The 72089-nt window shown below is 42.7% G+C and overlaps 1 long non-coding RNA gene across 2 annotated transcripts; it reads right to left on the bottom strand.

Moving 5' to 3' along the window:
• Positions 1 to 15244: 15244 nt before the first annotated feature.
• LOC134342359 (uncharacterized) lies at positions 15245 to 66592 on the bottom strand. 2 transcript variants are annotated; one of them, XR_010017008.1, is made up of 4 exons: positions 66473 to 66592; positions 59725 to 59773; positions 52433 to 52458; positions 15245 to 15732 (listed from the first exon to the last, which is right to left on the bottom strand). It is a non-coding gene; the product is annotated as an uncharacterized LOC134342359 (long non-coding RNA). The 2 variants fall into 2 exon arrangements; XR_010017006.1 differs by lacking the exon at positions 52433 to 52458.
• Between the last annotated feature and the right edge of the window lie 5497 nt (positions 66593 to 72089).

Raw genomic sequence — 72089 nt, 5'->3', positions numbered from 1 at the left:
GAAAATGTTTGTTGTGGCTCTCTTGGTAGCACTTTTGCCCAAGTCTGAAATTAGGGAGTAGGTCATATTTCAGTATCTTAAGCAAAAGAGTGTATGTTGAACTTTAAGTACAATAATGAAAGAGAGGTGGATGTCATCTTTTGTTAACACTCAGTCCTACCTTTCCCTTCAGGTAGGTATAAAAGATCAACAAACAATCTGCTGGAGAAACTGAGCTGGTCTAGCAGCATCAGTGGGAGGAAAGGAAATGTCAACATTTTGGGTGGATTGCACTGCTGCTGCTGCTGGCAACATTTCTGGGGTGGACCAAAGTTCCTTGTTCCGTGCTGTACAACTCTGTGAGTCTGTGGGTGCTCATGAGTGGTATCTGCTAACCCTTGTCTCGTTAAACAAATTCAGCACAGCAGTGGGGATGACTGATGAGCTGTTCACTAATAAGGACAACTTAAAGGCTCTCCAATGATGTAGACAAATAAAGAAACATTGCAATTGCCACAGATCATAAACTATACTTAAAAACCAGGGGTGAAGTGGGTTGATGGCAATAAGATCAGTTCAACTGATCCTGAACATGTTGCAAGAATCTAGGCTTTATAAATTTCTCTATGCAACTTCCACAAATAGGCATTGCACAGTTGAAAATAGTATTAGGATGAGTTAGTAAGTGTTAATATGATTCTCCTGAGATGTTCTCCACCTATCTGAAGTAAAATTTCTATTTTAAGTACTGTTCATGTTTGAGGCAGATATCATGTGGGGGTCCTTGAGCTAGTCAGCTCATTCTCACCACACGCAGGCCCAATAGATCCTTACTCTAGGCATTAACAGAATGCCATTTCATTGTTTACATCCTTGCTTATTTTAGCTCTAACTTCTGTTTTTCATCTGCTTTTTCCTACTCATTTGTTTATGTGCCAAATGATCCACGGAGAATGAGAAAGACAAACAGAAACATTCAACATCTACAAATTGTATCAATAGACAGAACATCCCAATTTCATATATTCAGCACCCAGTTTACTCTAGGAGTTAGAGAACTACAAATGGCCTCAGTGCCCTGGGATAAGGTAGACAATGAGAACAGATCAGTCTCTAACTAGTTGATGCTCTGTTGCACTACAACCCACACTGGAAAGCACCTGTGCATGGATGTTGTGAGAGAACAAGAATAGACAAGTGCCAAATTAGCACCTTTTAAAAGAGCTGAATGGTTGTAACATGGGCTTGAGGATTAGGCTTTCTTTTTTATAGTTTATTTTATTAAGGGGAGGCTGGGAAAAGAAAATCTTTGTTCAATAAAGTAACTCAATACAAAGAAATTATTAGAAAGAATTTAAATTGGTTAATACTTCATCGTTATGTGCTCATCATTCCCTCCTACAATTTAAAGTGATTCATAGGGTTTATATGACCAAGGATAAGTTATCTCGTTTTTATATGGATGTATCTCCCTACTGTGATAGGTGTAACAATGGAGAAGCTTCATTTATTCATATGTTTTGGATGTGTCCAAGTTTTTGAAAATATTGGAAGGAAGTATTCCAAATTTTTTCTGTACTCTTTAAAGTAAATTTTAAGCCTAATCCTTTGACTGCTCTATTTGGTATTGTTGGAAGCAAAGATATCATTTTGAAGACATCTGATTTGCACATTCTGGCTTTTATTTCTCTTATGGCTAGGAGGGCACCTTTGTTTAAATGGAAGGATGCTTTTCCATCTAATCATGCTCAGTGGTTACAGGATGTTATGGCATGCCTGAATTTAGAAAAAGATTCGTTGTTCAATTTCCGAATCTAACCAAGGTTTTCAAAATTTGTGTGGGCTGTTTTTAAATTATTTTCATAATCTTTGACTTCTTGTTAAAGTACAGAAGTTGGTTAATAGCATATTTTATCATCTGATGTTTTTTTTTCTTTTTTTTCCCAAACACCTTCGACTTTGGTAGTGCGTGTAGATCTTTTTTTTAAATAAAGTTTTTTATATCTAATATACGAATTAATCTAATTTATACGAATATAGAGTAAGAAGTTCATAAATGTGATTCAATATACTGTATCTGGTATTATTATTTTTTTCCTTTGTATTATAATATGTATTCTCTTGGACTCTGTATTCTTCTATATAGAAATCAATTAAAAAATTGGAAAAGAAAAGAAAGAAAGGATTCAATGCAGGTAGAGCCATGGATTGTCACATAAACTAAAAAGACTTTAAAATGACTTCTCCTTGCCCTTGATTTTTTTTAATAAGGGTTGCCTTCTGAAGTCAACTAGTCTGCCAGTATTTCAACTGACATTCATGTGTGAGTAATGTTCATTTGTAGCTAGCCATAAGATGACAGCATGAGTCCAGGGTGAGAGACCCCAGTCAGAGTTACATCCATGAGAGGATATGTTGTTAGAAACTGGTGATCTGTACTCCAGGATAGTTTCAGGAATTCTTCTGGGCAATGTCTGACACTCAAGTGCTGTCAACTGCATCACCATTGGCTTTATTTCCATCACAATATCTGAAATTGAATATTCAATAATGATTGCAGGTTCCATTTGCAACTCCTTAGAAGATGAACCAGTTTTTGGCAGCATGCATCAAGACCTGGACAATATGCAGGCATGAGCTAACAAGCGACAAGTAAAATTTACCCAAACACGTACCATCTCCATAAAGAGAATTGAGCCATAACCTCTTAGTATTCAAAGTCATTGCAATAACCAGATTCCCCTAGTATCAACACACTGGGTTTCCCCATAGCTCAGAGAAATAATGGAATCCGTCATATAAATTTTGCTATTAAGTGACCAGATCATAGTGTGGCTGTTCTAAAGTGAGTGGCTCTCCTTTCAATTAGCCAAAGCTTTCAACATCTATAAATTCAAATCACATATGTGATGAGACACCTACTGATCCCTGGAGCAATAGAGCTCTAACATAAAGTAAGCCCTTGACAGGAACCCCATCCACCATTCATTCCTTCCATCATCAGTATTCCAGACTGCATATACCACCTGCAATTCAATGTACTTTTTTTCCTTCACATTTATTAGGTTGTTAAAGACCAGTCTGGATCAGATATGAATTCAAACAAGAACCAGTCTTCAGCTCTTAATGTAAATTGTAAATTGCAGGCAGTAAATTGAAGTTAAAATCACACCTTTTCAAAATGATGACCATGATACATTTGTGTATACATCAGCCAAACATTAAAACAATGGTATTGTGTTAATTGGTCTGTATCAATCCAGCCAGCAATGATTTTCATTTGTATTTCTCCCAACAAAGGTGTTTGAACCTGCAGAGGTGTCTTATCAATGACAATGTGCTTCCACTGTAAATATGTACCTCAAATGAACCAAATGTCTATCCAAAGTAATGAAGTAAACAATGTCTTTGTAATTATTGAACTTGTATTGAATCACCTACTGTTGTTGTTGATCTTAAGGGTATAAAAATGTGATGTACTTTTGAGTTTGTGGGACTCTACCAAGAATGTCTCAAAGAGAATGTCTGTTTGTCATGCAAAATAAAGACTTTCATATCCAAAACTTCTCCAATTTCTCCTCAGATTTAGTCACAGTCACAACATTTGGGGGCTTGTCTGGGATATGTTTGTCACCCAATTACATGGTTAGCAACCTCAGCAGTCTAAATGGGGTGAGTAATTCTGATTGTAACACCTCTTGCTTAGATCTGCTTGGGCCAATGACCATTGGGTTGCAAAGTATCAAAGAACATGGCAAAGAGCTGAAGAGGTAGATGTGTGAGTGAACTGTTGTACGTGTTTGTATGTGTCTTTGTGTGTGTTTTGTAAGGGATGAGCTACCAGGCAATTCTGGATATTTTGCTGAGACAGGGCCACCAGCTGCAAAAGGTGACCATTGACTGTTTAGGATCCTAGGGGGATGCGCGTACACTCATTTGATGGGCAATGACATAGGTGAAGCATGACCACTGTTAACACTTGGACAATGTGGAAAGTCTAAAACAGTTGACAGTGCAGAAATATTTAACTTTCTACATAAAAGGGATGCAGCAATATCATATGGGCTGAATTTTGAAGAGGGGAGAACTCACAAAGTATATCTTCCATAAATTTGAGAACGTTGAACAGGGAATGGACCACAGTGAATTTTTTCTACCCACATTGATTACTAACCAGATTATAGAACTGGTAAAGATAGCTTCCAGTCATTCAAACAGCTATTGCAGTCCAATTGTCAGTACTGGCCACTCACAGATGTACACAAGAACTTTAATAGAAGACCAGCAATGCAATATGTTCGTGGACACAGCAGCTTCAATATCTATAACTGACCTACCCTTGCCATTACTGGGCAGACTATTTATCTTACAGGTGTAGACGGGGAAACAATGAGGACAGAGAAAAGTGAGCCTCAGGTACTTGAGACAGAGGGGGTGTGCTTCCCAGTGGATTTCTGGGTATGCCCAAACAATGAAGGTACTGTCCTGGGGATAGATATACTTAGTAAGACAGGTGTTGTCATAGATTCAAGGAAAGGACGGATTACATGGGCAAGTCAGGATCAGCAAACACATAAGATTCACAAAGTGGACAACATAGCCACAACAGCATTGATGAGCAGGTCCTGGAGCCAGGATAATGTATATAGATTATGTCAATAGAATCCAGGGATATGGCTGAACAGAGAAAAGATTGTGAACTACTCAGAATAGACCCTATTAGAATAGAAGAAAAAATATAAACTCATGAACACCTATCATTGCCATAGGTGGTAGCAAACGTCGGACTAAAGGATAGCCCTAGAAAGATGAGTTGTCTTAAAGTAGAACATATGCCCAAGATTGTAAGACAAATAGATCATGTAATCAGAATTCTATAGATCAGAGATCTGAATTTGAGAAAGCTCAGAGATTTTGGAATTTTGATTGATGTGGTGTTGGTTGAATATTTGCATGTCTGTGATCAATAAATTTTTCAGCATTCTTTGTTTTAAAGCTTTAAGGTCTAGGATTCTGGAAGGTGGTTGTGAATGCGTGTTATAAGATGTTTTGCTGAATGTTTAACCTTTGAGAGAAAGTAGCTGAAGCATGAATGGTTTGAGTTCAAAACCTGTTGTGTGAAGTGTGGACACATATGAGTTCATTTGAGAGAGAATGAGAGAGAGAATGCGTGAATGGGTGTGAAGTCTGTCATGTGTTTGTTTAAATCTGTATTGGAAGAGCTTTTGGATTAATCCAGAGGAAGATTGTTTTGCTTGATGTGAAATGATTTTGCAGTATGTATTATTTTAAGAGGTGATCTCTTTAGGAAGTTTGTGTGGAGATTGGGTGGGGGGCTCCCACCTATCCATTGTTTCTTTTCTTTTTTTCTTTGGAATATCTGTTTATTGTGTATTAAATGTCTGTTCCAAGGAATTTTTTTTCAGTTTATTGGTGAAACTTCAGAATGAAAGTGTAAGCATGGGTTTTTATTTTGTCTTATCTGTGTTTTAAGTTTATCCCTATTTATGTCTTTGCTTTGAAATTGGTATTGAATGGAGAAAGACCTGATATCCCTCTGGCCATGTGGAATCCAAGTTAAGGTGATAGATGTGTGAGTGTCTCTATGTTGGATATGTGATTCCCACATTCTGGAAAGAAATTGGCACTATGGGAAAATGGTGATTTTTGTATTCTCAAATTGAGAATTAGAAATTTATGTTTTTTGGGGGACATCAGAAAACTAGGGAATTGAACTAAAACATTGCTTTTTATAACAAGAATGTTCCATAAGGTTCTATATATAAAGGGTATTGTCAGCATACTGAGTTATAGTTCTTTTGGAAAGAACTTTTAAAAATGTTGACCATGAGACATTTCTATATGCATCAGCCAAATGTTAAGACAATGGGATTGTGTTAATTGGCTTGCATTAATTCAAGCAGCTATGGGTTTGGTCTGACTCTCTGTCCTCAGAAGTTTTTTAATATCTCTCAAAAAAGGTGTTTGAACCATATAAGGTGTGTCTGATCAATGACAATATGCTTCCTCTGTAAATAGGTACCTCAAAGATACCGTTTGTCAACCCAAAGAATTGAAGTAAACAATGTCATTGAAAACTATTGAAATTGTATTGAATCACCTACTGTTGATCTTAAGGGTATAAAAATGTGATGTACTTTTGAGTTTGTGGGACTCTGACAAGAGTGCTTCCAAAAAGATGAATAAAGACTCTCATATCCACAGCTTCTCCAATTTTTCCACTGAGTTAGTCAAAGGTCAAGATATTGAAAGTCCTTACCTAATAGTTCTGTGAGTGAACCTTCAGCACAAGTACAGATCACTGCATTCACAATGGCCATAGGGTTGACTCTGATGGCACAAAGCTACTGTGCCACGTCAATAGCTTTTGGTAAAGTAAGCCATTAAAATAAAACTAAAGGAAAAGAATTTTAACAAAGATGAAGGTCTTGCTCTATAAGAACTGGAAATCGATTGTCAACAAGGAGGGAGAGCAGAAACGTGATTGGATAAAGACTAACCAATCAGGAGGGATAGTTCATGGGGGTATAAATACCACCGAACTAGATATGCCCAAGCATCATCCCTGAAGAAGATGGCAGAGTTTGTCATCGAGACATCGGTTATAATCAATGTCTATATTCAGCTGGAAGCCGGAGAAGAGTTTATTAATCATATTCACTTGGAAAAGTATTCAATCCATTTTCACAAGTACATTTGTTCAAGGACACAAAACTATAAGCATCTTAAAGGCAGCTGGAGAAGTGAAACAAATGCCTTGTCAGAAATGTGTATTTCCCACAAAAGAATTCGAAATAAGTATATTGGAGACCTAAATTTTCAGACTTACAGACTTTGGCTGATAATTTGCAATTACTTCCCAGTTAAATAGTCAAGTTCTACATGTGGGTCTTTCACAGGGGTGCCACAGGGTAACGCAACCAGAATCTGTTTGGTAGAGAGCAATGTGTTTACTTTGCAACTCCTGCTGGCAGCATGTCTGTAAATCAAACAGAATTGTGCATATTTATGTTAAGCAATCATGAGCCATGAATCACTTTGGAGAGTGTTAGTTGTGTATACAGTCAACTAGAGTCTATTTTTTTTTCAGATAGATTCCAGGAAAAGTCAAAGTCAACACCGAAAAGTTACTGTCAGAACATTCCACAATATGGTTAGAAAATTATTATTTTTTATTGACATACAGCATGGGGTATACCCTTCCGGCCCTTCAAACCCAGCTGTCACCGAATTTAATCCTGGACTAATCACGGGACAATTTACAATGACAAATTAACCTACCAACTGGTACGTCTTTGGAATGGGGTGGGAAAGAACCAGAGCATCTGGAAGAAGCCCACACAGTGACAGGGAGAACTCCTCATAGGCAGTGGCAGGAAATGAATCCGGGTCCCTGGTTTAGTAAAGTGTTGTGCTAACCGCTATTCTACAATGCTGGCGCACTGTACCAACTCACCTGAAGCTTAAGTTTTGGTAAGTGATATAAAGATGTCATACACATTGGAAAAATTATGGCAAAGCTAATGGTTGAAAACTTTTTGAGTGTTTCATGCTATGCTTCAATTAGCTTTCGATGAGAACATTGTATGTCTGAGAAAGAAAAATGGGCTCAATCTTTGTTCATTCCACTCCTGAGGTAGATTTTCAGTTAAGTAATGACCATCTAATATCTCACCAGAGGGAAAAGGACACTAGATCACAGAGCATCAAACATAGAATGGCACACTAAATGCTGGTGGAATGCAGCACCAGTTGCTTGAATTCCAGCATCTGCAGATTTCCTCGTGTTTGCATAGAATGGTACAGGACTTTTGGCCCACTATGTTGTACCAACCTTTTAACCTACTCCAGGATCAATTTAACCCTTCCTTCCCACATCACCCTCTATTTTTCTTTCATCCATGTGCCTATCTAAGAGTCTCCTAAATGTCCCCTATGTATCAACCTCTACCACCACCTCTGGTAGCACATTGCACATACAGTACATACCACTTTGTGCAAAAAAACTGCCTTTGACAACCCCCCCCCCCACCTCTATAATTTCCTCCAAGCACCATAAAGTAATGCACCCTTATATTAGTTATAATCACCCAGGAAGAAGTCTCTGGCTATCTACATGATCTATGTCTCTTATCATCTTGTACACCTCTACCAAATCACTTCTTACTCTCCTTTGCTCCAAAGGGAAAAGCCCTAGCTCATTCAACCTTTCCTCACAAGAAATGTTATCTAATCCAGGCAATATCCTGGTAAATCTCTAAAGCTTCCACATCCTTCCTATAATGAGGTGACTAGAAATAAACACAATACTCTAAGTGTCATCCAACCAGGGTTGTATAGGCAACATTACATCACAGCTCTTGAACTCAATCCCCTAACTAATGAAGGCCAACACCCCACACGCCTTCTTAACCAGCCTCCTCAACTTGCACTGGAACGTTGAAGATAAAGGGAAGTACATTATTCAAAAGGGAAGAAACTGCAGAACTGTGACATGCAGAGGGATCGGAGTGTCCTCGAGCATAAGTCATAAAAGGCTCGTAGCTGTAACAGAAAGTAATTAGGAAAGGTAATAATTTTGGAATTACAGAGTTATACAGCAAGGTTCAAATGGCTCAATTTAATATCAGAGAATGTAGACAATATACAACCTGAAATTCTTACTCTTTGCAGACATCCACAAAAGCTATAGAATAAGCCATTTTGTGGATGAACTGGAAGAAGTTGTCTCGGTCCTAGCTCCTCCATCAGCCCAGTTTTCCCATACTGACTGAGAAACTTACCTGAGCTATTCCCATTTGCCTGCCTTTGGCCCATATCCTTCGAAACCTTTCTTATCCATGAGCCTGTCTAAATGCCTTTTAAAGGCGGCAATTGTACCTGCCTCTACCACTTCATTTAGCACGTTTTCCAGATACCCACCACTCTCTGTGTGAAAGCTTTGCCCAATAGGTCCACTCTAAAGTTTTCCCATCTCATCTTAAGCCTATGTCTTTAGTTGTCAAATCCCCGACCCAGGGAAAAGACTGTTACCATCCTCCCTGTAAGAGTGAACAACAAAGGTAGCACTATTTGTTTATTTTCAAGTCAAGTCAAGTCACTTTTTATTGTCATTTTGACCATAACTACTGGTACAGTATACAGTGAAAATGAGACAACGTTTTTCAGGACCATGGTGCTACATGAAACAATACAGAAACTACACTGAACTACATAAAAACTACACTAGACTACAGACCTATCCAGGACTGCATAAAGTGTACAAAACAGTGCAGGCATTACAACAAATAATAAACAAGACAATAGGCACAGTAGAGGGCTGCAGGTTGGTGTCAGTCCAGGCTCTGGGTATTGAGGAGTCTGATGGCTTGGGGGAAGAAACCGTTACATAGTCTGGTTTTGAGAGCCCGAATGCTTCAGTGCCTGTTGCCAGATGGCAGGAGGGAGAAGAGTTTGTATGGGGGATGCGTGGGGTCCTTCATAATGCTGTTTGCTTTACCGATGCAGCATGTGGTGTAAATGTCTGTAATGGCGGGAAGAGAGACCCCGATCTTCTCAGCTGACCTCACTATCCGCTGCAGGGTCTTGCGATCCGAGATGGTGCAATTTCCGAACCAGGCAGTGATGTAGCTGCTCAGGATGCTGTCAATATAACCTCTGTGGAATGTGGTGAGGATGGGGGGTGGGAGATGGACTTTTCTCAGCCTTCGCCGAAGTAGAGACGCTGCTGGGCTTTCTTTGCTATGGAGCTGGTGTTGAGAGACCAGGTGAGATTCTCCGCCAGGTGAACACTAAAAAATCTGGTGCTCTTAACGATCTCTATGGAGGAGTCGTCGATGTTCAATGGAGAGTGGTCGCTCTGTGTCCTCCTGAAGTCAACAACCACCTCTTTTGTTTTGTTCACATTCAGAGACAGGTTGTTGGCTCTGCACCAGTCCGTTAGCTGCTGCACCTCCTCTCTGTATGCTGACTTATCGTTCTTGCTGATGAGACCCACCACGGTCATGTCATCGGCGAACTTGATGATGTGGTTCGAGCTGTGTGTTGCAGCACAATCATGGGTCAGCAGAGTGAACAGCAGTGGACTGAGCACACAGCTCTGAGGGGCCCCCGTGCTCAGTGTGATGGTGTTGGAGATGCTGCTTCCAATCCAGACAGACTGAGGTCTCCCAGTCAGGAAGTCTAGGATCCAGTTGCAGAGGGAGGTGTTCAGGTCCAGTAGGCTCAGCTTTCCAGTCAGTTTCTGAGGAATGATTGTGTTGAATGCTGAACTGAAGTCTATGAACAGCATTCGAACGTATGTGTCTTTTTTGTCCAGGTGGGTGAGGGCCAGGTGGAGGGTGATGGCAATGGCATCGTCTGTTGAACAGTTGGGACGGTATGCAAACTGCAGGGGGTCCAGTGAGGAGGGCAGTAGGGTCTTGATGTGCCCAGTGACGAGCCTTTCGAAACACTTTATGATGATGGATGTGAGTGCAATGGGACGGTAGTCGTTGAGGCAGGACACTGAAGACTTCTTCAGCATGGGGACAATGGTGACAGCCTTGAAGCACATAGGAACAATGGCACTGCTCAGGGAGATGTTGAAGATGTCAGTGAGAATCTCTGCTAGCTGGTCTGCACATCCTCTAAGCACTCTGCCAGGAATATTGTCTGGTCCAGTAGCCTTCCGTGGGTTGACCCTGCACAGGGTTCTCCTCACATCAGCCACAGTAAGACGCAGCACCTGTTCAACGCATCTGGGAGGGAGGCATCACCAGCACAGGCAGGTGGTGTTGTCTTGTAGTTGGTGATGTCCTGAATGCCCTTCCACATGCGCTGCATGTCGCCGCTGTCCTGGAAGTGGCTGTGGATTCCCTGGGCGTGTGCACGCTTTGCCTCTCTGATGGCCCGGTGACAATTTGGCCCTCGCTGTTGTTAGGCTGCCTTGTCGCCTGTTCTGAAGGTGGAGTCACAGGTCCTTTGCACTAGTTATTTATTTTTAAACTTGTAGGAAATTTTGTCTTGCTTCTGCAAAAATTAAAGATTTCCCGACAGTGCCAATAAACTTGTTTCTGATTCTAAGTTTCTCAATTCAAAAGCAGTTAAAGCTGGACAATGAGTACTGTCCCGCTCCTGAGAATGGAAAACCAATAATAAGAAAGGGTATCTTCTCTGTTAATCATTAATTACTACAGTTTTCCTACAGCCGGGAGCACGGGTCGCCTTGTGGTGCAACACTCAGTGCTATGGCCGCACAGCTCTGGGGACCTGGGTTGAATTCTGACTTTGGCCACCGTCTGTGCAGTTTACACACTCGCTCTACAACCGTACCGCTTTCCTTCAGGTGCTCTGGTCCACATCCCTCAGCCACACTGGTCAGTTAATTCAATGTTGTCAGTTACCCCTGAGTGTGGATTCATGGCAAAAAGGTGATTTAAAGAACATGTGTGAAAAAGAGTAAGTTTCAGAGCTCTAGGAAAATAAGGAAGTGCGAATGTGAACTGGTAATAACCTCCTTCTGGGTCGCTTACAGTCGTTAAGAAACCTATCCAATATTCCTTGGTTGTAGATTTCTCTGGCTAGTGTTCACTCATGGACATCACTGAAAAGACTGGAAATCTGGTTGAGGGAGTGTAGCATATGTTCACGAGGTTAATTCCTGAGATGGCGGGACTGTCATATGTTGAAAGATAGGAGCAACTGGGGTTGTATACACTAGAATTTAGAAGGATGAGAGGGGATCTGATTGAAACATATAAGATTATTAAGGGATTGGACACGCTAGAGGCAGGAAACATGTTCCCGATGTTGGGGGAGTCCAGAACCAGAGGCCACAGTTTAAGAATAAGGGGTAGACAATTTAGAACGGAGTTGAGGAAAAACTTTTTCACACAGAGGCTTGTGGTTCTGTGGAATGCTCTGCCTCAGAAGGCAGTGGAGGCCAGTTCTCTGGATTCTTTCAAGAAAGAGTTAGATAGAGCTCTTAAAGATAGCAGAGTGAAGGGATATGGGGAGAAGGCAGGAAACGGGTACTGATTGTGGATGATCAGCCATGATCACAGTGAATGGTGGTGCTGTCTCGAAGGGCTGAATGGCCTACTCCTGCACCTATTGTCTATTGTCTGGTAAAGTGGTCAATCTAATGACCAGGCTGCCTGGAAAAATGATGGACGTTAGTTGAGTATTAGTCAGGACACCTGGGGATTGAGTCTTGAACTATCAACTTTGAATGAGATTTAATTACGGCTTATATCATTTATAAAGAAATCTCATAGGCCTGGCCTATCAGAGCCTATCTGTTGTTTTGTTTTGATGTCTGTCATCTGTTCCCAATCAGAATTCCCTTGTGATGATGTCTAGGACAAGGCGCTTCCTTTCCACTTAACTTAACTACACAAATATTTGGGAGTGTCTTTGTTTTTCTTGTTAATGCCTTTGATGGGGTTCTGGTAGTTGTTATAAGTTATGCATGTTTGTCATGTCCATGAGGTGGCTGAAAGAGTCTTACCCACAGGACATGTTCACAGGGAAAGGTTCATACGACGGAACAACATTAGGTTCAGCAAAGTTCATTGATGTCAGCCCTGCCATCACAGGAGTGGTACAATACTCAGCCCTTCCAGGCAGTCAGCTGATTCTTCCAGGTAGAAAGTAAACACGTGAATACAAATAGGTTTCCATAGTTTTCCTTGGGAAAAGCATTTCTGCTTGGGATAATATGAAAGGAATATCTACTCTCATTTGATTGTGAAGAAATAGAAAAGTGAAATATTTGTTAACTGGTGAGAGACATAAAGACCTTAATGTCCTTGTACAAAAGTTGCTGAAGGTTAATGTGTAGGTGCTGCAAGCTATTGTGAACACAAACCAAGACACTCATCTTTATTGCAAGAGCTTTTGAGTACAAGAGGAGAAACAGAGTCATAGAGATGGGAACAGGCCCGAGGTTCCACTGTTTCCATATTGACCATCAAGCACCCTTCTACACTAACAGCAGGGTCTCGGCCTGAAACGTCGACTGCACCTCTTCCTACAGATGCTGCTTGGCCTGCTGCGTTCACCAGCAACTTTGATGTATGACCCTTCTACACTAATCCCATTTTTGCATCCCTATTGATTCTCGCCTGCCCCTAATTCTTTTCAATTCCAAGGATCGATCGCGGAAGAAAAAGATGAAGAAATGGTGCACTGGAGTGAAGATGCACTCAAAACTTTCTGATCCAGAGACGAGAGGGCATGATGAAATTACCAGCACACATTAGAACCGTGGAGTTATTTCTTTATAAACAGAAACAACAAATCCCAGAGATACTCAGCAGTTCACGCATCATTCAGTAGAGTCAGTTACATTAGAACCAATATTTCAGGACAACAAGCCTTGATCAGACCTGGACAGGCGAGAAATGAGTATATTTTAATTTACAGAGTCATAAACAGTGTAGAAACTGGTCCTTTGGACCAGCCCATCCATGCCGACCGTGGTATCTTCCTGACTTGGTCCCATTTGTCTACATTTGGCCAAGATCCCTATAAACCAATAGAGAGTAAGGGATGATGAGAAAACCGGCATTGCTGTCCAGGTGATACAACGTGTTTGGAGTCCTCTAGTTAAAAGCGGAATGAGGCAATTAGAGAAAAAAAGATGAAACACGGAGGTATGCAGCAGAAATGTAAGAGTCAGAACACAGTGATTGCTGGAAATCTGAGACAAAAGAGAATGCTGCAAATACCCAACAGATCCAAGAGTACATTATAAAGAGAAAAACTAAGATTTTTTTATAGGAGGGTGACCTTACTTCAGAAATAGTCAGTCCTGACACAACAAGGAATTGGTTTTCTGGAATAGTTGAACACAGAATTGATTTCCAAGGACCACACTATACCTATACTGAACATGAGGTCTTGTTCCTTCAGCTTTTATTTTGCCTTTTAGGAACATAGCAGAATTCGTCAGACAGGTCAGAGTGGGAATGAGAAGGAAACTTAAATTGGCAGGTAACTGAAACCTCAAACTCACCATTGCAAATTGAACAGAGGTGTTCAGAGGTTGGCCAGGGTTTTTTTTATAGCTTGGGGTCTTCAAAGTGGAGGCAGTTGCATTGTGAGCAGCAGATTGTTATGCTTTGTAACTTCAAAATATTAAACTAATTCAAAAAAAGACATGGGAGTCTAAAAATGCAGGTCTAACTTTACTTTAAGCGAGGCATGCACGTGTCACGTGGTAGCATGATGACGTATGTAATTAATGTATTTTACATATAACCTGTAATTAATTTTTTAAATCAACAAGAATGCTTAAACAACCAACATATATACAGGATTACTCAAATATTATTGAAATATTAAATACACAACACAGGACTGGGAGAAATGTAAGTGAAGGATTGTTGGGTACATGGCTGATAAAAAGGGACAAGGTAAAAGGCAGGTTTTGCATATCCAATGGTGATGTGTCATGTGAAGGGAAGTGATGAGATTGAAGATGTAGGAACAAATCAAGATACCACCAATTGAACAGGCTCTTTAGAATGTTGAGTGGAGAGAGGAAGCTATATCCTGTGTTGGAATCTCATTGCAGATGGTGCAAATCTTGGATGATAATCTATTGAATGTGAAGACTGGTGGGGTGAAAGAGGATAGCAAGGAGAGGGTGTATCTATAATATATCCTCCAGGATTAAGCTACTACTTCGATCTGCACAAGAAAGAGTGGATTCTGGGGCTAAGATTTTTGAAAGCAGTAATAGTAAAAATCTTCTATACTGTGCAATGATCATACATTTAATTACTCTGAGTGCAGGAGATATCATAATTGAAAATGCTACAGCGAGGCTCTCAATTGCTTGCTTACTCTGTTGCCCATCATCTATAAGACAGTTTTGTAAGGGATGTTCTGTCCAACATAAGACAAATAAGAATATTCTCTGCTCAACTTTAAAATTGCAGCTGCAAAGACACTGAAGAACCTTTACTTCATACAGTTTACTGCATTTTTATCACTGAATGACATTGAATTCAATAGGTTTCAATAGGTGCATTTAATGTCAGAGAAATGTATACAGTATACATCCTCAAATTCTTCTTCTTCGCAAACATCCACGAAAACAGAGGAGTACCCCAAAGGAAAAATGACAGTTAAATGATAGAACCCTAAAGCCCCCCCAGCTCCACCCTCCCACGCATAAGCAGCAGCAAAGCAACGAACACCCCCCTCCCTCACCAGCAAAAAAGTATCAGCAACCACCCCCCCCCGAGAACTGAAGCGTGCAGCAAGGCATCAATAAAGACACAGACTTTGCAGTATCCCAAAGACTACTCATTCACCTGGTGTTCGACATACCACAGGCTCTCTCTCTCCCTAACAAGGGAAAAAGAAGTGTCTCTGTTTCACAGCGAGAGGGGAGACATAACAAAGCAACCTACTGATTTACGATGTTCAAAGTCTGTTGCGTCGCTTCTTCCGAGCTCTGTGCCCAAAGAACTCGGGTCTCTGGACACACAGCCAGCATCCAGGTCGCTGCTTTCGATCTTCCGTTTCCCACAATGCATCAGGTGGTGAGTGGCGGCACTAGACTTGAATCCACTCGCCTCCAGTTCCATGAAAATCTGGTACCCTGAAGGCGGGCTAGTCTTCTGGGTCGCGTCCTCAGCATATTGGAAAGCGGCCAGTCGTGAGGCCCCGAGAGCAGGTCCCATTTCCGCAAAGAACCGAAGTCAGCATGTAACTCCAGGTCAGGGTCTTCAAAAGAACCTTGAAAAGGAAAAATGGAGATGTCAAAGATAGAAATAAAGCTACTTCCGAAGATGCAAGCAAAAGAGTTGCCATTAGGTGCCATCGTTCTCCTAAGCTCTTGCACTAATATCCAACACTGAAGCAATGCCTGCACTGTCTACTTGCAGCAAATGAATGAAAATATCATGCACATGACAAGGAAGTAGCTTCAACCGGTACCACTTACAAAGAGAAGGTCACTTGGTACTTTTCAGCTAAATCATCCTAAATTCAGTACTTTAATGGTTACAGATTTTAATCTTTTTCAATTCACTTCCCTTATATGCAAATACATCCACAGATACACCTCCCCTATTTCTGTAACCACTTCCATACTAAAAAAAAACTTCTAATAATGTTGTAGTTTTCCAATGTAGGACATTTGCACATCTGACATATTATTAACCCTGTGTTTGCTTCAGTCATCCAGGCCCTGAGTTCTACAATTCTCTTTCTAAATCTCTTTGCCGTACGAACTTCTCTACTCCTGTAAGTCACTTGCTAAAGCTTATTTCTTTGATAAAATATTAGATGGATTGTGTTAACATCTTCTTCTCACTTGGAGATGTACTTTCATTTCCCTGTGTGCTTGCTCTCTCACTATGCCAAAGTAGCCCCAGGATATCAACATCAATATTCCTTCACTTCCAAGTGCATCAAGTCAAAAGGACATTCTTCTTCACTCTCATTGGCAACTGGAGATGAGCAATAAACCTAAACTTCCAGAATCTGCAACTAAGAATGAAGATCAAGACTAATCATAATTTCCACGTTGCCACTGACTGCCCAACTGGTCCATGCTAACCACAGCATCTTCTCTGCTAGTCCCAGTCGCCCTCGTACAGCCAATACTAATCTGAGCCGCTCCTCTCCATAAACCTATCCAAATGCATTTTAAGTATCGCAGTTGTCACATTGCCTGCATTCAAATCCTGAGACTCCTCCACGATGGCATGCTTGCCTCAGTCATGGTCAGCAACAGTAACTGTGAGCCTTTTCAAGTTAGATCAGGAGTAAAACAGGGATGCGTGATTGCCCCAACTTTGTTCACCATCTTCATTGCAACAATCGTCCACATTATCAAGGACGACCCACCCCCATGAATTGAAATTGTCTACAGAACAGATGGCAGACTTTTCAAGCTTGCCCATCTCAAGTCCAAAACGAAGACATCCATGAGTTCCCTCATCGAGTTCCAATACACAGATGACAACAGTGTTGCAGCTCTTTCAGAAAACCACCTACAACAGATTCTGACTGCCTTCAACCGTGCATACACGAAAACTTGGACTTACCACCCATTCCAAGAAGACTCAGATCATCTATCAACCGCCACCCATTGAGACAAATTGGATAGAACCATCAATTCAACTTGGCGAAACAACCCTGGAAAACATGGACCACTTTCTGTATCTTGGAAGTCACCTCTCCTCCAAGGTCAACCTTAATGACAAGATCCAACATCATCTTAAATGCGCTGCAACAACTTTTGGATGTCTCTGAACAAGAGTCTTTCATGATCGTTACATCCGAACAGACACCAAAATGTTAGTGTACAAAGCAGTGGTGATCCCAACGCTCCTGTATGCATCAGAAACCTGGACAACATACCGATGACATCTGAAGGCCCTTCAAAAGTTCCATCAATGCTGTCTTCAAAACATCTAAAATATCCGCTGGGAAGATAGAAGAACCAGCGTCAGTGTGCTAAATGAAGCAAAAACAACAAGCATTGAAGCCTACCTCATCAAGAACCAACTAAGATGGAGCGGTCATGTTGTTCAGATGAAAGACAAACGTCTGCTGAAACAAATCTTCTACTCCCAGTTTAAAGAAGGCAAACATAAAAGAGGCGGACAACAGAAGAGATTCAAAGACGCCTTAAAAGCCAACATGAAGAAATGTAACATCGACATCAACAGTTGGGAAACCAATGCCAAGGACAGAAAACTCTGGCAAGCCATAATCCGAGAAGGAACAGCAACTTTCAAAGCCAACAGATGTGCAGAATTAGAAGAAAAGAGAAGAAAATGGAAAGAGAGGCAGCAACAACCAAAGCCCGATCTGCCATCTGGAACTACCTGTTCTGAATGCGGAAGAACTTTCAGAGCCAAGATTGGACTCATAAACCATTTGTTAGCCCGTAAGTAGATCAACAGAACGAAGACCATCATCCTCGACCTCGAGGGATAGCCACGACGATCGCAGTTGACCCTGAATTGACCACTTTGTCTGTGAGCTCTTTCCAAGTACTCACTACCCTTTGTGTAAAGTTATCTCTCAAAAATATCTCTTATCTTGCATCTGTACTCTAATTAATACTGAAGGAAGAAGATCAATTCGCATAAATTTTGATAAGTCATTATTGTGAATTCTCCAAGAGCCTGTTATTCATGTGTTTTTGTTTTCCAATTTCTATATGAGGCTCCTCCAGTGGCCACTGACTGATGAACCATAGTGGCAGTAGTGAGAACATATTCCCCCCTGCTATAAACCTAATTTATTTGTAAAATCAAGAAATTGTGCAGATACTAGAAATCCAAAGCAACCTACACAAAATGTTGAAAGAACTCAGCAGGCCAGGCAACATTCATGTTTTGACCCGAGACCCTTCTTGAGGACTTGTAAAATTTACGGTTATACAATGGAGACATAGCATGGTCTCTCATTCTTTAAACCATATTCCTATATTTGCTTACAATATATTGACCTGTCATTAATGTTTAATCCTCAAACATTCCAAGAGTGAAATAATTAATTACACAGGGTCCTGCCCCTCAGTGTTCAATGATGGGAGGTCCCTATCCAGCAGTCTTTCTCTAAAGAGAATTTGTTGTTGCAGCACCAAGCTTTTTGTGTGCCTCACCCCATAATTCTGCACATTGAAAGTAGTAATTGGCGACATTTGACTGCAGCCAAACATTATAAGAAGCTTCAGACAGGCTGGAGCGCATCTTCCAGCAAGTTGCTCTTCTACCAACAATAGCCAATATTTGTCCTAGTATATGTCTCTTGCAATAACCCATAGAATGCAGAGTCCTGTGTTCTTCAGCTGTTCAGCATAAAGCTCAAAAAGAGCACTTTCCAGACCTTGTTGGCGAAAAAAAATATTTTATACTAGATTGGGAGAAATGCAAGCTTCACCTAGAAGGATTCTAGGGGCCATGATAAGAAGGGACAAGGCAAAAGAAAGGTTTTACATATCCAGCATTTGCATGTGATGTGCTGTGAGAAAGAGAGGGATTAATGGATTTGGAAAAGCAAACCAAGTTACCACTAGTGGAACAGTCCCTTCAGAATACTAAAAGGGTCGGGGTCTTATGTTGGGAACTCATTGGAGATGGTTGAAATCACAGAAGATAATCCATTGAATGTGATCATAGTTGTTCTTGGCAAATTTTTCCACAGAAGTGGTTTGCCATTACCTTCCTCTGAGCAGTGTTTTTAGAAGATGGGTGACCCCAGCCATTATCAATACTCTTCAGAGATTGTTTGCCTGGCATCAGTAGTTGCATAGCCAGGACTTCGTACCAGCTGCTCACATGATCATCCACCACCTGCTCCAATGGCTCCATATGACCCTGATCGGGGGGCTAAGCAAGTGTTACGCCTTGACCAAGGATGACCTGCAGGCTAGCAGAGAGAAGTGCCTTACACCTCCTTTGGCAGAGTTGAATCTCCACCCTGCCACCCAGCTGTTAATAGTGGAGGATTCATAAATGTAACCTTACTGAATGAAGAAGAAAACGTTTACACTGTCTCTTGCAGAGGTTGCACATTGTCTGGTCTTGTCCAACTCTTGATCCCAAGACTTAGAACATCTGATGATTAAGTGCCAACTGTTCCACATACCAAAAGAATTCTCCTCTGTAATCCTGACCGCAGTTTACATATCGCCAAAAGGAGATATTAAGGGAAAAAAACACTAGCTGTATTGAATGCCATGATTAGCAAACAAGAAATAGCCTATCCTGACACCTTTGAAACATATTAAATCTGGCCTGAGAAACGACTTGGATGCTCTCCAATTTGGTTACTGTCACAACAGGTCAAAAGCAGATGCAATTTCGTTGGCTCTTCACTCAATCCTGGAACATCTGGGAAGCAAAGATGCATACTTCATTGACAACAGCTCGACACTCAATACTATCGTCCCTCAAAACTAATCAATAAACTTTAGACCCTAGCCCCCAATACGTCCTTGTGCAACTGGATCCTCGATTTCTTCACTTGCAAACCCCAGTCATTTTGGATTGACAACAATATGTCCTTTGTCACAGGTGCACCACAAGGCTGTGTGCTTAGCCCCTACTCTACTCACTTTACACTTATGACTGTGTGGCTAAGCACAGCTCCAGTGCCATATTCAAGTTTGCTGATGACACCACTGCAGCAGGCTGAATCAAATGTGGTGACAAATCAGCATATAGGAGGGAGATTGAAAATCTGGCTGGGTGGTACCATAACAACAACCTCTTATGCAATGTCAGCAAGAGCAAGGAGCTGATTATTGACCTCAGGAGGAGGAAACTGGAGGTCCATGGGCATCAGAGGTGGAGAGGATCAGCAGCTTTGAATTACTCGTTGTTATCATTCAGGGGATCTGCCAAAGATTCAAAAAAAACTAACCATACATCAGCTCTGCAGGGCAGAATGAGACAGCGTTTCCCAGGAGCAGTGCAATCATAACATAACAAACGCAACACTAAATAATAAACATAACAATAAATAGTAAAACACAACAGACACATGTCAGTTAAAATCAAGTTATAAGTGTCCAGTGCAAGTTAAAAATGTCCAAAGCAGAGTCAGGTAGAGCAGCTATTTAGTAGTCTGACTGCCTGTGGGAGGAAGCTGTTTAGTAGCTTCGTGGTTTTAGTTTTGATGCTCCTGTAACATTTGCCTGATGGCAGAAGAACAAACGGTTCATGCGGAGGGTGTGAGGGGTCTTTAATGATGTACCGTGTCTTCTGGAGGCATCGACTCTGAGACCTTCTCTGCTCCCCTAACCACCCTCTGCAAGGCTTTTTTGTCGACAGCACTGCAACTGGAGTACCAGGTTGTGATGCAAAAGGTCAGCACACTCTCAACCGAGGTCTAGAATAGAAATGCCTTTATGACGAAAGCACTTCAAAGCCTTTACTTTCTTAGAAGTTTCTCAGAATCGGTATGTCATATAAAACTTTGAGGAAATTCTATAAATATGTAGTGGAGAGTATATTGACTGATTGTATCTTGGCCTGGTATGAAACACCAATGCCCTTGCACAGAAAATCCTAAAAAAAGTAATGGATATGGCCCAGTCCTGCAAGGTAAAGCCCTCCCCACCATTAAGCACCCCTATACGGATTGCTATCGCAGGAAAGCAGCATCCATCATCAAGGCTATTTTCTCCTCGCTGCTGCCATCAGGAAGAAGGTGCAGGAGTCTCAGGACCCACACCACCAGGTTCAGGAACAGTTATTACCCCTCAACCATCAGCCACATTACCCCATCATTGCACTGTTCCCAGTGAACTGGACTCACTTTCAAGGACTCTTGTGTTTTTGATATTTATTGCTTATTTATCTATTCATTATTATTATTGTTATTTCTTTTTTTCTCATTCTTCTTATATTTGCTCAGTTTGTGTTTTTTTTTGCTCATTGGTTGTTGTCCACCCTGTTGGGTGTGGTCTTTCATTGATTCCATTGTGTTTCTTGTATTTATTATGATTCCTGCAAGAAAATGAATCTCAGGGTTGTATATGGTGACATACATTGTATGTACATTGATAATAACTTTACTTCAAACTTTGACCATTAGTACATAGGCAGTACCAGTATTACTGTTTTTACCACTATCTCTTTTTCAAGAAATAGGAGACATAAAGTGAAAAAACATTTCCATTACTGTTAAGCTCAGCATTTAATGCCTATCCCCAACTGAATTCGCGCCAAAATTGCACCATTTTTTTTGTCTTGGAAACTGTGATGCTTAATTATATGCAATTTTAAACCATTGTTGTTTTTCTAATGCAGGGCAGAGCTGGATACCCACAATTGCCTCAGAGATATACAACAGCTTCAAATTTACCTTTTGCAGATCTGGTGATGGGAACTTGCTTAGAGATAAATCTGGACCCAAAATTCCAACATCCTGCAATTATGCATTTTAAATTTAAAAAAAAATGAAAGCAAACTACTAATTAAAACAAACTGATCTTATTAACATCCTCCGAGCCATTCTTCTCTGTTCAAATGAATGCATTTGTGAATTCCAAGCCAGGTCTAAACTGGAACAAGTTCTGTGAGCAGCTTTGCCAACAATCGTACTGGGGAATTTAACAAGTTGAAGCTCCACTGCTGGACATAATGCAGAGTTCAACAATAGAGTTTAGCCAGGGAACAGTCTGCTGAACTCAGCCAGCAAGTTCAGTTCTTCTGCACTTGTGCTGAATACCCAAAACTACTGGCATTTACAAGAGCAAATGCTGGCAGTTCCACATAGAACTATCAACATGTAGTCCAGTGTGATCCTTGGTATTTGAGATCTTCAGTTAATTGTTCTTAACCCCAGTGCTGTTTGGTAAGGAATCTCAGATTTTTGAAGGAATGAAAAAAAGTTATAAAATTTCAAATCAGAGTGGTATATGAATTGGAGCTATATGCCTTGCTGCCTGTGTTCTTCAAGTTGGAATGTTTGGAGGTTACCAAAGAAGTTGGTAAATTAGTAATGTGTCTATTGTAGATGATAAATGCTGCAGTCACAATAACTTGCTGTGAAGGAAGGAAATGTCAAAGTGATTGAATTGCTTTAGCCTGAACGGTGTTCAGTTTCTTGGATGCGATTGGAGCCTCACTGATTCAACCAAGTGGCAAGTATTCCTTCAGACTTCTGACATGTGCAAACTGTAGATCCTTTTATAAACAGACTGGTCTTTTCACCAAATTATAACAGAGACCCTATATCTTGAAAGTAGCTCATCTTCGACAATAAGACCAAAGACAGAGGAGAAGAATTAGGCCATTTGGCCCATCAAGTATGCTCCGCCATTTGATCATGGCAGATCCATTTCCTTCTCAACCCAATTCTCCAGCCTCCTTCCTGTAACCTTTCACACCCTGACTTATCAAGAATCTATCAATCTCCCATCTTAAATACACCAAATGGCCTGGCCTCCATAGCCACCAGTGACAACGAATTCCATAAATTCACCACCCTCTGGCTAAAGAAATTTTTCCTCCTCTCCAGTCTACATTAACGTCCATCCATTCTAAGATTGCGCCATCTGGTCCTAGACTCCCCCACCAAAGGAAACATCATCTCCACGTCCACTCTAACCACTCTATCGAGTCCTTTCAATAGTCAATAGGTTTCAATGAGATCCCCCATCTTTATTCTAAATTCCAGCAAGTACAGACCCAAAGCCATCAAACACTCGTAATATTGCAAGTCTTTCAGTCCTGAAATCATATTTGTGAACTTTCTTTGAACCCTCTCCAATGTTATCACATCTTTTCTTAGATAAGAGAACTGCACACAATACTCCAAGTGAGTCTTCACCAATGCCTTATAAAGCATTACATCCTTGCTTTTATATTCTAGTCCTTTATTCAAAATGAATGATAACATTGCATTTGCTTTCTTCACCACCAACTCAACCAGCATGTTAGCCTTTAGGGAATCCTGCACAAGGACTCTCGAGTCCCTTTGCACCTCAAGTTTGTGAATTTTCTCCCCATTTAGAAAATATTCTTTTATTCCTTCTACCAAAGTGCATGACCATATACTTCCTGACACTGTTCCATCTTTGACCATTCCCCTAATCTGTCTAAGTCCTTCTGCAACCCTCCTGCTTCCTCAACGCTACCTGTCCCGTCATCTTTCTTTGTATCATCTGCAAACATGTCCACAAAGCCAACATTTCCATCATGCAAATCATTAACATATAACATGAAACGAAGCAGTCCCAACACAGACCCCCCAGGACCAGCAGCCAGTCAGAGAAAGCTCTATTTATTCCCACTCTTTGCCTCCTGCCAATCAGCCAATGTTCTATATATGTGAGTATCTTTCCTGTAAAACCATCTGCTGTTATCTTGCTAAGCAGCTTCATATGCAGTACTCTGTCAAAGGCCCTCTGAAGGTCCAAATAAACAATATCCACTAACTCTCCTTTGTCTATCCTGCCTGTTATTTCTTCAAAGGATTCCAATAAATTTGTCAGGCAAGATTTCCCCTTAAGAGAATCATGTGCCTTCAAGTACCCCAAAACCTCATATTTAACAATAGATTCCAGCATCTTCTCAACCACTGATATCAAGCTAACTAGCCTATATTTTCCTTTCTTCTGCCTCCCTCCCTTTTTGAAGAATGGAGTGACATTCACAATTTTACAGTCTTCCGGAAGTCCTGACGAAGGGTCTCGGCCTGAAACGTCGACTGCGCCTCTTCCTATAGATGCTGCTTGGCCTGCTGCGTTCACCAGCAACTTTGATGTGTGTTGTTTCCGGAATTATGTTCGTATTCATTCAGCTACCTCTTTCAGAACTCCAGGGTATAGCCATCTGGTCCAGATGTCTTATCTGCCTTCAGACCTTACAGCTTCCAAGCACCTTCTCCCTAGAAATAGCAACTGCACTCACTTCTGCCCCCCAACAGTCTCGATCTTCCAGCATACTGTTAGCTCCTCCCACAGTAAAAACTAATGCAATATACTTATTCAGTTAATCTGCCATTTCCTTGTCCCTCATTACTACCTCTCCAGTGTCATTTTACAATGGCCTGATACCTACTCACACCACTCTTTTATTATTTATATATCTTGAAAAACATTTAGCATACTGTTTGATAATACTGGCTAGCTTACCTTCATATTTGGTATGTATCTCTCCTACACCTTCTGAAGTGCTCACAGAAACACTATCCATTGTCCTTTTCCAATCAACTCTGGCCAGCTCCTCTCTTATGCATCTGTAATTCCCTTTACACCACTGTAATACCAGTAGATTTGACATTGGCTTCTCCCACTCAAACTGCAGGGTGAATTCTAACTATCACAATCTCATTAGGGTTCCTTTACCTTAAGCTCCCTAATCAGATCTGGTTCATTACACAACACCAAATCTAGAATAGCTGATCCCCTAGTAGGCTCAACCACAAGCTGTTCTAAAAACCCACCTCTTAGAAGTTCTACAAATTCTCTCTGCACAGTTCCTCAAGCATACATTCATCTGCCAAATCATCCTACTCTTGCCCTTACTGGGCATGGCACAGGCAGCAACCCAGAGATTACTACCTTAGAGGTTCTACTTTTCAACTTTTTACCTAGCTTTCTAAATTCTTCTCCACCTTTTTTCCTACCTATGTTAATGCTGATAATATGTACCAAGATTCTAGCTGCTCACCCTCCCCCTTTAGAATACCGTAGAGATACATAAGCGGTATACCAATTATTGAGGGGAAAGGCCACCAGAGTACTCTCTACTACCTGCCCATTTCCTTTCCCTCTCCTGACAGTCACCCAGGTACCTGCCACCTGCAAGTTGGAGGTGACTGCCTCCCTCTAGCTCCTATCTATCACCTCCTCATTTTCCCGTGTTAGCTGAAGGTCATCGAGCTGCAGCTCCAGATCCTTGAGCTTCAGCTCAGTGTACCTGGTGCAGATGTGGTTATCCAGGAAGCTGGGGTTCTCCCACATCTCACACAAAGCCCACAAAACAGCCCCTGGAGCCATCCTCACTGCTCTAACTATGTACTAACAGACAAAGAATGAAGATGAATAAGAAGAAATTTACCAGATAAATACCACACCTAAACCTGTCTTGCCCAAACCTGATGAGCCAAAGCTTTCCCACTCTATCACTTGTCCATAATGGCCATTCCCCTTGTCCATGCCTTTGCCTTTACTAATGAATCGCTATCTGATTGGGCTGCTGGAAAACAGCAAATGCCTGCAAATGCTCCTTTGTAAATCTCACTCACAGACCAGTGTGTTCTCTCCTTTCTCGCTCCCAATCTGATTGGGCCACCAGAAGAATCTTCTCTGGTAAATATTACTTGTGGTAGAAACAAAGGCAAAGACATCAGAAATAGCTTCCTTAAACATTGCTTTGGAATCATCTCATCCATCAAAATGTTGCCTAAGAATTCATTTAAAATTTCATCCATCATGGCAGCACTCTATTGTTTTAAATTGTCCAGAGGAATATTTATACTTAATCCATAGCTCATCTAATGTAGGATTATGCTGTATGAATAAATTTGTTTAAAGTGACTTTTATTCTCCGACCTGAGAAGTAGGATGTTTGATGGCAGAGTCTAGAAAAGATTTCACCTTATATTTAACCTGTATGGGCTCTCTCTGGGGGTTTGTAATGGGGTAATGCAGAGGAAATTTCAAGCAACTTTGGAACGGATTTTGGCAGTGAAAGCCATGATTGAAACTGTTCCATGTTCTAGAAAATGCTGATGCATTAGAAAACTAAATCATAAAACCTATGAAATTCAGGGTTTCTATACATAAATATGAAGTACAACACCCAGGATTTTATATAAATCTACATAAAAACTTCAGTTTGTCTCAAAATGAGTACTCTGCTCATTTCTGGACATAATGTCTGAGGACATGCATGAAAGCTTCAGAAAGGAACAGTGGAATTGTAATATATTTGCTCAAAGGATGAAGGATTATATAGATTCAAAAAGCTGAGGTTGCTTCCCTCAAGAGAACGTTTGATGGAGATGCTTAAATAAAAATAATGTATTTCAGATTGATTGCCGTTCTGGTCGCAGTGATACAACTCGATAGCTTCACGATTCACTGCCAAGATAGGACTGCCGGGTCCTTCAAAGGCAGAAGAGGTGGAGCATGCTTTACAGTGCACAAACAAGGCGGTTCTGTCCCAGTCTTGCACACCCGACCTGGAACATCTCGCAATCAAGTGTCATCTCTTTTACCTGCCATGGGAGTTTTCAGCCATCATCTTGGTAGCTGTGTACAACCCCCCTCAGGCCCGTGTCAGACAGGCTTCAGACTAGGGTTGTCCACCTGGGGTCCACAGACCCTCTCAGGTAATGGTAGCAATCCATGGCATAAGAAAGGTCGAGTATCCCTGCCAATCTAGATGAACTGAGCAATGTAATCAACAGGCATGGAACAGCAAACCCTAATGGCTTCCTGATTATTTTGGAGGATTTTAACCAGTCCAGCTTGAAAAAGTCTCCAAATAATTATCACCAACATATCATTTGTGGAACCAGAGAAGCCAACACACCGAAACTCTATTACACCACCAGAAAGAGCTCTTACCGCACCACCCCACACCCACACTTTGGAAAGTCTAATCACCTGGCTGTACTTCTGCTCTCTGGGTATAGGCAGAGACTGAAGATCTCAGCACCAGGAGTGAGAACCAAGAAGGTATGGACAAGGGAGGTGCAGGAGTGCTTCCAAGACTGCTTTGAGTCAATGGATTGGACTGTATTCAGAGTTTCTTCTTAGAGTCTGGATGAAGATTGTCACTGACTTCATTAAAACCTATGAGGATGAGTGTGTCCTGAAAATTCGTAGTCTGCTGAGGGCTGCTGAGGGCTAGATCTGTCCATTCATGTCCAGCAATTTAGGACTATACAAGATAGCCAGTTACGACGTACTGAGGGCTATCTCAAGAGCAAAAGAACAATTACAAGTAAGGACAGAGGTGGAATCAAATACACATCAACTCTGGCAGGGATTGCAGACCCATTACTTCCTACAAAGCAAAACCTAACATCATGAATGGTAGTGAAGCTTCACTCCTAGATCACCTTTTATGCTGACTTTGAAAGGGAGGATAAGACTACAGCTGTGCAAATACTTTCAGCATCTGGTAACCCTGTGGTCTTAGTCTTGGAGGCCATCATCAGAATGTCTTTCAACAGGGTTAACTTTCACTGTCACAAGGCAACAGTCCCCAACGGTATACCTGGTGCGGTTCTGAAAACCTGTGCCAACCAACTGGCTGGTGTGTTCAAAGACATTTTCAATCTCTCATTGCTACAGTTGGAAGTTGAACCTGCTTCAAAAGGACAATTATACCAGTGCCCAAGAAGAGCAGAGTGAGTGGCCTTAACAATTATCGTTCAGTAGCACCTAGATCTATAGTGATGAAGTCCTTTGAGAGGTTGATTATGACTAGAATCAACTCCTGCCTAAGCAAGAGCCTGGACCCACTGCAATTTGCCTATCACCTCAATAGGTCTACAACAGATGCGATCCTATTGGCTCCTCATGTGGCCTTGGATCACCTGGACATTACTAATACTTAGGCTGCTGTTTATTGACTACCACTCAGAATTTAACACAATTTTTCCTACAGTTCTGATCAAAAAGCTCCAAAACCTGAGCCTTTGTACCTCTATCTGCAACTGGATCCTTGACTTGCTTACCAAAACACCACAATCTATGTGGATTGGATATAGCATTTCCACCCTGTTGATGATCAACATTGGCACACCTCAAGGATGTGCGCTTGGCCCACTGTTCTACTCTCTACACCCTTGGCTGTGTGGATAGGCACAGCTCAAATGCCATCTATAAATCTGCTGACAACACAACCATTGTTGTCAGAATTTTAGATGGTCATAAGGAAACATACAGGAGCGAGATAGATCCCCTGGTTGAGTGGAGTCGCAGCAACAATCTTGCACTCATCGTTGGTTAACACTTCAGAAAGAGTAATTCAAGGGAACACACACCAGCCCTCATAAAGGGGATCAGAAGTGGAAAGGGTGAGCAATTTCAGGTTCTGTCCTGTCAACTTCTCTGAGAATCTGTCTGGGCCCAACATATCAATACAATAACAAAGAAGACACCACAGCAGTTATATTTCATTATGGGTTTGAGGAGATTCGGTATGTCACCAAAGACACTTTCAAATTTCTACAGATGTACCATGGAGCATTTTAATTGGCTGCATCTCCATCTTGCTTGGCGGGGAGAGGGGTTTCACTGCACAGCATCAAAATTAGCTGCAGAAAGTTGTAAACTCAGTCAGCTCCATCGTGGGCACTTGCCTCCCCAGCACCCAGGACATCTACAAGGAGTGATGCCTCAAAAAGGCAGCATCCATCACTAAGGACCCCCATCACCCAGAATATATTATTATTATGGACTGCAATGTACTGGTTCCATATAACAACAAATTTCACGACATATGCCCAATTCTGAGACTGATAAACAGAGCCCACCAGTTAACGGCAATTGCCAAAGTAAATTATTTCAATTATCTTTACTTCTTAATGCCTCTGATATATTTAAGCACCACCTTATCTCCTCAGAATGTTTTAACTTTTCTTCAGGTTTCCAGATCTGATGCCTGGGTGAACCTACATTTCCTTTCAAACAGCTAGTACGTGTATAGTATCATTAACCATATTCCAGGTCTCACTGAACGTCAAAGAAACAGAAATCATTCATTCAGGAAGTTTTTTTAGAATGGAAGTTTTAATAGCCTGCAGGAGAATCTATCCCACAAGCTATTCCAGTGTCTTTTGTGCTTGGCTAGATTTATAGCCTTAAGGTTGTGTCCTGATTCCTACCCAAAAATAGCCAAAACAATAGCTGTGGCCGCAGTACAGTGCAAGGCATAAAAAGTATTATTTAAGTAAGGAAGTAAACAAATAAATTAATTAAATAAACAAATAGATGGATAGATAGGGCGAAAGATGAATAGTGAGATTATATTCATGCTTCATGGGATGGTTCCGAAATCTGGTAGCGGGGGGAAGAAGCCGTTCCTAAAACATTGAGTGAGGGTCTTAAGGCTCCTGTACCTCCTCCCTGTTGGAAGTAATGGGAAGAGGGTCGTTAATGATTGATGCTGCAATCTTCAGGCAGCATGCTTTGAAGATGGCTTTGGTGGGGGGGGGGGGAGCTTTTCCCCATGATGGAGCTGGTTGACTCTACAACCCTCTGCAGCCTCTTTTGATCCTGTGATTGGAACCTCCACACCAGGTGGTGATTCAACCAGTCAAGATGCTCTCCATAGTACATCAGTAGAAATTTGCTAGTCTTTGGTGACATACCAAATCTCCCTCAGGCACCTAACGAATTATAAACACTGGCATGCCTTATTCGTAATCGCATCAATATGTTGAGCCCAGGATTGATCCTCTGAAACGCTGACACCAGGAACCTGAAGCTGCTCGCTCTTTCCACTGCTGGTCCCTCAATGAGGACTGGTGTGTGTTCTCTTGACTTTTCCTTCTTGAAATCTACAATCATTTCCTTGGTATTTCTGACACTGAGTGCAAGGTTGTTGCCGTGACACCACTCGACCAACAATCTATCTCGTCTCTGTCGGCCCCCTCGCTGTCATATGAGATTCTGCCAACAGCAGTGGTGGCATTGGCAAATTTATGGAAGAACTTGTTTTGAATTTATAGCCACATGGTGAGCGGTAGATGTAAAGGGGAAAAATATATTAGTCACAGCTCTAAATCAGAAGCCAAACAAAAGCAGTTGAGTTACTGCTGAGTTTATTGGACATAAATCAAAATGAGAAATGCTATATCATTTGGGCAAAACAAGGTCACATGAAATTTTAAGGATCTTCCATCCTTCTTTGACTTCACAGGAATAAAACTCTGCAATGTTCCTACTTCCAGGACTCTGCAAAGATTGATTGTTTGGAACTCACCTTTCTGCTCATCTCAACACTGCTGAACCTCACGTCACAGCGCTAAGCAGTATTGCACCCATATTGTACTATCTCAGTACTTTTATATTTGTGTGCTGTAGCACTTACTTTTTATTTGCAGTTATTTTGTAAATAACACTATCCCTTGCACTTCTGGTCAGATGCTAACTGCATTTCATTGGCTTTGTATCTGTACTCGGCACAATGACAATAAAGTTGAATCAAATTAAATCAATCTAACGTTTTCTACCAATTTTATATCCTTTATTTGCATATGTAATGTTCCCTCAATATCAAAAATTCCCTCCTTTTACCAATTTTATATCCTTTATTTGCTTCCTTTTACTAGGGATGATTAGACATGGGAGATTTTACCCAATAGTCATTATAATTTCTTGTGTCATTGAGCCTAATGAAAGCGCTGGTAAAATAAAGGATTTTTTCACACTTGCCTTTCAGTCTTATTATTCCATAAGGATGCCAGCTCCCAGCCAGTTATTATTTGAGTTAAGTCTGCTGGGGTGTTATGCATCTCGTCAGGTAGCCATGGTGCAATTGTGCATGTGGCAACTTGCCTTTTATGAGCAAAACCTCAAGCTGTCTGCAGACTCTGAATGCTGATCCCTAACTTGGCAGTGCAGCTAGATTTCTGACAATGAGGTGGACTACCCAAATTGTAAGAGGGAGACACCCTGCTTTGTCTTCTTATCACTGACTCAATGCAACTATTCAACTGTTCAACCAGAAGTACTAAAACCATTTCATCTTTTCAGCTGAGCAGTGGCAGGGTTGCAGTGAGTGATCACCGAATTCCTCAACGTGCTCTGACATATCATTGCTGCAGATTGAAACTTTGCCTGGGGATTGCAAAGAATGGGTGTTAGCTTGGCTCATTTAGTACCACTCTTAACTCTGTGTGACTTGAGTAGTTAATCTAGTCTGACATTCTAGGACACTATTGAGAAAACAGTCCATTGGCAGGCATGAGAAGGAATTATTTAAATTCCTTTTGCCTAATCTCTCCAAGGTTTCACTCAGAAACCGAAACACTGCTCCTAATTTCCTGAGCTCCTCACTTGTCAGCATGGAACTACCTGCTAAAGCCACATCATGGGCTATTTCCTTCTCATGGACACAGGGACTGCTGGATAGCACAAGATAATCGCATTTCACGTGTCCCATCGATGATTTTGATAGTTGCATCACACAAGGATAATTGTGTTGTTAACTTACCATGGGGATCAGTCACAATCAATTCAACATATTGGATATGGAGAAGGCAATGGAGTAAAATTAATTGAAGGTAGGGGACAGGAATATCAGGCTAGTTGACAAACCTGTGAAAGGGAATAGGCTACAGGGAGCTAACTGGGGTATTGTACTGCTGGGTTTGCTCCGAGAACTGGCACAGATACTAGCACAACATTCCGTAACATTTAAATTTGCCCAGAAAACAAAGCTGTCTGTGGTCCACACTAAAAATCCCAAGCGTTAGACAGGCCTTGGCTGAAAATGTGGAAAGTAGCATTTACCATATACAAGTCCCTTGAACATAGAACCTATGTCAGTACAGCACAGGAAGAGACCCTTTGGCCCAAAATGTTATTCAGAACAAAATAAACTAGTACTCAAATGGCCAACTAAACTGGTCCCCTCTGCCTACACATTGCCCATGTTCTTCCATTTTCCTCACATTCATGTGCCTATCTAAATATCTCTTAAAAGTCCCTAATGTATCTGCCTTTACCTTCACGCCATGCAAAGCATTCCAGGCACCCAACATTCTCTGTGTAAACAATTGCCCCTCACATCTCCATTGAAATTACCCCATCACCCCTTAAATGCCTGTACTCTAGTATTAGATTTTTCAACCCTGAGAAAAATATAGTGTCTATCTACTCAACCTATGCCTCTCATAATCCTATAAACCTTTACCAGATCTCCCCTCAGCTGCCACTGTTCCAGGAAAGGAAAACAGCCCAAGTTTGTCCAACTTCTTGTTATAGCACATGCCCTCTAATCCAGGCAACATCCTGGTAAACCTGTACTGCACCCTCTCCAAAGCCTCAACATCCTTCCTACAATGAGGCAACCAGAACTGAATGCAATACTCCAGATGCAGCCTAACTAGAGTTTATAAAGGTGCAACATCACTTCTTGACTTTTGAACTTCATGCCTCGACTAATAAAGGTAAGCATGCCATTAGCTGCCTTTAACCAACCTATCGACCTTTCAAGGAACTGTGAACTTAGACCCCCAAGGTCCTTCTGTTCATTAACACTGTTAAGGATCTTGCCCTTAACAGTGTACTGCCTCTTTACATTCATCCTACCAAGGCACAACACTTTACATTTGGTCAGGTTAAACTCCATCTGTCATTTCTCCATCCATACCGGCACTTGATCTGTATCCTTCTGTATTCCTTGCTAGTCTTCAATGCGATCTACAACACCACCAATCTTCATATCATCTGTAAACTTGTTAACCCACCCGTCTACATCTCCATTCAGATCATTTATATACATCACAAACAACAGCATTCCCAGTACAGATCCCTGCGGAACACCACTAAAGACAGACCTCCACCTAGAAGAAGTCCTTTTTTCTATGTGCATGCCAATTCTGAATCCAAACAGACCTTGGATCTCATGTACCTTAATCTTCTGGGTGAGCCTCCTATAAGGGACCTTGTCAAATGCTTTACTAAAATCCATGTGGACAACATTCATAGTTCTATCTTCATCAATCACCCTTGTTGCCTTGCCAAAAAAGCTCAGTCAGGTTAGTAAGACATAATTTGTCCTGTACAAAGCCATGCTGGCTCTCCTTAATTAGGCCATAGTTTTCCATATGCTCATAAAAATGTGACACTGAGAATTCTCTCCAGTAATTTCCCTACCATTGATGTGTGGCTCTCCAGTCTACAGTTTCCGGGATTATCCCTGGTTCCCTCCTAGAATATTGGAACAACATTAGCTACTCACCAGTCCTCCAGGACCTCGTATGATGCTAGTGTGGACACTAAGATATTGGTCAAGGCCCCAGCTACGAAGAAGGCAAGACAGCGACTATACTTCATTATGAGTTTGAAGAGATTTGGCATGTCAAGAAATACACTCAAAAATATTGATAGTTGTACCATGGAGTGTCATGGTCCAGTCCGTGGACTCAGGACTCCGGGTCTTCCAGATGTCCCTTGTTTTGATTGAGTTAATCATAGGTACCTGATTCCCATCTTGGGGCTTGGAATATAAGTAGCCTTGGAGTTGAGTGTGAGCTGCTGGTTTGTCTTGTCAAGATCCCCTGGGAGCAACCTGCCAGTAGAAGGCTAGAGCGGCCACTTGCCATCTTTAGGCCGAATTGGAGAACAATCTCCTCATGGAGCCTCGCTGTCGCTAGTTGGAACTGTCTTTGCGGTATGGGTTCGGCTGTTCCCAGGCCAGCTGAGTGGCTGTTGGCCAAGTGGCTGCCAGCCACTCCGAGCTAGGTAGGGATACGGCTGTTTCCGTAGCCAGCTAAGGTTGCTGGGTGAACTGAGACTCGGAGCACCCAGATGCGGAGATGGAACTGTCTGTCGTTCTTTGGTATTTGTCTCTTCCTGTCCTCACCTCCATGGGGGAAGTCAGGCTGTTCTGCCGTTGCCATGCGGGGGGTCCTGCCTTGTCTTGTCTTGTCCTTGCCTCTGTTGGGTAAGTCCGGCCGTTCTGCCGTTACCTGATGGAGGGACCTGCCCCACCTTGGTGTGGAGATGAAGTTGAGTCCCTCCATGTCTAAGGATAAGTCCCGGCTCTACGTCTATGTTCTGTCCTGTCTCATGTTGGTGTCGTGTTAAAGATGAGTCCTGGCTTTTCGAAGGATAAATCCCGGCTCTATGTTGATGTACAGTTTCCAGTCTGTCTCTGAGTTCCAGCCTCCGAGTTATCAGCCTCAAGACCCCAGCCTGTCTCCGAGCTCAAGCCTCATGACCCCAGTCACGTCCTGTCATGTAGTCATGTCATGTCCTTGCCTGGTTCTGGGGCCCGAGCCTGAGACAAGACCCAGGTTCTGGGTCCTTGTCCAGTCTCTGGCTCGAAGCCCAAGCCCAGACTCCTAGTGCATAGTTCCTTGTCCAAGTTCCCTGTCTTGTCCATGTCCTAGCCCAAGTCTGCGTTCTTGTCCCTGCTCCTGGTCTGAATCCTGTCACGTCCTTACTCTAGTCTAGTCCTGTTCCTTGTATTTCAGTGTCTGTGTCTCACATTTGGGTCTGTTCCCAGCACCCCTTTGTGACATGGACAGCATTCTGACAGGCTGCATCACTGTCTGGTATGGAGGGGCTACTGCACAGGACCGAAAACCCAGACAAGGAACTATGTACTAGGAGCCTGGGCTTGGGCTCCGAGCCAGAGACTGGACAAGGACCCAGAACCTGGGTCTTGCCTCGGGCTCGGGCCCCAGAACCAGGCAAGGACATGACATGACTACCGGACAGGATGTGGCTGGGGTCCAGAGGCTTGGGGCTGTAGGCTGGGGTCTTGGCTCTTGAGGTTTGAGCTCAGAGACAAGCTGGGGTCTTGAGGCTTGAGATTGGAGACAGGCTGGGGTCTTGAGGCTTGAGCTTGGAGACAGGCTGGGGTCTTGAGGGCAGAGGACGTAGGGTAACAGAGGAACTGAAGGAAATTCGCACCAGGCACAAAATGGTGTTGGGTAAACTGATGGGACTGAAGGTTGATAAATCCCCAGGGCCTGATGGTCTGCATCCCAGGGTACTTAAGGAGGTGGCTCTAGAAATCATGGACGCATTGGTAATCATTTTCCAATGTTCTATAGGTTCAGGATCAGATCCTGCGGATTGGAGGGTAGCTAATGTTATCCCACTTTTTAAGAAAGGAGGGAGAGAGAAAACAGGCAATTATAGACCAGTTAGTCTGACATCAGTGGTGGGGAAGAGGCTGGAATCAATTATAAAAGACGTAATAGCGGCATATTTGGATAGCAGTGGCAGGATAGGTCCGAGTCAGCATGGATTAACAAACTGGAAATCATGCTTGACTAATCTTCTGGAATTTTTTGAGAATGTAACTATGAAAATGGACATGGGAAAGCCAGTGGATGTAGTGTACCTGGACTTTCAGAAAGCCTTTGATAAGGTCCCACATAGGAGGTTAGTGTGCAAAATTAAAGCAAATGGTATTGGGGGTAGGGTACTGACACGGATAAAAAATTGGTTGGCTAACAGAAAACAAAGAGTAGGGATTAATGGGTCCTTTTCAGAATGGCAGGCAGTGACTAGTGGGGTACCGCAAGGCTCGGTGCTGGGACCGCAGATATTTACAATATACATTAATGATTTAGATGAAGGGATTAAAAGTAACATTAGCAAATTTTCAGATGACACAAAGCTGGGTGGCAGTGTGAAATGTGAGGAGGATATTATGAGAATGCAGGGTGACTTGGACAGGTAGGGTGAGTGGGCAGATGCAGTTTAATGTGGATAAATGTGAGGTTATCCACTTTGGTGGCAAGGACAGGAAGGCAGATTACTATCTGAATGGTGTCAAGTTAGGAAAAGGGGAAGTACAACGAGATCTAGGTGTCCTTGTTCATCAGTCACTGAAAGTAAGCATGCAGGTACAGCAGGCAGTGAAGAAAGCTAATGGCATGTTGGCCTTCATAACAAGGGGAGATGAGTATAGGAGCAAAGAGGTCCTTCTGCAGTTGTACAGGGCCCTGGTGAGACCACGCCTGGAGTATTGTGTACAGTTTTGGTCTCCAAATTTGAGGAAGGACATTCTAGCTATTGAGAGAGTGCAGAGTAGGTTCACGAGGTTAATTCCCGGGATGGTGGGACTGTCATATGTTGAAAGATTGGAGCGACTAGGGTTGTATACACTGGAATTTAGAAGGATGAGAGTGGATCTGATTGAAACATATAAGATTATTGGGGGATTGGACACGCTAGAGGCAGGAAACATGTTCCCGATGTTGGGGGAGTCCAGAACCAGAGGCCACAGATAAAGAATAAGGGGTGGACAATTTAGAACAGAGTTGAGGAAAAACTTTTTCACACGGAGGGTTGTGGTTCTGTGGAATGCTCTGCCTCAGAAGGCAATGGAGGCCAGTTCTCTGGATTCTTTCAAAAAAGAGTTAGATAGAGCTCTTAAAGATAGTGGAATGAAGGGATATGGGGAGAAGGCAGGAAAAGGGTACTAATTGTGGATGATCAGCCATGATCACAGTGAATGGTGGTGCTGGCTCAATGGGCTGAATGGCCTACTCCTGCACCTATTGTCTATTGAAAGAAGCTGCAGAAGGCTGTAAATCTAGTCAGCTCCATCTTGGGTACTAGCCTACAAAGTACCCAGGACATCTTCAAGGAGCGGTGTCTCAAAAAGGCAGCATCCATTATTAAGGACCCCCAGAACTCAGGGCATGCCCTTTTCTCACTGTTACCATCAGGTAGGAGATACAGAAGCCTGAAGGCACACACTCAGCGACTCAGGAACAGCTTCTTCCCCTCTGCCATCTGATTCCTAAATGGACATTCAATCTTTGGACACTACCTCACTTTTTTTAATATACAGTATTTATGTTTTTTCATGTTTTTTAATCTACTCAATATACATAACTGATTTACTTGTTTATTTTTATTTTTTTCTCTCTGCTAGATTATGTATTGCATTGAACTGCTGCTGCTAAGTTAACAAATTTCATGTCACATGTTGGTGATAATAAACTTGATTCTGATTCTGATTCTGATTCCGATTCTGAAATTAACAAGACTAAACAACACACAATATACAAGTAAGACAACCCTTACTGTGCAGGTAGTGTTGAGGAAGCTGGGAGTCTGCAGAAGAACTTAAACAGATTGGGAGAATGAGCAAAGAATAAGACATAGAAAACAGTGTAGGGAAGTGTATGATCATGCACTTTGGTAGAAGGAATAAAGGCACTGAGTATTTCCTAAATGGAGAGTGAAACCGTTAGTCTAGAATATAAAAGCAAGGATCAATGTTGAGTCTTTATAAGGCATTGATCAGACCACATTTGGAGTATTGTGAGCAGTTTGTGACCCATATCTAAGAAAGGATATGGTGACATTGGAGAAGGTTCACAATAATGATGCAAGAAATGGAAGGGTTAATGTATGAGGAGCATTTGATGGCGCTGGGCCTGTACGCATTAGAGTTCAAAAGAATGAAGGGATTTCATTGAAACCTACCAAATGTTGAAAGGTCTGGGTAGAGTGGATATGGAGAGGATGTTTCCAATAGTGGGAGAGTCTAGGACCAGAGGGCTCAGGCTCAAAATAGAAGGATGGCCACATAGAACAGAGATGAGGAGAAATTTCTTTTGCCAGATGGTAGTGAATCTGTAAAATTTATTGTCACAGATAGTGATGGGGGACAAGCCATGAGGTAAATTTCAAAGTTCAAAGTAAATTTATTATTAAAGTACATAAGTACCACCATATACAACCCAGCGATTCATTTGGTTGCGGGCATACTCACTAAAGCCAATAACCATAATAGAATCAATGGAAGACCTCACACAAAAGGACAGACAACCAATATCCAGAAGACAACAAACTGTGCAAATGCAAAATATAAAATAAATAATAATAATAAATAAATAAGCAATGAATATTGAGAATATGAAATGAAGAGTCCTTGAAACTGGGTCCGTAGGTTGTGGGAACAGTTCAGTGCTGGGCAAGTGAAGATGAGTGAAGTTATCCCCTCTGGTTCAGGAGCCTGATGTTTGAGGGGTAATAACTGTTCCTGAACCTGGTGGTATGAGTCCTGAAGCTCCTGTACCTTCTTTCTGACGGCAACAGCAAGAAGAGAGCATGACCTGGGTGGTGGGGCTCCCTGATGATGGATTGTGCTTTTCTGTGACAACGCTCCATGTAGATGTAGTCAGTTGCAGGGAGGGTTCGACCTGTGATGTTGATAGGTACTTGATTGGTAAGGGCATTAGAGGTTACGGAGTGATGGTAGGAGAGCGGAGTTGAGAAAGAAAATAGCTCAGTCATGATCAAATGGCCGAATGACCTAATTCAAGGTCAAGCAGTTCTCAGTAGTCCGTAGATGGACGTAACGCATACACACATGTACGCAATCCAGTATGTCATTCCATCAGTCAAACACTGGAGGGCAGCACACCAGGAGGGGCCAGACTCCAGCCCAGCATGGACACCACGCTACGCCACCGCCAACATCTCCCCTCCTGGACTACTGCGACAGGCAAGCTCACGGCTTAAGGCTTAGTCTTCCTTGCAACCCAGCCCACACAATGCGGCCACCACAAGGCCATGCAATATCATAACTGATCTTCTGCCTCAGCTCTTTCTTTAAGTGCTATCCCCATACCCTTTGATCACCTTAGTATCCAAAGAAATTGTTGTTGCCTGTCTTGAATATACAAAAATAACTGAAAATTTACAGCATTCTCAACGGGGTTTATCAAATTTTGCATCTGCTTATCACAGTGCCAAAGAATTGTCCTCATATTCTGAGACAGTGTTATCTAGTCATCACTGTGTAGCCTGTGGGATATCAATGGCAACTCTAGCTTCATATTTGTGCTCTAAATCAGAAGTGGTGGGTTAAATCCCATTTCAGACCTTTGAACAGAAAATCTAGGTTAATACTCTAGAGCAATGTTATATAGTGAAAGACGTCCCCTTTATGGACATAAAATCCCATGAGATTATTTCATGAAGTCATTGAAAATCTAAGCCATCAGTTTTGTGTCAGTCATGGTTGCCCAGCCACAGTGGTGCAGTTGGTTAAACTAATGCCTTACAGTTCCAGAGACCTGAGCTCAGTTCTAAGCTTGGAAACTACATGTGCGAATTCTGCAAATTCTCCCACGTCTACATGTGTTTCCCCAGGTGCTGCACTTTCCTCTCCATGCTAAAGAAAAATGGCTGGAGTTAATTGGTTATTGTAAATTACCCTATGTGTAAGTCAGTGGCTGACAACTTTGGGGTCGGTAGGGTACAGTCAGCTTATCGGGCAGTGAGAGAATAAATGGTATTTATGTGGAAAGGTGTTTATATTGCAAATATGGTGGGTGGACAGTATTCCTTCTGTGCTATAAACTCTACTCCCAACTTCTATAACCTTAAACATCACAATACTTCAATTAGGAAGTCCTACACAACACTCTTTCAGAACATAAGATGCATAATGCTTTGTCATGTCAAATCTTTCACTCCATCACTCTTGGAAAATCTTGCTTCTCCCATCACTTGAATGGTTTTTGTTTTTTGATGGTGTATCTGACATCTGAACAAGCTGAAAAGGGTAGTTATGATTTATAAATATTCCACAGATAAATTTGAATAACATGGTTTTACTAATATAAATAAAATACGTTTATTGCAAAAAAGAATTAATGGAGGCCCAAAATTACATACAGTTTTTACCATTATGGTTACTGAACAACCAGAATTCACTCACAAATATATCAGCAGAGCAAAGCCAATGCTATACTATAAGTGTATATTATACAAATACTGATGTGTACACCTGGTCTGTAAGTTCTTCAAAACATATCATCTAACGTCAGATGCACTCACAACCATCTAACTGGCACCAAACTGGCATGAGACATTTCCTGTGAAAATATCTCACTACTCTCGGGTTGTTGAAAATCATTTGTTGCTTCATTTGGCAGTTGGAATAATCATTATGCATCTTTTTATTATGTGTGGGGTTGAAGAAATTGAGGGATGCACTGCATGCCACACAACACAAAAAAAAATTCTGTGTGTCATTTGTTTTCCACCCCTGTTAGGGAGTATAGATTTTGTCCATTCAATTTCTCTTCGCAGGGCATATCATGCATCTCAGGAGTCAGGGTAGGTGTGAATTTTTGTCACATTATCTCAAAGAGAAATATGTCTTTCTTTAGTAAAGACAAAAATGTTAAAAGTATTGACCCCAAGAGTAGAAAATTTGCTTCATTTTACAATAATTTCTATAGACTGAAAAAATATTCCTGACTTTCAATTGGTTCACATCAAAAAAAAACTTTAACAGACCTACTGTATGCAGTTCTGGTCTCTGAGCTAAAGGAATGATGTCAGTAAGCCGGAAAGGATGCAGGAGAGATCCACAAAGATACCATAGACTCTGGAAGTCTTGAGTTATAAGAGGCTGGATAGGTTAGACTTTCTTCCCTGGTGCATAGAAAGCTGCAGCATCACCATACAAAATCATGACGCATATACAGTAGATAAGATGAATTGCCAGGGTTGGCAAGTCTAAACCTGGAGTGCATAGGCTTATAGTGAGATGGGAAATATTCAAGAGGAATCTGAGGGTCAACTTACTCACATATGGTAACCAATATGGTTCAAACTGGCTAAGGAAGCTACCATATGTGATTGTCACAACTACAATGTTCAAAAAGACATTTAGGTATGTAGCTAGCAAGGGTTGAGAGCAATGGTTCCCAGCCTTTTTTATGCCATGGACCCCTACCATTAACCCAGGAATCCATGGTCTTCAGGTTCAAAACCTCTGTTTTAGAGGGATATGGGCCAAATGCAGCCACGTGCATCTAGCTCAGGCAGACAATATGGTCAGCATGGAAGAGCTGGCCTAAAAGGTCTGTTCCTCTGCTATATAACTCTATCACTCTAGGACATTTAATGTCAATGTTGGATTTTAAACTGATTATTCAGTATTAATTATGTAATGATATTTTATTATGGTCCTGTATTATTATGGCAGATATACCTCAACCAAAAACGCTGGAAATACTCAGTATGTCAGGAAGCATCTGGGGCAATAGAAACAGAGCTGTTACTTCAGGTTAATGATCTGAATTAACCCTATTGCATCGCTACATAGGCAGATCTAATGTTCCTTAGCTAATTCCATAATACAGTTTACACAATATATACAATATGAAGTGGCTCTGTAGTGTAGCGGTTCATGTGATGCTATTATAATGCCAGTGACTCAGGTTCAAGGCATTCCTGGTAAGATTGCAGGCATTCTGAAAGAGCTAATGTTGTGCATGATGCAGAAGGTTATAGAAATTTATTAGGAAGGTCTTGAGCAACTAGCTATGTGGGTGGTGAACTGGGAAATGGCTTTAAATCCAGACAAATATGAGGTCTTGCATTTTGGGAGCTCAAACCAGGGTAGGACTTCTGCAGTGAATGGTGTAAGTTATTGGACAGAGGGACCCAGGAGTACAAGAACGTAGTTCACCGGAAGTGACATCACAGGTAGATGGGATGATGATGAAAGCACTTGGCACACTGGCCTTCATCAGTCAGTACACTGAGTATAGGAGATGGGGATTTACGTTGCAGTTATATAAGCCATTGGTGATGCTGTACCAATTAAAGCTTAAGGGGAACATGAGGGGAAACTTCTTCACTCAGAGAGAGCGTGGAATGGGATGCCAGCACAAGTGATCCATGTGAGCTCAATTTCAGCATTTAAGAGAAGTTTGGATAGGTACATGGATAGAAGAGTTTCAAACGGCTGTGGTCCTGGTGCAGGTCATTGAGAGTAGGCAGTTCAAATGGCTTTTGGCATGGACTAGATAGGCTAAAGGGCCTGTTTCTGTGCTGTACTTCTCTATGACCGTATGAAAAGAAAATAGCCAAATAGCAGAAACTAGAGATGAGGGACATATGGGTCACATTCTGGTTGGCAAATGTGATACCACAAGGATCAGTGCTGGAGCCTCAACTATTTACAATCTACATTAACGACTTGGATGAAGGGACTTGAAAGTATTATTAATAAATGAAAAGTGTTCATAATGTGTCACTATTAGTAGGAATCTATGCAGAATTAGAATATTGTATAACAAAGAAAAGAAGTACGGGTTTGAATTCTAGTCAATCATTCACTTCACCAAAGTACTAACTACTGTCACTGTAATGAATTATATACCAAGAAGGAACTAAAATTGATCCTTTTCAAAACTGTTTAGAACAGGAGACGGTTAATACAATTTAAGTGGTAACTTAATACTTTACTACAATGATGAATTGAAACTTCAGCAGCCTGGTGAGGACTAACTAAGATTCTTGGCTCTTGTGCAAGGCTGACAGTCATGAGGAACCTTGAGCTGCAGAAAGAAGCAAAACTGCTGTTTGATATAACTGTAACTGTTTGGTGCCAAACTCAGCAACATGGAGAAGGGAATATCACTCCCACCTCAGAAATATTGTCATTTAGCAAGGCTTTACCCTCTGGATGGCAAGGCAAAGCAAAGCTTCATGTGCTTCTGGTGGGGATCAATGATGCCACTGCTGCTGCTACTATTGGGAGTTTTCTGCCGTTGAAATGCACAATCATTGTCATCAAGCTAGCTTTCCTCCTCAACCCAACAGTTAGCATCAAACTTCGACGTTTAGTAGAGCTGTGATACTTGGTGGCGTAGTAGTTAATACAATGCTTTATAGTGCTGGCTGTAAGATTGGGGTTTAATTAAAAGTTTGTATGTTCTCCCCATCACTGCATGGGTTTTGTCCAGGTGCTTCAGTTTCCTCCCATATTCCAGAGATGTACGGTTAGGATTATTGGGTTGTGGACTTACTATGTTGGTACTGGAAGGATGGTAACACTTGTGGTCTGCCCAGCACAATCCTTGCTGATTTGATTTGAAACAAACAATGTATTTCATTGTATGTTTCAACGTACATGACAAATAAAGTTAATCTCTCTTATGCTTGTTTTAACCATGCTGGTCACATTAAAAATTCCTTCATTGGCTTTCAAAGCTGGTGACATGGAGAGTGCCAAGTCTCTCTTACTAACAACAATGAACAGTGAATCCAATCTCATAAAATATTCCAAATGCCTCTTCATCCTCATAAGTTCTCCAAGGAAAATCTGCCAAAGCAGGAATTTTAAAAACTACGGACAAGCTAGACCTCAACTGCAGTAATATTACAGATAGTTAAGATTCAGATTCAGATCAGTACATTGAATCATACAGTGAAATATGTCATTTGTGTTGACAATCTGCACAGCTTATGGGTGTGCTGGGGGGCAGCCCGCAAGGATCGCCACACATTCCGATGTCAACATAGCTTACCCACAGTGTTCATAGAACAACACAAGCAACAACAACAACAAAATAACAATAGACAAATAAGTCTCCTTCCCACCATCCTACTTACTCACCCACACACACAGGCTGCCCCCATGCCTCCAACCTTCAGTCTTTGTCCCCAAACTCTCAGACTTGAAGACATCAGGCTTTGACACCCAGACTCTCCAACCTCGGCACTTTAGCCTCTGGGTATTGATCCCAGGACTCATCAATCCGGATCTTGTCGACCCCAGGCTTCAATGTCTGGGCCTCAAACTCCAGAGAGAAAACATGTAGCATTTGGTGTTGGATGCCAGAAGATACATTTTCAGAAGTTCAATATCTACTCCAGCACCAAATTGCATAAATATTGCACAACAGAATAAATTGTACAACTCATGGAACATGATACTTGGGAATTCTCCAAGTTACATTCAAAATGAAGAAGCTGAGAGCAAAGATAGTTCAGGGCAGTAAACAAAATAGTTAGCCTTTTTTACACTTATTCAGATCTAACTTTCTATTATGGAAAGAAAAATCACACAGGGTATAATATGGGTTAATTGTTTACTTTTATCTATATTGAGCAAGCACTTGAAATCAATTTCACTTCTCGGACTGATTATGGTATCATGATTGAAATCTCAACCTCACATAGGCTGCAGACCCACAGAGCAGAACTCCCTGATGTAATATCATTATGAGGTCAGCACTGACCGCCCATAGCCCGAAACAATCAGAGAAAGAACAATGTGATTTACTGGCATTCTGACAAATGCAAGTGTCAGCAACCAACATCAAAAAGGAGGGTCAGTACAGGCAAGTCTGCATCATGGCCTATGAGTCAGAGGCAGCATGCCTTCCAGGAATAGACACCTAATTTCAATCCCATTGTCATAGCCAGTGCCACGTTGAAAGTCATGTGAAGATGGGATAGAAGTAGTTAACATTTAGTTCTTTTTAAATAGTCCCATGTCAGCAGGACCCATTTACTCGTACTGCAGATTCTTACAATATTCCCTTGCCCACAACCCTTTGAAAATAGGAACAGGAGAATGAAATTCAGCAATTCCATTTCAATGAATATCCTCGGAGTTGTGCAAGCAGTGAGTGGATAGAAACACAGAAACATAAAAAAACATACAGCACAATACAGGCCCTTCGGCCTCACAAAGCCATGCCAAACATGTCCTTATATTAGAAATACCTAGGCTTACCCACAGCCCTCTAGATTTCTAAGCTCCATGCACCTATTCAGGAGTCTCTTAAAAGACCCTATCGTTTCCACCTCCACCACCACCGCTGGCAGTCCATTCCACACACTCACCACTCTCTGCGTAAAAAACTTACCCCTGGCATCTGCTCTGTACCTACTTCCAAGCACCTTAAAACTATGCCCTCTCGTGCTAGCCACTTCAGCCCTGGGGAAAAGCCTCTGACTATCCACACGATCAATGCCTCTCATTATCTTGTACACCTATATCAAGTCACCTTTCATCCTCCAGCACTACATAGAGAAAAGGCCAAGTTCACTCAACCTATTCTCATAAGGCATGCTCCCTAATCCAGGCAGCATCCTTGTAAATCTCCTCTGCACCCTTTCTATGGTTTCCACATCCTTCCTGTAGCACAGTACTCCAAGTGGGGTCTGACCAAGTCCTATATGCTGCAACATTACCTTTCTGCTCTTAAACTCAATCCCACTATTGATGAAGGCAAATGCACCGTATGCCTTCTTAACCACAGAGTCAACCTGCGTATCAGCTTTGAGTGTCCTATGGACTCGGACCCCAAGATCCCTCTGATCCTCCACACTGCCAAAAGTCTTACCATTAATACTATATTCTGCCATCATATTTGATCTACCAAAATGAACGATCTCACACTGATCTGGGTTGAACTCCATCTGCCACTTCTCAGCCCAGTTTTGCATCCTATCAATGTCCCGCTGTACCTCTGACAGCCCTCCACACATTCCACAACACCCCCAACCTTTGTGTCATCAGCAAATTTACTAACCCATCCCTCCACTTCCTTATCCAGATCATTTATGAAAATCACAAAGAGTAGGGGTCCCAGATCAGATTCCTGAGGCACACCACTGGTCACTAACCTCCATGCAGAATATGACCTGTCTACAACCACTCTTTGCCTTCTGTGGGCAAGCCAGTTCTGGATCCATAAACCAATATCCCCTTGTCTCCTTACTTTCTCAATAAGTCGTGCATAGGGTACCTTATCAAATGCCTTGCTAAAATCCATATATGCTACATCTACGGCTCTACCTTAATCAATGTGTTTAGTCACATCCTCAAAAAATTTAATCAGGCTCATAAGGCATGACCTGCCTTTCACAAAGCCATGCTGACTATTCCTAATCATATTATGCCTTTCCAAATGTTCATAAATCCTGCCTCTCAGGATCTTCTCCATCAACTTACCAACCACTGAAGTAAGACTCACTGGTCTATAATTTCCTTGGCTATCTCTACTCCCTTTCTTGAATAAGGGAACAACATCCACAACCCTCCAATCCTCTGGAACCTCTCCAGTCCTTATTGATGGTGCAAAGCTCTTTGCCAGAAGTTCAGCAATCTCCTCCCTCGCCTCCCACAGTAGCCTGGGGTACACCCCATCTGGTCCCGGTGACTTAACTAATTTGATGCTTTCCAAAAGCTCCAGCACATCTTCCTTCTTAATATCTACATTCTCAAGCTTTTCAGTCGCTGCAAGTCATCCCTACAATCACCAAGATCCTTTTCCGTAGTGAACACTGAAACAAAGTATTCATTAAGTACCTCCGCTATTTCCTCCAGTTCCATACACACTTTTCCGTTGTCACACTTGTCACACTATTCTCTCACATCTTATCTTTCTCTTCATATACTTGTAGAATGCCTTGGGGTTTTCCTTAATCCTGTCCGCCAAGGCCTCCTCACAGCCCCTTCTGGCTCTCCTAATTTCATTCTTAAGCTCCTTCCTGCTACCCTTATAATCCTCTAGATTCATATCATTACCTAGTTTTTGAACCTTTCGTAAGCTCTTCTTGACTAGATTTACAACAGCCTTTGTGCACCACGGATCTTGTACACTACCATCCTTTCCATGTCTCATTGGAACGTACCTACTCAAAACCCCACGCAAATATCCCCTGAACATTTGCCACATTCCTTCAGTACATATCCCTGAGACCATCTGTTTCCAATTTATGCTTCCAAGTTCCTACCTGATAACCTCATGGTTCCCCTTACTCCAATTAAACATTTCCCTAACTTGTCTGTTCCTAACCCTCTCCAATGCAATGGTAAAGGAGATAGAATTGTGATCACTATCTACAAAATGTTCTCCTACTGAGATACCTGACACCTGACCAGGTTCATTTCCCAATACCAGATCAAGTACAGCTTTTCCTCTTGTCGGCTTATCTACATATTGTGTTAAGAAACCTTCCTGAACACACCTAACAAACTCCACCCCATCTAAACCACTCACTCTAGGGAGATGCCAATTAATATTTGGGAAATTAAAATTTTCCACCACAACAACTCTGTTATTATAGAGACAGATTTCCAGAATCTGTCTCCCTATCTGCTCCTCGATCTCCCTGCTACTATTGGGTGGTCTATAAAAAACCACCCAGTAGAGTTATTGACCCCTTCCTATTCCTAACTTCCACCCACAGAGACTCCGTAGACAACCCCTCCATGACTTCTTCCTTTTCTGCAGCTGTGACACTATCTCTGATCAATAGTGCCACGCCCCCACCTCTTTTGCCTCCCTCCATGTCCTTTCTGAAACATCTAAAGTCTGGCACTTGAAGTAACCATTTCTGCCCCTGCACCATCTAAGTCTCTGTAATGGCCACAACATCATAGCTTCAAGTGCTGATCCACGCTCTAAACTCATCCGCTTTATTCATGATACTCCTCGCATTAAAACAGACACATCTCAAACCATCGGTCTGAGCGCGTTCCGTCTCTATCACCTGCCTCTCCTCCCTTTTGCACTGTCTCCAAACTTTCTCTATTTGTGAGCCAACCTCCCTTTCCTCCATCACATCAGTTCAGTTCCCACACCCCAGTTGAGGACCAAAGTAAATGGAGCCCAAGTTTTCTGTGTGCCATGTGAAAGCTCAGGTTGGCCATAGGTACATGTATTATAGAAATCTCTTCAATAGAATATCAGTCGGGCCAAGATGTTTTTAATGGAACAAGAGGGAACCTTTCTTTCGCAATCAACTGCATAAACAATTCAGTTTCCTCTTAGCACCATGGTATCATAGTGGTTAACACAACATTATTGTTGTGTATTCAATCTTTCAGGAATTTTCCAATAATATTGCAAACATATTGTTTGATTAAACATTCTTTGTTTACATAATTCATTACAGGTATATGTAAAAGTAAGTGAATGGCATATGTCATCATGCTACCCTGTCATATATGTGCATCCCTTGCTAAAAGTAAAAACAAAGTCCACACATTTATCCCGGTCTCCGCATACTTTCCTTTCACTTAATTTTTGGAGTTACAAAGCGTAACAGTGGTGATGAAGAAACTTTAAGCAAAACTGAGACAACTACTTACCTGTTGAAGTGCAGCGAGACAATCAAGTTTTAAAAAAGTGCAGCAAGTGCTTCTTTAGGAAGGGATGGAGATGGTCAAGTTAAAAAAAGGCAGAAAATGGACAAAATTCATGGATTCATAAACTGAGTACCATTGATAATAATCAGAAATAAACAAAAAGCTGAAATGGAGGCCTACATCTGAAAGGTAGATGTGGTTGATTGCACAAAGGATAACTGGATGATGTACGAACTGAGTGAATTGAGCAGTATTTTATGCAAATGGCTGCGTGTAGGTAGAGGAGCTTGCAGTTTGCTTAGAGGTTTAACTGCTCCAACCAAACCAGCTGAGATGAACATTGATGATATTGTTTTAGAACTAAAACCACTGTTGATTGCAAAACTCTTTAGGATTCATAAATGGAATCAAAAGAAAGGGGAGTCCATTTCAGCATTCATGGTTGAATTGAAGAAGTTGGCTGAGCAGTGTCAGTTCAGCGATTGGCAGGAGGTACAGCGCGGGGGACAGAGCCTTCATTAAGTCGGAGGTGCAGCAGCTGCTGAGGGAGGGGGTCATTGAGGCAAGCACAAGTCCTTGGAGGGCGCAGGTGGTTGTTGTTTGGAACGGGAAGAAAAATAGGATGGTCGTGGACTATAGCCAGACCATCAATAGGTTCACGCAGCTCGACACGTACCCTCTACCCCGCATCACGGATATGGTCAATCAGATAGCATAGTACAAGGTGTACTCGACAATAGACCTAAAGTCCACTTACCATCAGCTCCCCATCCGCCAGGAGGACCGCCCTTACACCGCCTTCGAGGCGGACGGCAGGCTTTATCAATTCCTGTGCATCCCCTTCAGTATCACGAATGGTGTATCTGTCTTCGAGAGGGAAATGGACCAGATGGTGGACCAGTGCCAACTGAAGGCCACGTTCCCATATCTGGATAACATCACCATCTGCGGTCACGACCGGCAGGATCACAACAACAACCTCCAAAAATTTTTTCCAAGCGGCCAAAGCTTTCAATCTCACCTATAACAAGGACAAGTGTGTGTTTGGAACCACCCTACTTGCTATCCTTGGGTGTGTCGTGGAGAACGGAGTCATTGGCCCTGACCTCGACCCCCTGTTGGAACTCCCTCTTCCCAACACCCTCAGAGCCCTCAAAAGGTGCCTGGGCTTCTTTTCATATCACGCCCAATGGGTCTCTAACTACACAGACAAGGCCTGCCCCCCGGTCAAGTCCACCACATTTCCCCTCTCAGCTGAGGCCCGCGTGGCCTTCAGCTGCATTAAAGGGGACATTGCCAAAGCAGCAATGCATGCGGTGGACAAGGCCATTCCTTTCCAAGTAGAAAGTGACGCCTCCGACTTCGCGCTGGCTGCTACCCTCAACCAGGCGGGAAGACCGGTGGCGTTCTTCTCCCGTACCCTTCAAGACCCTGAAATTCGGCACTCCACGGTGGAGAAAGAGGCCCAGGCCATAGTGGAAGCTATTAGGCACTGGAGGCACAATCTCCCTGGCAAAAAGTTCACCCTGCTGACTGACCAGCGCTCAGTCGCATTCATGTTTAGTAACTAACAGCGGGGCAAAATCAAAAATGATAAAATTCTGAGGTGGAGAATCGAACTCTCCACCTACAACTATGACATCATGTACAGGCCTGGGAAGCTCAACGAGCCCTCCGATGCCCTATCCCGGGGAATGTGCGCCAGCGCGCAGATCGACCAGCTATACTTCCCTACATGTAGATCTTTGCCACCCGGGGGTCACCCGGCTTTTCCTCTTCGTGAAAGCCCGGAACCTGCCTTACTTCCTTGAGGAGATCAGGACAATGACCAGGGACTGCCAAGTCTGCGCAGAGTGCAAACCGCACTTCTACCGACCCGAAGAGGCACAACTAATCAAGGCCACCCGTCGCTTTGAGCGACTGAGCGTTGACTTTAAGGGCCCCCTTCCCTCCACCGACTGCAATGTGTACTTTCTTAACGTTATCGACAAGTACTCGCGGTTCCCCTTCGCCATCCCCTGCCCCGATACAACTACCACGTCAGTTATAAAAGCCCTGCACAAGCTCTTCACTCTGTTCGGATACCCATGCTATATACACAGTGATACAGGATCCTCGTTTATGAGTGACGAGCTGTGCCAATACCTGCTGGCTAGGGGTATTGCAGCTAGTAGGACCACGAGCTATAATCCCCCGGGGAAATGGACAGGTGGAGAAGGAGAATGCCACAGTGTGGAAGGCCACACTCTTAGCCCTCAGGTCAAAGGGACTGCCGGTCTCCCGCTGGCAGGAGGTCCTTCCCAAGGCGTCCACTCCATCTGCTCCCTGTTACGCACGTCCACCAATGCCACCCCTCATGAGCAACTCTTTTCTTTTCCCAGAAAGTCGACCCCTGGGACCTCCCTACCAACTTGGCTGACGTCCCCGGGGCCAGTGCTGCTCCGGAAACATGCGAGGAGCAATAAATACTCCCCGATGGTCGAGAGGGTTCACTTACTTCATGCGAACCCCCAGTATGCCTATGTGGTTTTACCTGATGGACGGGAGAACACGGTCTCCATCCGCGACCTGGCACCTGCAGGAGCACCGGGCCCCTACTCTGAACACTCCTTGGTGACTATTAACCCTGTATCCACCGATATATATACCCATGAGACACCGCTCACTTCAAGCCCTACACAGACACCACATGACACTCCCATACCAGGCGCGACGCACACGCACGAGGGACTACTGACGCCTAACGCGCTGGCACCTCAAGTCAGGCCGGAGCCAGCACAACCACCATCGCCGGTGCAATTACCACCGGTGCTACGTAGATCACAGCGACGGAGTCGACCGCCTGATAGACTTGACCTGTAAATATACTTGTTTTAAATATTGTCAGTCACTTCACCCCGTGGGACCCTCGACAAACCTCTATAGATGTGTGGTGGAGAGTATATGGACTGGCTACGTCATGGCCAGGTATAACATAGAACAGTACTGCACAGTACAGGCCCTTCGACCCACAATGTTGTGCCGACCCTTAAACCCTACCTCCCATATAACCCCCACCTTAAATTCCTCCATATACCTGTCCAGTAGTCTCTTAAATTTCACTAGTGTATCTGCCTCCACCACTGACTCAGGCAGTGCATTCCACGCACCAACCATTCTCTGAGTAAAAAACCTTCCTCTAATATCCCCCTTAACTTCCCACCCCTTACCTTAAAGCCATGTCCTCTTGTATTGAGCAGCGGTGTCCTGGGAAAGAGGCGCTGGCTGTCCACTCTATCTATTCCTCTTATTATCTTGTACACCTCTATCATGTCTCCTCTCATCCTCTTTCTCTCCAAAGAGTAAAGCCCTAACCCCCTTAATCTCTGATCATAATCCATACTCTCTAAACCAGGAAGCATCCTGGTAAATCTCCTCTGAACCCTATCCAATGCTTCCACATCCTTCCTATAGTGAGGCGACCAGAACTGGACACAGTACTCCAAGTGTGGCCTAACCAGAGTTTTATAGAACTGCATCATTACCTCGCGACTCTTAAACTCTATCCCTCGACTTATGAAAGCTAACACACCATAAGCTTTCTTAACTACCCTATCTACCTGTGAGGCAACTTTCAGGGATCTGTGGACATGTACCCCCAGATCCCTCTGTTCCTCCACACTACCAAGTATCCTGCCATTTACTTTGTACTCTGCCTTGGAGTTTGACTTTCCAAAGTGTACCAGCTCACACTTCTCTGGGTTGAATTCCATCTGCCACTTCTCAGCCCCCTTCTGCATCCTATCAATGTCTCTCTGCAATCTTCGACAATTCTCTACACTATCCACAACACCACCAACCTTTGTGTTGTCTGCAAACTTGCCAACCCACCCTTCTAGCCCCACATCCAGGTCGTTAATGAAAATCACGAAAAGTAGAGGTCCCAGAACCGATCCTTGTGGGACACCACTAATCACAACCCTCCAATCCAAATGTACTCCCTCCATCACGACCCTTTGTTTTCAGCAGGCAAGCCAATTCTGAATCCACCTCGTCAAATTTCCCTGGATCCCATGCCTTCTGACTTTCTGAATAAGCCTCCTGTGTGGAATCTTGTCAAATGTCTTACTAAAATCCACGTAGATCACATCCACTGCACTACCCTCATCAATATGCCTAGTCACCTCCTCAAAGACATCTATTAGGCTTGTTAGACACGATCTGGCCTTCACAAAGCCATGCTGACTGTCCCTGATCAGACCGTGATTCTCTAAATGCCCATAGATCCTATCTATAAGAATCTTTTCCAACAGCTTTCCCACCACAGACGTAAGGCTCACTGGTCTAAAATTATCCAGACTATCCCCACTACCTGTTTTGAACAAGGGGACAACATTCACCTCTCTCCAATCCTCCGGTACCATTCCTGTGGACAAAGAGGACATAAAGATCTTAGCCAGAGGCTCAGCAATCTCTTCCCTAGCCTTGTAGAGCAGCCTGGGGAATATTCCATCAGGCCCTGGGGACTTATCCGTCCCAATGTATTTTAACAACTCCAACACCTCCTCTCCCTTAATATCAACATGCTCATATTGTCCTCACCATCATCAAATTCCCTCTCATTGGTGAATAGCGAAGAGAAGCATTCATTGAGGACCTCGTTCACTTCCACAGCCTCCAGGCACATCTTCCCACCTTTATCTCTAATCAGTCCTACCTTCACTCCTGTCATCCTTTTGTTCTTCACATAATTGAAGAATGCCTTGGGGCTTTCTTTTACCCTACTTGCCAAGGCCTTCTCATGCCCCCTTCTTGCTCTCCTCAGCCCCTTCTTAAGCTCCTTTCTTGCTACCCTATATTCCTCAATAGACCCATCTGATCCTTGCTTCCTAAACCTCATATATACTGCATTCTTCCACCTGACTAGATTTTCCACCTCACTTGTCACCCATGGTTCCTTCACCCTACCATTTTTCATCTTCCTCACTGGGACAAATTTATCCCTAACATCCTGCAAGAGATCCCATTCATTTTGTGCGCATGCACCGGCCGTGCATGCAGCCGGTTACAGTTGCGTCATAGGAAGTCATTCCTGCCTGTGGCCATCAAGCTTTACAACTCCTCCCTTGGAGGGTCAGACACCCTGAGCCGATACGCTGGTCCTGGACTTATTTCATAATTTACTGGCATAATTTACATATTACTATTTAACTATTTATGGTTCTATTACTATTTATTATTTATGGTGCAACTGTAATGAAAACCAATTTCCCCCGGGATCAATAAAGTATGACTATGACTATGACTAAACATCGACCACATGTCCATAGTACATTTCCCTGCAAAAACATCATCCCAGTTCACACCTGCAAGTTCTAGCCTTATAGCATCAGAATTTGCCCTTCCCCAATTAAAAATTTTCCTGTCCTCTCTGATTCTATCCTTTTCCATGATAATGCTAAAGGCCAGGGGGCGGTGGTCACTGTCCCCCAGATGCTCACCCACTGAGAGATCTGTGACCTGACCCGGTTTGTTACCTAATAGTAAATCTAGTATGGCATTCCCCCTAGTCAGCTTGTCAACATACTGTGACAGGAATCCGTCCATTGGAACTAATCCAGTGTCAATCAATATTAGGGAAGTTAAAGTCACCCATGATAACAACCCTGTTATTTTTGCACCTTTCCAAAATCTGTTTCCCAATCTGCTCCTCGGTATCTCTAACCCACCTATTAAATAGGTGGATTGCTGGGAAGTGCGGCTCACTGGGCTGGTAGGGCCTGTTCTGTGCTAATTAATAAAGTAAGATAAACTTTATACATCTCTTGTCCTATATCTGAAATTCTGTATGCAACAGACACCTTTCCTGATTTTCTGATCTATTTACCTTGGCAGTAAATTATTGCACTTTTCCATGGATGCTTCCTTTGTTTATATTGTCAATGTGCCAGCTAGGTGTGGCACGTTTTTTGTACAAATGGTAACCCGGTTATTCTATTTGAACTGCTGCATGTTGGGCAAATTAAAAGCACAACCTTTTAAATGGTTTGTGCTGTGAAAGATCACATGGTCTTTCCTAAGATTTCAATATAATGAAACCCCTTATCTCCATTAATCTACCCTTCCTTTAGCAATAACAGTATTGCAAAACATGCCCCTTTCAATTTTGAACCATTACTTGATATTCTCTGCTAACCTTTCTAAACTAATTTCTTCATTTCTCTGGGATGGAACATGGTCTTTCTCTTCTGAGGACTCATATTAACATAGAACTTTGTCTCCGCTGTTATGCAGTGGATATCTACTCTCCATAACAATTGGATGCCCACTTTCTTCATCTCTGCTACCCAATGAAAACAGTGTCTGGCTTACCTGGTCTGAAACATAGATAAACCCTTCAAAGCACAATACCTGAAGCTTTGTTTCCAGAGCTAAGGGCTAAGTCAGTATTTATGTTGGCTCCAAGCCACTATCAATGCAGGCATGTTTCACATACTGGGAATGAAGAGTTCTGATTTTACAAAGTGTTGTAAAAAGATAACCAAGATTCATCTCATTCACCTGCAAACACTCCATGAATTCTGTAATACAATACTATGAAGCTATTATCTGTCAATAAGTTTCCAACATAACCTGAGGGAAAACTAAAGCAACCTCAAAGATAGTGATTTGATTCAAAGTTGCTTCTCCCTTCCAATTTGCCTACGGTATGTTTAAATTATTTCTAATAACTTCCCTACAGTTGATATTAGATTCACTGCCCAGGTTTATCACTGCTGTCCTTGATTAAGGGGACCATAGAGAACAAGAATAGGACATTCATCCCACCGTATCAGTGCCAAACGTGATGTCAAATGAAGCTATTCACAAACTTCCTAGACGCAATCAATACCCTTCTATTCCCTGCCTGTTCATGTATCTTTCGAAGTGCCGTTTAAACATTGCTATCATATACGAATCTACCACCTCCCCTAGCAGCATATTCCAGGCACCTATCACTCTCTTGTCAAAATACGTGCCCCACATGCTCCTTTAAACTTTCGTCCTCTCACCTTAAGCCTAGGCCATCTCGTATTGACTATCTATTTCTCATAATGTTAGATACTTATATCAGTTTGCCTCTCAGCCTCCAGTAGTTCAGAGAAAACACTCCAAATCCGACCAACCACTCCTTACAACTCCAGACAACATCCTGAAAATCTCTTCTGCACCCTCTCCAAAACCTCCATATCCTTCCTCTAGTGTGGCAACCAGAACTGCACACAGAACTCCAAATGTGGCCTAAAGAAGTTCTATACAGCAGCAATACGGCATGCCAAACTTTGAACTCATTGCCTGACCAATGAAGGCAAGCTTACCACACTACCTATTTGCATTGCCACTTTCAGAGAAATATAGACTTGTAGCCTCAGATCTTTCTGTACATTAATGCTCCTGACGGTTTGACCATTGACTGTATACTTTCCTCTTGCATATGACCTCCCTAAGTGCAACACTGCACACCAGTCTAGACTAAACACCATATGCCAGTTCTCCATGCAAAATTCTAACTGCAACAACTGCAACATGACATCCCAACTCCAGTACTCAGTGCCTTGGCTAATGAAGGCCAGCATGCCTACGCCTTCCCCATCACCCTGTTTAACTTTGCTGCCATTTTCAGAGAACTACTGTATGTATGTGTACCCCAAGGTATCTTTATTCCTCTGCATTCCCCAGTGCTCTGACATTCACTGATATGTCCTGTTGTGGTTTAATTTTCCAAAATACGTCGCTCCATATTTGCTTGAGTTAAATTCCATCTGCTATTCACTTACCATTTTTACTGCTGCTTTAGATCCTGTTGTAACCTTAGGCAACCATCTTCATTATCTGCTATGCCATCAATTTTGATAAGAGCTACAAACTTACTAAACATGCCACCTCTGTTCTTATCCAAATCATTGATATATATGACAAACAGCAGCAGACCCAGCACTGATCCCTGCAGCACATCAGTGGTTAAAAGGCCTCCAATCAGAAAAATATCCCTCCACTATCACCCTCAGACTCCTGCTACCAAAGCAGAGTTTTGTGTGCAGTTCACTAGTTCACCCTGGATCCTGTGTGTTCTAATCTTTGAGACCAGCCTATAATGCTGGACCTTGTAAAAGGCCTTGCTAAATTCCATGCAGGATTTAAATTTAAATTTAAATTCCAGCTTCTAAATCCTACAGTACTGTATATGGCTTACGATACAATGGGACATAGATCTTTGTGCTTGTTCAATGTCTTCACCACTGTAGCCATGGACTTACATGAACTACCTGCAGAGCTTTGATTACAACCGTGGGAATACAATATGTCAACCATGGGGATAGAGTACAACTGTGAGAGGGCAGTGCACTGGGTATACATGAAAGTCAGGTGAACACAGGTGTGAGGTTGTGAAGTGTGGGTGACAAGTGATGATTAGTTCCAGTTCTGAGGTTTGAACTGGTGCTAATATATTGGTCCACTTCTAGCAGCATTTTTTATCAGTGGAATGGGGCAAAAGTATAGCAGCTGGAGGCTTGAGGATTGTTGTGTCTGTGCACAACTACATATCAATTAAATAAAAGCACGCATATGGGAGATGGCTTTAACTGATGTATTCACATTGCAACGAAAGAGAGAGAGGGAGAGAGAACAATGTCCATGCATAGGTAACAGTGTATGCACAGACAACAGGTCAATATGTAGTGCTCCAAGGGGGGGTGGGGGGGGGTCATTGCTCTAAAAGAAATAGATCCATACATTACAAAGTGGTCTTTGAAGCCTCACAGATGAGCTGGTCACAAATGGGAACACGGATCAAGTGGGAGGTATGCTGAAATGAAAGGGGCTCAAGCACACATAGATAAGTGTATAAATGCTTTGCTATTTTGTCTTAATAAATGAAGTTTTGTAGTTCTATATAGATCATTGGAGTTTGTGTCTTTCAGCCTTATCAAGATGATCTGTGAACCTTTTGGTATAATGCAACATTTTGGCATTGTCAGCAAAGGATCTGGAGGGTATGGTAGAAAGCAAAAATGTTTCAGAGTAAGGGTAAGAAGGGAGACCTCCTGCGCAAAGAATACCAAATATTAGAGTGGACCAATAACTCTGCGGGGCTCGGCAATCTAGCCAAGTTGCCAGAGGACCATTGTACACCAGTGGATTGGATGGACAAGCTGAATCCCAAGGGGTAAAGAAGGGAGACTATCTCATGTCCATACTAAAGGTGTTAGGGTTGCAGTACAAGAGCGGGAGCCAGAGAGAGGCTTTCTGGCTGCTGGTGGCCATCATCAAACAACAACATGAGAAAATCTCTTGGAAAGAGAATTAAATAAGGAATCTTAAACATGAAGTGGAGGCATTGAATCAGCACTGCACTACCATGCAGGAGGGTGTCCAGTTGGCATAAACCTGGGTGCAGGAGATAGAGGAAAAGAGTATTGCTTCTGCCTGCTTCAAGGCTAAGGTCCGGCAACAGAAGGCAACCCAAAGGGCTAATTGGCAACTGGACCTGGTGAAAGTCCGGGCTCTAATTTTACGGGGCGATGTCCCAGATATCTGGGATGGAGATATTTGGTTTGATGATGAGGATCGAGAGGAGAGGGTGGGAAGTTGCCCTCCCCTCTATGCCCCCCACTGAAAGCGCGACCAACTAGGGTTATTACATCCACAGAGATGTGGTCTGACTAATCTCTCTTTGGGGGCAGTCCTATTGAGAAAACATCTGGGACAACGGCCAGCTGCGGCAGATCACTGTCTACCATGTAGATGCTCACACTTCTCCTGTGACAGAGGAGGTGGCATACAATGCCTCTGTTGATAGAGCTGTTCAGATAATGACAGCCAAAAAGACGGCAGTGGAAGAAGATTAAGGTTGTTTCACCTTGTGGGCACATCAGAAGAGTAGGAATTTAGGGATGAAAGGATTAAGGAAATGAACAGAGACCCGAGGGTTGGTGCTGATGAGATATGATGAAGCCAAAACAGTGGCAGCAAGTTATCCAACATGCCAGCAGGTGAAGCCAAGGCCCCCTTGGGACAAATCAGAAATGTTGAGGGGGACAGGCCAGATTTGGCAAGTGGACTACATTGGGCCTTTGCATATGCCTAGTAAGAAGTGAAATGTGTTGACTATGGTTGATACCTACTCTAGGTTACTACTGACAGTGCACTGCAACTGTGCTGATCAGATACATACAATTAATGATCTGCAATGTTTATCCTCCATGTATGGAACTCCCCCAGGAAATACAATCAGACAATGTTGCATAATTTGCGGGAACCAAAGTTCAAGAATAGGCCGCAGAATCCAGGGGACTGTGGGCATTTCACATTCTCTATTGTCTGCAAGCTGCAGGACTGATCAGGTGGATGAACGAGCTGCTGAAACAGCAGGTTAAATTGTTAACAGCTACATGCATCCTGCAGCGGTAGTGGGGAGTCCTACAATAGGCAGTGAACAAGTTGTACTCCAGACCAGCCAGTCGGAGAGGATCCCCGATGTCCTGACATTTTGCAGTGAATGACTTCACAAAAATAGAGGAGGTGGAATTGGAGTTGGAGTCAGGGATGGTATGGATACAACAAACAACCAGGACTGGCAATAGGCAATGAGTGCATGGCACATTCAGGAGAACAGAAAGCGGTGTGTCTGAACACCCAACAATTAACTAAAAGGGCTGATTGGTTCTGGATGATAGCTTTACCCCCACGTTGTACTGCCCGGTTATCAAGGGAGCTTATGCTGATGGATTCAGCCATGGAGGCATTAGCCAATGAGACTGCACTGGCTTTTAGCAAGCGAAGCAGGTGGTGATACGGCTTTCAGCTGAGATAATAACCTGGAGGCCAGTGACCCTACAGAATAGAATGGCATTGCTTTACATCCTGGAAAAGGAAAGAGGTGCCTCGTGTCACAGTAGATCAGAAGTGTTAAATGAGTCAGAAAATATAATAGATTTGGCTGGCCATATCCAATGGCTGATCGATAGGATATGTAAGGTAGGAGATCAGCTCCATAACTATTATACCCCAGGAGGGAGTTGGTGGTCCTGTGCAGCGCTAGGAGGCTGATAGGCTACCATAGCGCACTGGAGTGTTACTATAGCCATTTTGCTTTTATGCTTAGTAGCTTTGGGATTTGCTTGTAATATGGTCGGGCATCCACAGGGTTTGTATTAAAGCCTGTGGGCTAGATGTAATGAGGTTGTAATAGTTGAGTGATGGAATGTATTGTAAAGGGTTAATCTTTGTACTTGGTGAATGCCTTCACTACTGTAGCTTTGGATTTACCTCAACTACAGTGCTGTGCAAAAGCCTTAGGCACTCATATACAACTAGGGTGCCTTAGACTTTTGCACAATACTGTAAATAACAAACCTATGGACTTTGCTATATGAGAATAGTGGAGGCCAACAGCTAAATAGATTTAAGGAGATAAATAAGTTCTTAGAGGTGAAAGACTTAAGGAGTATTGGGAGAGAACAAGAATATGGTGTTACGATAGATGATTAGCCATGACCATATTGAATGGTGGAACAGGGTCTAAGAGCTTTCTATGTTTCTTTGCTCCTTTGAGAATCAATATCTATGTTGACATTGTAACATCCAATTTCTTTCACTGACTTTCAGTTTAGCATGCATCAACATGAGATATGAATTAGTTTGAACATACCTGGCCTCGCTCTGTGAGATCAGTGCTGTCCACAGGGATTCTTAATTATCTGCAAGAAAATTACAGATTCAGTGACTGGAAATGCATACACTCCAAGATTACGTCAGCCATTGCTTGTCAAGCAACACGTTTCCCAGAAAATGAAGGATAGGTTTCATTATTAAGAAAGAAACGTTTTGGTTTGATTCTATTAGGGGAAAATACAGTGCTAATAATTCATAATGGGTTTTTTAAAAGATTACTCAAAATTAAAATAATCATTTTTTTCTATCTTCAAAGAGAATGACTTTGATGATATAATTAACTTCCATTCCAGTACATTTCTTTTTCAGAAACAGGGCTTTCCTTCCACTACTATCATTGCTGCCTTAACACTTGTCCTCTCCATTTTGCACACATCTACCCTCACCTAATCCAACTCCCAACTCCTAATGAAACAGGGATATGGTTCTCCTTGTCCTCACACAGCTCGGCATCCATTCTTCACAACTTCCGCCATCCTCCCACTATCAGGCATACCTTTCCCTTCCTCTTCCCAACTTTCTGCAGGATCGCGCTCTCCACAGCTCACTCATTCCTCCCCACAGATTTTGCTCCCAGTACATATTCATACAACTGTTTAGATTGGCAACAACACCTCCTCCACAATCTCCATCAGCACAGGTATACCACAAACCTGTGTGCTTAGCCCTCTGCTGTACTCGCTCTACACTTATAACTGTGTAGTTAAGGGCAGCTCCAATGTCACATTTAAGTTTGCTGACAAGACCACCGTTGTAGTCCGAATTAAAGGTGGTGATGAACCAGCATATAGGAGGAAGACTGAAAATCTGACTGAGTGGTGCCACAATAGAATGTCTCACTGAATGTCAACAAAACCAAGGAGCTGATTATTGACTCCAGGAGGAGGAAACTGAAGGTATAAGCCAGTCCTCATCAGGGGATCAGACGTCAAGCGGGCCAGCGACTTTCAAGTCCTCAGTGTTATGGTTTCTGAGGATCTGTCCTGGGCCCAGCAGGCCAGCAGGTAAGTGCAATTATGAAGAAAGCATGGTAGTCCCTTCCTTAGAAGTCCATGAAGATTCAGCATGTCATCTAAAAGTTTGAAAAACTTCTCTACATGTGTAGTGGAGAGTATATTGACTGGTTGCAACACAGCCTGGTATGGAAACACCAATATTTCTGATCTCACATCATTCATAGTCAAAGTCATAGTCATAGTCATACTTTATTGATCCCGGGAAAAATTGGTTTTCGTTACAGTTGCACCATAGATAATAAATAGTAATAGAACCATAAATAGTTAAATAGTAATATGTAAATTATGAAATAAGTCCAGGACCAGCCTATCAGCTCAGGGTGTCTGACCCTCCAAGGGAGGAGTTGTAAAGTTTGATGGCCACAGGCAGGAATGACTTCCTATGACGCTCCGTGCTGCATCCCGGTGGAATGAGTCTCTGGCTGAATGTACTCCTGTGCCCACCCAGTACAATATGTAGTGGATGGGAGACATTGACCAAGATGGCATGCAACTTAGACAGCATCCTCTTTTCAGACACCACCGTGAAAGAGTCCAGTTCCTTCCCCACAACATCACTGGCCTTACGAATGAGTTTGTTGATTCTGTTGGTGTCTGCAACCCTCAGCCTGCTGCCCCAGCACACAACAGCAAACATGATAGCACTGGCTACCACAGACTCATAGAACATCCTCAGCATAGTCTGGCAGATGGCAAAGGACCTCAATCTCCTCAGGAAATAGAGATGGTTCTGACCCTTCCTGTAGACAGCTTCGGTGTTCTTTGACCAGTCCAGTTTATTGTCAATTCGTATCCCCAGGTATTTGTAATCCTCCACCATGTCCACACTGACCACCTGGATGGAAACAGGGGTCACCGGTACCTTAGCTCTCCTCAGATCTACCACCAGCTCCTTAGTCTTTTTCACATTAAGCTGCAGATAATTCTGCTCACACCATGTGCCAAAGTTTCCTCCCGTAGCTCTGTACTCAGCCTCATCTCCCTTGCTGATGCATCCAACTATGGCAGAGTCATCCGAAAACTTCTGAAGATGACAAGACCCTGTGCAGTAGTTGAAGTTCGAGGTGTAAATGGTGAAGAGAAAGGGAGACAAGACAGTCCCCTGTGGAGCCCCATTTGTCGCCTTCACCCACTCACCCACCTTCCTCCTCACCTGGTCTCGCCTATCACCCAAATGACAATCTTCTGTAATATATTTTTATTGCTTGTTAATGTATTTGTGGTAATATTACTTCATGTATTGTGTGCGAGTTATATGTACTGTGTTGTGCATTTCGGCCTAGAGGAATGTAGTTTCATTTGCCATATACATGCACAGTATATGGTTGAACGATAATAAACTTGAACTTGGACTCACACCTGCCAGCTTGCACTCCACACCCTCTCCACACCTTTGTATTCTGGGTTCTGCCGCCTTCCTTTCCAGGCCTGATGAAGGGTGCTGGCCCAAAACGTTGACTGTTTACTTCCCTCCACAGATGTTGCCTGATCCTCCAGCATTTTGTGTATGTTTTGTATAATCAACTTAATCCTATTTCCAGCAGGCGACTTGACTGAGGGGATATCGCTATACATGCCTGTCCTTAACGTTCAGTATGAAAAGCATTGATGGAATTTACGTTGTCCCCTAATTGGCTGCTTTAACTAGGAGTGGAGATCCTTAACACATAGTTCATTTGCAGTATCTACTGATCTTTTATTGGGGTAGTGTAAAGAAGAAAAACGTCCAGCGAAATTCCCGGCCTGAAATTTTTAGTGACCTTTTCAATGTTCATGCAAAGCTGAATACAAGGAAGAAAGCAGAACCAAATCTTGTCGGGCATCTCCTCTAACTCCCCTGCAAGACTTGACTCTACCATCTAGTTGTGGATATCCTGACATTTAATTCAAAAACCTTGAAAACATTTAACACCCTTATGGATTCTAGGGAACTTACGACTGACCAATCTCTGGGAAGACTCCGAGAAACTCAAACCCCCTCATCGTGCAAGCTCAGTGAAGAGGGTCAGCAGCTTTGTAGTGCTGAAATCTTTTTCAAGATGGTGCCGTTGAGTCATGGATTTTTAATTGTTCCTTAGTGGGTTTTTTTGCTAGGTTTATAGAGATGGTTTTTGAGACAGAGAGGGTAATTAGGGTTTAGGGACAGGGATATGAGGGAATTAGAAGTCAGGCCAGAGACTAATTAGATCCTAGTTAGAAACTGCCCTGTCCCAATTAAGCGGCTTAGTGTCCGAAATAAGCAAAGGGAATCCCAGCTATTTCATGATTAGTTTTTGCTCTTTAAGAGTTGTCCCAAATAAGCGACTGACCCAATTAACCGATGGCCCAATTAACCGGAATCCGCTGTGTTTCCATTTCTTGCAGTATTAACTTAGACTTTTCCTGCTAAATTGCCTCTAATTTCTATCTTTCACCTCCATTATTCTGTCTGTCTCCCTGTTTATTACAGTTCTCCTAAATGATTGCTAAACATTTCATCTTTCGGGTATCAGCAGATTTCAACATCACACACAAATTATAAATTTGTATGAACAATGGAAGTAAAGTTAGCATTGATTGGTGGGGCAGAACTTCCGACCTTCTCCAATCTAAACAACATGCATTTTCTTTAAATCTTTAACCACTAGACCCTTGGAATTCAAGAAGTTATATGTCATGTCTATGCTTTGGACAAGTGTTGGTTGTCCGTCATTTCCAACGATGACATTTGTCTCTGCAACTCATCAATTGACAGAACTACATGGAGAAAAACCTGTGCAGAAGAAGAAATGTGGGGCAGTTCCACTCTCCCAGCCTCAAAAATCTTGGTCCAATGGAAAAATTGTCACTACTAGAGACTTCCTTGGCTGCAGATGATAGCCATGATGCCTTCTGTGCCTTATCATGCTCTTCGCTCTCCATGAAGTGTTGCAGAAGCCTTCTTGGCGGTTGGATCTTGTAGATCATTTCATCCATTCAGTCCACTAGAACTGGCTTTGCGTGCTGGGATAGATAGGCATATCCTTAATTCACTGGGGTTGGAGGTTCCCGGCTACCTTCACCTGGTTTCACCCACCCGTTGGAGCTGTGTACTGGGGTGTGGCCACTGTCACAAGCAAACAGTTACTTGGAGCCACAGGTGAGAGCTGGAAGGCGGGTGGGGACGAGCTGACCCTGGGCGGAGCACGACAGGCACACCACCAAAGTTGCTACCCCTTACACCCCATGTTATGAGTCTCGGATTAACTCATAATATGAGCTGTGTTTATCCCTCTAATTATAATACCTGCTCGTACAACTATCCATGAAGCCTTACTGCTTTGATCTGCAGTATTTCTCTATATTATACAACACCTTGCACTATCTCAGTAGGTACAAGACGTTTGCATCTGTTTCTGCTTTATCAATGGATCTGGGGTTGAGAGAGTAAACAGCTTTAAGTTCCCCGGCATCCACATCTCAGCACCTCACGTGGTCTGTACATTCCAGCTGTGTGGTGAAAAAGGCACAAAAGCACCTCTTTCACCTCAGACGGTTGAGGAAGTTTGGTACGGGCCCCCAAATCCTAAGAACTTTCTACAAGGGCATAGTTGAGAGCACCCTGACTGGCTGCATCACTACCTGGTATGGGAACTGTACCTCCTTCAATCGCAGGACTCTGTAGAGAGTGGTGCGTACAACCCAGCACATCTGTAGTTGTGAACCTCCCATGATTCAGGACATTTACAAAGGCAGGTGTGAGAAAAGGGCTGAAGGATCATTGGGGACCCGAGTCACCCCAACCACAATCTATTCCAGCTGCTACCATCAGGGAAATGGTACCACAGCATAAAAGCCAGGACCAGCAGGCTGCGGGACAGCTTCTTCCACCAGGCCATCAGACCGATTAACTCACGCTGATTTGAGTGTACTTCTATGTTACATTGACTGTTCTATTTATTATAAATTATTATAAAGCACTATGATTGCACATTGCACATTTAGACAGAGACATAACATAAAGATTTTTACTCCTCTTGTATGTGAAGGATGGAAGAAATAAAGTCAATTCAGTTCAATTGCTTGCTTCTGTAGAAGATACATGACAGATAAAATAGGACAGCAAGCATAAGTAAGAAAATGTAAGGCAGCAAAACAGTAGGACTTCTGTAGATCCATAAAATCACTTTGGATGTGGTTGGGCATTGTGGAGCACTATTCAGTTGTAGAAGATATCTGGTTCTTTGTCAAAAAAGGCTGAGTAAATAGGTTATAATACACACAGTGATTCAGATACCTGAGTCAAAGGAAGGTACAGGTTCATAAGAAGAACATGAGGTTAGCTTTGTATTGCTGTAAAAGATGAAGTGGGATTCGGACTGTAAAGTCATCTAAGCATGCCACATTTATTATTATGATATGTCTCAGATAATTTACATTACTTTTGCTAGTTAATTTTTGAAACAAAGCAATCTGAAATAAATTTTAATCAATGAACTCAGACTACGTCAATCATCATCTGAGATCCTGTTCCAGTAAATGATCTTCTTGCATAATTAATTATTTTTACAGAATTAATTTAGAATGAATCTCATTTCAAGCACTTGCAGTGTCGTACTCGATCAGATACAATGCAAGAGCAATTGTACCACAAATACACTGACACACGTAATTCTTTTCAAACCTTTATTCTCTACTCATAGCATGCTATGGCGGAAGTTACAGACTGATCTCCCAAAAGAGCCAGTCCACAAACTGCCCCCGAATTACACAATTCTCCACAATTTATAACATTGATCAGGTAGCACGAAATCTTACGATTACAAGTTTAGACAATATTAGAATCATTTCAATCACATGCTAAGATACAATTAGATGTAAGATAATCATTGGTCAGTTAGTTATAATTATTTTAAGCCAAAGCTAGCCCATCAGTTCCTCATTCGGACCCTTCCCCTTTTCTCCAGAACATTCTAGCCCCTACCCTATACTTCCCATATTTAGCTATACCTTGAGCTGCTTCTGCAAGATTAGATAGTTCCTTATTTGAGACTTTGCCTATCTTTAGAGAACAATGACTAGTACGTCACCCGTTGCAGAGAGAAGCTTCTTTCTGACTTACCCAAACTTGTCCAAAGCAGTAAGCTAAGGCGCTTACAAGGTGGTTGATTATAAGTTCATCATTGTCCTCTGTTTTTCCCCCTGTTTACCTATCCCTTCTTTCCATCAGCAGCAGCCTTTGGGCTACAGCACAGGACAAGTAAAATAAGTTGCCCTGGTCTACAGTATCTAATCCATTTGATAAATCTCAACAAAATTATTATATCACTCCCAACCTTCTTTCCAGTAAGACTATTATTTATCCCTGTAACCGGCTCAGAACAGAGAAAAACTGCGACAGAAGCAAGTCATCCTCATTACAAGGGACTTCCAAAGGAGAAGGGAGAAAGGAGATAAAGGTGAAGCTGAAAATTGTCCACCATCATAAGAATCAAAAGGAGACACATCAGGGTCAATCAATGGGGCCTACAAGTGGTGAAGAAGCTCAACGCCTGAGCTGCCACAGTGTGACTCATAGTGGCCGTATCTCCACTTATCTAGTAAAGGTTGGAACATACTATAGCTCCTGGTTCATCTCAATCTTATTTTTGTCTTGGTGACTACAACAGACATTGCTAGGTTTCCCTGTTTGTGGGCAAGGTTTTCCCAGCTGTCAGAAGCAAGGTTCAACTTTTTAAGGTTTTGACTTACCTTGTCTCAGTAGCAGAATATTGCTTTATGCCACAGGTGGTTTCTGGAACCTGTGGTATGCATTCACAGCTTCTGATCACCCTTTGCAGTCCATGTAGTCTACAAGCCAGTTCTTTCAAGTAGTTGGCACTAATCCATACTCAAGATTCTTCTGTGGCAGGGCTACCTTATCACTTCGTTAATAATTAGATCATTAGATTAGAAGGACACGTAGTCCTCTTTTATTGTCATTTAGTAATGCATGCATTAAGAAATGATACAATATTCCTCCGGTGTGATATCACAGAAACAAAGGACAGACCAAGACTGAAAAACTAACAAAAACCACATAATTGTAACATATAGTGACAACAGTGCAAACAATACCATAACTTGATGAAGAACAGGCCATGGGCACAATAAAAACAGTTCAAAGTCTCTCGAAAGTCCCACATCTCACGCAGACGGGAGAAGGAAGAAAACTCTCCCTGCCATGCCCGACCACAGTCCGACTCTGAGTCATCCGAAAACTTCGAGCCTCCAACCAGCCCTCCGACACCGAGTACCGAGCACCATCCCTGCCGAACACTTCGACCCCAGCCCCAGTCGCCAGCAGCAGGCAAAGCCGGGGATTTTGGGGCCTTCCCTCCAGAGATTCCCGATCGCACAGTAGCAGCAGCAGCAAACCGAACATTTCAGAAGTTTCTTCAGATGTTCCTCTGTGCTTCTCACATCTGTCTCCATCAAATCAAAATTGTGCACGGCATCCTACTTACAAATACGATATCATTTCACCAGAGAGCTGCGCGCGCTGCGTTGCACCGCCATCTTCTCCTCCCGCCTGCGTCCCGCAAACTTACAGGAAGGAAACTCAATAACAGGCTATCATTGTATACTATGTGATGATGTTGTTGATTTTCTCCCACAAATATTAGTGATAGCATAATTTTATTATCATCTGGGGACAACAAAACTATCATTTTCCATCCGTGTTATCTTCTTTAAGCATAGCCTCTTCTTATATACATACTTTTGGAAACACATTGTATTATTCTGCATTATAATTTACACTCAGAGGCCACTTTATTAGGTACACTCGTATACACGCTCGTTAATGCAAATATCTAATCAGCCAATCAAGTGGCAGCAACTCAATGCACAAAAGCATACAAGCGTGGTCAAGAGGTTCAGTTGTTGTTCAGACAAAAATGGGGAAGAAATATGATCTAATTGACTTTCATCATGGAATGGTTGCTAGTGCCAGATGGTGTGGTTTGAGCACCTCAAAAAACTTCTGATCAAATAGGAGTTTCACTCTAGAGATAACAGAGAATGGTATAACAAGCAATAAACATCTAATGAGTGGCAGTTCTGTGGGAGAAAATGCCTCGTTAATGAGAAAGGTCAGATGAGAACGGCCAGAATGGCTCAAGCTAACAGGAAGGTAACTCAAATAACAATGCACTACAACAGTGGTGCGCAGAAGAGCATCTGTGAATGAACAACATGTCAGACCTGGAAGTGAATGGGCCACAGCAGCAGGAGTCCACACTGGGTTCCACTCTTGTGCCCAATAAATTGGCCACATGTATAGAGTGTTGCATTTGACACGTGTTTCTCAACTATGCTTGGCTTCATTGTGTTTTAGTTTGCATGTGTTTCATTTAATAACTGATTCACATGACATATAGAAACCATAGAAAAACTACAGCACAGAAACAGGCCTATTGGCCCTTCTTAGCTGTGCCGAACCATTTTCTGCCTAGTCCCACAGACCTGCACATGGACCATACCCCTCCATACACCTCCCATCCATGTATCTGTCCAATTTATTCTTAAATGTTAAAAAAGAACCCGCATTTACCACCTCGTCTGGCAGCTCATTCCATACTCCCACCACTCTCTGAGTGAAGAAGCCTCCCCTAATGTTCCCTTTAAACTTTTCCTCCTTCACCCTTAACCCATGTCCTCTGGTTTTTTTCTCCCCTTGCCTCAGTGGAAAAAGCCTGCTTGCATTCACTCTATCTATACCCATCATAATTTTATATACCTCTATCAAATCTCCCCTCATTCTTCTACACTCCAGGGAATAAAGTCTAAACCTATTCAACCTTTCTCTGTAACTGAGTTTCTCAAGTCCCGGCAACATCCTTGTAAACCTTCTCTGCACTCTTTCAACCTTATTAACATCCTTCCTGTAATTTGGTGACCAAAACTGAACACAATACTCCAGATTCGGCCTCACCAATGCCTTATACAACCTCATCATAACATTCCAGCTCTTATACTCAATACTTTGATTAATAAAGGCTAATGTACCAAAAGCTCTCTTTACAACCCTATCTACCTGTGATACCACTTTTAGGGAATTTTGTATCTGTATTCCCAGATCCCTCTGTTCTACTGCACTCCTCAGTGCCTTACCATTTACCCTGTATGTTCTACCTTGGTTTGTCCTTCCAAAGTGCAATACCTCTCACTTGTCTGTATTAAACTCCATCCGCCATTTTTCAGCCCATTTTTCCAGCTAGTCCAAATCCCTCTGCAAGCTTTGAAAATCTTCCTCACTGTCCACTACACCTCCAATCTTTGTATCATCAGCAAATTTGCTGATCCAATTTACCACATTATCATCCAGATCATTGATATAGATGATAAATAACAATGGACCCAGCACTGATCCCTGTGGCACACCATTAGTCACAGGCCTCCACTCTGAGAAGCAATCCTCTACTACCACTCTTTGGCTTCTTCCATTGAGCCAATGTCTAATCCAATTTACCACATCTCCATGTATACCTAGCGACTGAATTTTCCTAACTAACTTCCCATGCAGGACCTTGTCAAAGGCCTTACTGAAGTCCATGTAGACAACACCCACTGCCTTCCCTTCATCCACCTTCCTGGTAACCTCCTCGAAAAACTCCAATAGATTGGTCAAACATGACCTACCACGCACAAAGCCATTTTGACTCTCCCTAATAAGTCCCTGTCTATCCAAATGCTTATAGATTCTGTCTCTTAGTACTCCCTCCAATAACTTACCCACTACCAACGTCAAACTTACCGGCCTATAATTTCCCAGATTACTTTTTGATCCTTTTTTAAACAACGGAACAACATGAGCTATTCTCCAATCCTCCGGCACCTCACCCGTAGACACCGACATTTAAAATATATCTGCCAGGGCCCCTGCAATTTCAATACTAGTCTCCTTCAAGGTCCGAGGGAACACCCTGTCAGGTTCTGGGGATTTATCCACTTTAATTTGCCTCAAGATAGCAAGCACCTCCTCCTTTTCAATCTGTACAGTTTCCATGATCTCACTACTTGTTTCCCTTAAGTCCATAGACTTCATGCCAGTTTCCTTAGTAAATACAGATGCAAAAAACCCATTTAAGATCTCCCCCATTTCTTTTGGTTCCGCACATAGCCGACCACTCTGATCTTCAAGAGGACCAATTTTATCCCTTACAATCCTTTTACTCTTAATATACCTGTAAAAGCACTTTGGATTATCCTTCACTTTGACTGCCAAGGCAACCTCATGTCTTCTTTTAGCCCTCCTGAATTCCTTCTTAAGTATTTTCTTGCAATTTTTATACTCCTCAAGCACCTTATTTACTCCCTGTTTCCTATACATGTCATACAACTCCCTCTTCTTCTTTATCAGAGTTGCAATATCCCTTGAGAATCAAGGTTCCTTATTCCTATTCACTTTGCCTTTAATCCTGATGGGAACATACAAGCTCTGCACTCTTAAAATTTCTCTTTTGAAGGCTTCCCACTTACCGATCACATCCTTGCCAGAGAACAACCTGCCCCAATCCACGCTTTTTAGATCCTTTCTCATTTCTTTAAATTTTTCCTTCTTCCAGTTTAGAACCTCAACCTTAGGACCAGATCTATCTTTATCCATGATCAAGTTGAAACTAATGGTGTTATGATCACTGGAACCAAAGTGCTCCCCTACACACACTTCCGTCACCTGTCCTAACTCGTTTCCTAATAGGAGATCTAATATTGCATCCCTTCTAGTTGGTACCTCTATATATTGAGTTAGAAAACTTTCCTGAACACATTTTACAAACTCTAACCCGTCTAGACCCCTAACAGTATGGGAGTCCCAATCAATATGTGGAAAATTAAAATCCCCTACCACCACAACTTTATGTTTCCTGCAGTTGCCTGCTATCTCTCTGCAGATTTGCTCCTCCAATTCTCGTTGACTATTGGGTGGTCTATAATACAACTCCACTAATGTGGCCATACCTTTCCTGTTTCTCAGCTCCACCCATAAGGACTCAGTAGACAAGCCCTCTAATCTGTCCTGCCTGAGCACTGCTGTAACATTTTCCCTGATAAGCAATGCAACCCGCCCCCCCCCCACCTTTCATACCTCTGCCTCTATCACATCTGAAACATCGGAACCCTGGAATATTAAGCTGCCAGTCCTGCCCCTCCTGTAGCCAAGTTTCACTAATTGCTATAACGTCATAATTCCACGTGTCAATCCATGTCCTCAACTCGTCCGCCTTCCCCACAATACTCCTAGCATTGAAACATATACACCTCAGAAGATTTTTACCACCACTCACAATCTTTCTATTTGCGGCTTTGCTTGAACTTTTAACATCATTTATTTTCACCCCAGCCCCACTGTCAGCTCTGGCACTCTGGTCCCCATCCCCCTGCAAATCTAGTTTAAAGCCTCCTCAATAGCACTAACAAACCTCCCTGAAAGGATATTGGTCCCCTTGTAGTTCAAGTGTAACCCGTCTCTTTTGTACAGGTCCCACCTGCCCCAGAAGAGGTCCAATGATCCTGAAATCTGAAACCCTGCTCCCTACACCAGTTCCTCAGCCACTTGTTCATCCTCCAGAGCATCCTATTTTTACCCTCACTGGCACGTAGCACAGCTAGCAATCCTGAGATTACCACCCTTGAGGTCCTGCTTTTCAACTTCCTACCAAGCTCTCTATACTCACTCTCCAGGACCTCCTCACTCTTCCTTGCTATGTCATTGGTACCGATGTGCACCACAACATCTGGCTGATCACCCTCCCATTTCAGAATGTCATGCAAGCGATCAGAGACATCCTTGACCCTGGCACCCGGGAGGCAATTAACCATCCTGGATTCTCTGTCATGACCACAGAACCTCCTATCTGTACCTCTAACTATCGAGTCCCCTATCACTACCGCTCTCCTCTTTTTCCACCCTCCCTTCCGCACTGCAGAACCAGACTCAGTGCCAGAGATCTGGCTGCTGCAGCTTGTCCCAGGTAAGTCATCCCCCCCAACAGTATCCATTGCGGTATACTTGTTGTTGATGGGAATGGCTACAGGGGAACGCTGCTCTGCCTGCCCTTTCCTCTTCCCTTGCCTGAAAATGACCCAATTTCCTGTGCTCTGCTCCTTTGGCATAACTACCTCCCTGTAGCTACTGTCTATAATCTCCTCACTCCCCCGAATGATCCGGAGGTCATCCAGCTCCTGCTTCAGTTCCCTAACGCGGTTTGTTAGGAGCTGCAGCTGGATGCACTTCTTGCAGGTGTCATTGTCAGGGACACCAGAGGGCTCCCTGACTTCCCACATCCTGCAAGAGGAGCATTCCAACATCCTGCCTGGCATTCTC

This window comes from Mobula hypostoma, chromosome 1 (assembly GCF_963921235.1).
Source record: "Mobula hypostoma chromosome 1, sMobHyp1.1, whole genome shotgun sequence".
Taxonomy (NCBI): Eukaryota; Metazoa; Chordata; class Chondrichthyes; order Myliobatiformes; family Myliobatidae; genus Mobula; species Mobula hypostoma.
This window is presented reverse-complemented; position numbering and strand designations above follow the sequence as displayed.